General features: G+C 43.4%; 5 protein-coding genes across 8 annotated transcripts in view; 2 read left to right on the top strand and 3 right to left on the bottom strand.

Annotated features, from left to right (window-relative positions):
* The window catches only part of LOC311326852 (zinc-binding protein A33), a gene marked incomplete at both ends in the record, with an annotated part of 2,724 nt that extends 740 nt beyond the window's left edge, over window positions 1-1,984 (top strand). The window contains 2 exons of the mRNA XM_084459830.1: window positions 1,146-1,283; window positions 1,407-1,984. Coding sequence (XP_084315956.1) covers window positions 1,146-1,283; window positions 1,407-1,984 — 716 coding nt within the window. The remainder of the gene's footprint in view (window positions 1-1,145; window positions 1,284-1,406) is intronic.
* Window positions 1,985-2,310: 326 nt separating this feature from the next.
* casp7 (caspase 7, apoptosis-related cysteine peptidase) lies at window positions 2,311-12,159 on the bottom strand. The gene is made up of 7 exons (XM_084459682.1): window positions 12,048-12,159; window positions 11,444-11,583; window positions 8,322-8,473; window positions 7,830-7,958; window positions 6,835-7,010; window positions 5,641-5,779; window positions 2,311-5,299 (listed from the first exon to the last, which is right to left on the bottom strand). Exons 2-7 carry the CDS (start codon window positions 11,581-11,583, stop codon window positions 5,073-5,075), a joined length of 963 nt encoding a protein of 320 aa, XP_084315808.1. The 5' UTR covers window positions 12,048-12,159; the 3' UTR covers window positions 2,311-5,072.
* Window positions 12,160-13,559: 1,400 nt separating this feature from the next.
* Window positions 13,560-40,908, top strand: nrap (nebulin-related anchoring protein; the record flags this gene model as incomplete). 4 transcript variants are annotated; one of them, XM_084459807.1, is made up of 43 exons in its annotated part: window positions 13,560-13,631; window positions 14,048-14,142; window positions 14,320-14,407; window positions 16,904-17,008; window positions 17,251-17,352; window positions 17,721-17,828; window positions 18,354-18,458; window positions 18,554-18,661; window positions 18,962-19,069; window positions 20,182-20,289; window positions 20,939-21,055; window positions 21,882-21,986; window positions 22,646-22,753; window positions 23,443-23,547; window positions 24,738-24,836; window positions 25,118-25,222; window positions 25,451-25,558; window positions 25,851-25,952; window positions 26,303-26,500; window positions 26,956-27,060; window positions 27,227-27,325; window positions 27,426-27,530; window positions 27,888-27,995; window positions 28,653-28,810; window positions 28,994-29,147; window positions 29,450-29,554; window positions 31,159-31,257; window positions 32,213-32,317; window positions 32,521-32,628; window positions 33,081-33,194; window positions 33,562-33,759; window positions 34,045-34,149; window positions 35,024-35,122; window positions 35,422-35,526; window positions 35,672-35,779; window positions 36,489-36,800; window positions 37,283-37,387; window positions 37,562-37,660; window positions 37,934-38,038; window positions 38,300-38,407; window positions 38,805-39,116; window positions 39,412-39,567; window positions 39,929-40,908. In XM_084459807.1, the coding sequence occupies 43 exons, from the start codon at window positions 13,560-13,562 to the stop codon at window positions 40,226-40,228; spliced, it is 5,418 nt and encodes a 1,805-aa protein (XP_084315933.1). In that variant the 3' UTR covers window positions 40,229-40,908. The 4 variants fall into 4 exon arrangements, with proteins under 4 accessions (XP_084315933.1, XP_084315934.1, XP_084315932.1 ...); XM_084459808.1 differs by having other exon boundaries at window positions 17,242-17,352; window positions 17,727-17,828; window positions 39,944-40,908; XM_084459806.1 differs by having other exon boundaries at window positions 17,242-17,352.
* Window positions 40,544-47,899, bottom strand: LOC311326832 (hyaluronan-binding protein 2-like). Its single transcript, XM_084459810.1, has 11 exons — window positions 47,740-47,899; window positions 47,109-47,219; window positions 46,633-46,749; window positions 46,255-46,371; window positions 44,021-44,192; window positions 43,831-43,919; window positions 43,436-43,685; window positions 43,175-43,317; window positions 42,772-42,906; window positions 41,420-41,565; window positions 40,544-41,150 (listed from the first exon to the last, which is right to left on the bottom strand). The coding sequence occupies exons 1-11, from the start codon at window positions 47,867-47,869 to the stop codon at window positions 40,995-40,997; spliced, it is 1,566 nt and encodes a 521-aa protein (XP_084315936.1). The 5' UTR covers window positions 47,870-47,899; the 3' UTR covers window positions 40,544-40,994.
* Window positions 47,900-51,576: 3,677 nt separating this feature from the next.
* Window positions 51,577-62,344, bottom strand: LOC311326833 (hyaluronan-binding protein 2-like). The gene is made up of 11 exons (XM_084459811.1): window positions 62,186-62,344; window positions 61,843-61,953; window positions 60,773-60,889; window positions 60,387-60,503; window positions 57,453-57,624; window positions 57,238-57,332; window positions 56,318-56,567; window positions 56,046-56,188; window positions 55,603-55,737; window positions 53,590-53,735; window positions 51,577-52,040 (listed from the first exon to the last, which is right to left on the bottom strand). Exons 1-11 carry the CDS (start codon window positions 62,262-62,264, stop codon window positions 51,885-51,887), a joined length of 1,521 nt encoding a protein of 506 aa, XP_084315937.1. The 5' UTR covers window positions 62,265-62,344; the 3' UTR covers window positions 51,577-51,884.
* Between the last annotated feature and the right edge of the window lie 8,756 nt (window positions 62,345-71,100).

The raw sequence follows: 71,100 nt of genomic DNA, 5'->3' as shown, positions 1-71,100 counted from the left end.
CTGTGATGTGAATTATATATGAATGCACAACTTTCAAATCATGCAACACAACCCCAGGGCCAAATTCACACAAACCTATCTTGTTGAGCTGAGGGAATAGCAAAAACAGGTCTGTTTTTCTGTGGCTGAAATTGTATACAACATACTGACGGTTGTACAGACGCGCAAGTTAAGACACTCAGGTAAGTGTTTGCAGGTCCTTAAATAAGGCCCATGTGAGACAGGGTACGAAATATTTTTATTGCCATTGTACTGTATATGGTTTTGGCGGTGTGAATGTAATGTCTCTCAATATTACAATAATTTACCTTTGACTTCTGCGTTGTTCCCCCATACAGAATACAGAGACTGATAGAAGGTGAGTTCACTCACATAGCATGAAGAGGAACTGCTAACTTTTGGGTTGTTATTCTCTATACTGACATACTCAAAAATGTTACCAGCTAACACAACATGTTTGTTTACGGACAGGTTTTTATAGATATTTAGTTAGTTATAGATACTGTACAGATTTACCAGAGAATATATATGGCCTACAATATCTATACTACAAACTATTGTTATTTTCTTTATTTTCTTCAGTTTTTGCTTCTGCTGTTTGTAAAATAAGTTTAGGAAAGGAAAATTGTCTTGGACACATACAATAGTGTCTGCTATAATGTAAAATATGAATAACATATTACCCATACACATGCATGCATGGATGTACGCACACATACACACACACACACACACACACACACAATACCTACAGTACATAATACACAGACTGCCATCATCCAATAAATTACACACTGCCCATTGTAGTCATCGTAATGGTGTAAGAGTAAGTAAGAGTAAGAGTGAAGCAGCTAGTAGCGGTTCTAGCAAGTTTTACCTGGGGTGGCAATAGGGTGACAGGGTTCCAGCTGGGCGGTGGGGGCAGAAGTTATCTCCCCCATACAAATAGGGAGGCAACTGTGGTGGCAAGGCCTTTATCACTTGTGGCCACCTCCTATAACCGCCACTGCCTCTAGCAAACTTAGGGCCTGGAGTTCAAAAGAGTTCTTCAGCCTGCACTGGGGGATTCTGAAGCATCTGCCTGAGGGAACTACACCCCTCAGGCAGCCTTGTGTGTATTACACCCACTATCACTATCAGGATAGCTGAGACACTGAAGATGACCGATCCAGACCTGATTCAGCAGGACGAGTTCAAGAATGAACAGCTCCTGAGTCTAACCATCAATCTCCTGCTGTTCATCCGCTCCCAGGTCCCTGTGACCAAGAAACTCTTCCAGAGCTGTGAGTCCTTAGAGGGTTCATTGAGGAGAAACCTTGTTAGTTCTTATTTGCTTGTGTCTCAAGTAAGATTATACTGTATACAGTATACTCTACCTATTTCTGAATTATTTGTTTTTTTCCCAGATGCCACGGATGTTGTTCTTGACCCTGATACCGCTCACCCGAAACTAATCATCTCTCCTGAGGGCGACACGGCCACCTACACCGAGACCTGGCAAGACGTCCCCGAGACCCCCTTGCGCTTCGACACCACTCTGAACGCCATTAGCCGCCAGGGCTTCCAGGAGGGCCGCCATTACTGGGAGGTCCAGGTGAGCGGGAAGACGTACTGGGAACTGGGCCTGACGTATCCCACCATCCCTCGCAAAGGCAGCGCCGAGGACAGCTGGCTGGGCCGCGGAGGGGAGTCGTGGTGCGTGGAGTATTTCAACGGAGACTACACGGCCTGGCACGGCAGGGTGCCTCACACGCTCCCCCTAGTGGCCGGACATTGTTTCACGCGTATCGGGGTGTACTGCAGCTTCCCCGGGGGTCTAGTGTGCTTCCTAGGGGCCGACACCATGACCCCGCTGCACTGCTTCTGCGCCGGGACCTTCACTAACGTCCTCCATCAGGCGGTGTGCCCAGGACACGACAACCAGGAGACCAACTGGATGCCCATGAAGATCTGCGACGCATCCCGGTCTGCACCTACCCTTTGAACAGGAAGAAGATTGATTGTTGGGGGCGGACGTGAGAGGAAAGTATTGGAATATACCAGATGTTGTTTTTCATGTGCTGTAAAATCTCACTGACCGATCCAGATCTGTTTATTGCTGATATGTAGGCCATTGCTTGACTGGCCCTTGTTTTTGGAACACCCTCCAGACCCAGACCAGTGTGTGAAGGCCTCTACTCAGCAGTTATTATTACTGGCAGCCTCATGGCTGTATTTGTTGTTCAAGATGACAAAAAAAGAACCACACAAACTCATTACAAAATAGGATCGTCATGTTTAATACAATAAAATAAATGTTTACATAGGCATTCCTTTGATGAAGTAATTTAAACATTGTACTGCCCCAGATTCAAAATGGGGCCATATAGTATGGCAATATTTAGGAAATTCACAATATTTCTTTCTATTTTTTTTTCGGGACTTTGCCTCCCAATACTGTATATATTTTCCAAATCATTAAAAATATATTTCTGAGGACAACAGCATTTAACACTGGAAAGCATTTAAAAATGTACCTCTAAAATATTTTTCCCTTCAATTCCATTCCAAAACAAGTGGAGCAAACTCTCCTTTCAGTACCGGTTGTGCACTACATCACTGATAAGAGATCCATGTGTCGAGAGGATTCAAGAGTGCTATCTGTGTCATTGACAGGTACAGTATTATTGTGTGTTGTGGGCAACATGTGTACTTGTTACCAGAGCACTGTTCACCATCTGGATTCTAGAAATAGTGTGAGATTGTGTAAAAAAAAGAAAAGAAATAAAAGACTGATGCAAAAAACAGACTTGAAAAATAAAATGTCAAAGAAATTCAAGCTAGCACTGAACTTTTTCCCAGTGTTCCTGACTCATGGTAGCCATCTTGTCGTCGCAACAACGTTGGGAGAATACAGTGTAGGAATTGTGACATGTGGATTGTGACATGTCACCACCAGTAATAGCTGCCTCTGGATGATTCAGACCAAACAGAAGAGTTGACTAGAACACAGTGACCAGATGAGGAGAGACACGCCCGGGGATCGGGGTTAAAGTGGGTGTTTCACTCATCTCGGGACTCCATGCCTCCACATCTGGTCTCTGTGTTCCACTCAACTATCTTCTATTTTTGGTCTTCAATGACAGACAGATTATTTCTGACTAGAACAAACATGCAGTGAATCTGCAACAACAACCTTCAAGGCCCTATAAAAAAAGATCAAATATATGTAAATATTGGATAGTCAATGCATAATAACATGTCATTAGAAAATGAAATGGACCTTACCAAGGTTCCAAGTGGGAGGTAATAATTGCTGGGAATTACACAGTAAACTCAAATCAAAACAAGTGGGACCAAAAAAATAAAGGGATACCCAAATTTGCATTTGTTTTATAATTTTTTTCCCCCAAAACATGTCGGGCTTTTTGTTCATTTTAAGTTAGTGCACACATACATTTTGATGCATTGAATTTAGAAAAGGGACAATGCTTGGTGTCTTTAACTGTGATAATGAATTACTGTGATAATTCTTTGACTGACAATATACCACACTGATATACAGTTAAACAATGTGGTCATTTGTGCTTTAAGCCAAGATCAAAGTCACCTATATATCACAATGTTCCTCTATTTTGACACACAAATTCAGACATGCACGGTTTCCGCTCAACATGGTTTGAGACCAGCAGGTGATGCTGTGCCAGAACCAAAAAGGTGAATTGTCTGAATTTGCAGAATGAGAAAGGGGAAGTGAAGAGATAGATGACTGAACCCCAGCACTGAGAAGAAGACATGGACAGCAATCCCAGTATTTTGATATGTCAATACATTGACTCCACAAGTCAAAGTTAAACTGACAAGCAATAAAAGTTTGCTAAGCATTTTTACTGCCAGTCTTGTAATCTTCATCTTCATGAATAATGTATGTTTATATTCAGAAAACTGGCACATCCCAAGTCCTCATTGCTTATGTTGTCATGAAATATTTGCTGTGCCCTTGATCCAAACTCACATACAACTTTGTTGAGGCAGATTTTCACATTTCCCTGGCTATTGCAACTGTGAGGCTTAGTAATAGTACACAAACTAATGCATAACGAACTCTCAAAAAAACCTGAGGTTGACAGCGTGACGCCATTAGCATCTACTGCTACGAGAGTGTTCTGGGTCCTGTCCTTAAATCACTTGGATCGTTATGCCCGAGGGACAAGAGCCTCATAGGACACATCTTTATAGTGAGAACTGATCAATTATCAAATTGTCATAGTGGTATTTTTGAGGACAATATAAAAACATAAAGACAGATGGCCAAAAATGAAATCATCCGGTTTCCAGCTTAACATCAATTAACATCTCAGACTGTCTGACTCATTTAAATCAAGTCTATTCAAGTGATCCTTCTAAAGTGCTTTATACTGACCAGTGTAGTTATTGTACCAGCATTTTGCAAATGGAAAGTCCCTTGATAATCCTGACAGGGAAGGTCTCTTCTAATCCACATTATACCCTTAAGAGTTCTCATCCGTTTTCAATTAGGCTGTATAGTGAAACTGTGGAAGAATAATGAATATTTAAATATACTGAATAATATTCAAAGTCATGAATATGAATGACGTTCTACTAACATTCTGTAGCAAATAAATACTCTAACCTACTAGAAGCACCCTCGTCCATATCAGGACAAGCTGGAAATCGGACCAAACCATTTTCAGATGTGATTCCCTCCCCACAACCCTAAAACAACCTTACAAAAATGGCAGCAAATTTCCGGCTCGGCAAAATAACATGGATATTTCACACTGCCTGTCGACAAAGATCAGATCAAATGTGACATCAATTATTCAGAATAACCTGAAGAAGAGCCAAGTATCACCACCAACACATGAACGCGGAGTGCCACCGAATAAAATTCATTTTCGAGAGCTTGTTTTAGGCCCAGCTACGCTACACATGCAAAATGGCGTACATGCCCAAACGGTGCAGCGTCCCGCCGGGCCAGGATTCATCCCTGAATGTTACGACCGCTCGGTCGGCGTGTGGGTCAGTCGGTCTGGTCAGTCGAGTGGGTCTGGAGGTGGAGCGCGTTGCGGTCAGTTGAAGTACAGCTCTTTGGTCAGCATGGACACCACGCACGGGATCTGCTTCTTCTCGCTGAAGCGCGGGTCTTCGGACCACGACTCGAAGCTGGTGGCCACCATGTAGTTGACGCGCGTGAGGATCTGCATGATCTCCAGCTGCTTGCCGAACTCGTTGAGGACGTTGCACAGCGCCTGGACGAACCAGGAGCCGCGGCCGGGGTTCCTCCAGGAGTAATACCCTGGAAGGACAGCTATGTCACTCCCTAAACTCGGCACTGACCATGAAATACACTCACATGCACACACATACACATCAACATACACACACAAGTATAGCACTTACACTTACACTCACACGTATAAGTATAAACACACAGATAGACATACAGTACACATTTGACCCTTTAAACAAGCTCTTGAAGCTCTTTAAAGACACAAACAGCCCGAGTGGATAATTGGATATGTATTAGCGGCTGTCATGGTCCATTGAGACGGTGGACGGCCATGCCAGACTATGGGGGTACGTTTAAGAGCTGGGCAGCCAGGTTACCTGGGAATGTTTGGGAATTCTGTGGATTACCTGGCACGGTAGAGTAGGCGAAGAGGAAGTCGGCCTCCACTGGGATCTTATGCCTGGGATTGGCGTCCGTCTCCAGGGTGTCGTTGGGGGGCCCCGAATCCGTCTGAATCCCATCATCAAACTCTGAGCCCCGACAAGCCTGTAGATCAACATGACGTTTACTTTTACTTTGACAAATACTTGTAGTCCTCTGTGTCCTCTGTCTCACCGTGAGCCACACCTGATTATGTGAATTTATTTTAACTAGATGTTGCTAATCATGTCTTTGATTTACATGATACGGTGTGTATATTATGAGTATGAAATGTATGAATATGAAATTGTGTATTGTGACTATTGTGTAGGTCCACCCACTATTGATGAGGCGACCTGTGGGCATCTACAGTATTATGGATGTGACACACTGTAAGACAAACTGTGGTAACAAACAGGCATAAACTGTGTATTTCTCTATATTTTAATGTAGAAAATGTGAGTAAATGGCACATGTTGTTTTTGGCAAAATGACCATGGTATAAGCGGGATAATCAACTCGGAGCTGTATTATAGGGTTAGGATGCACTTCGCTAAGCATCAGGTTGTTATCCGCCTCCGTGTCGTGCATCCAAACCGTGCACAGCTCCTCGTTGATTATCCCTTATATATATATACATACATATATATAGGAACTGATTGAAATGAACTTGACACCATTTTCAAAGGGTTTGATTAAAGCGGCAATAATAGAGTGTCATCGTTGTCAAGGTGAGCAGGATTGAGTCAGTTGAATACTTCAACCACACATTAAGCATTTAAGCATATATATATATATAAATACATATATTAAATAGCCTAATAGTATATATATATATATATATACACACATATATATATATATGTATATATAAATACATATATTAAATAGCCTAATAGTATATATATATATATATATATATACACACATATATATATATATATGTATATATAAATACATATATTAAATAGCCTAATAGTATATGAAATAACCTAATTAAACACAAATCCACTCAAAGAGGAATCTGCAGACGTTGTCCACCTGACATTTCTGATGTCCAATCCAATCATCATTTCCCCAAACCCATTCCTCAACTTACAGTATCAAAAGACGGCTACTACGTGGCATGATTCAATAATACTATAAGCGAGGTTGGTCCTCTTCAGCACCAATGTTCTCACCTGGATGAAGAAGAGTTTGGGCTTGCCCACTAAACTCTTGCACATGTCTCCCCTGAAGAGCGAAGTCATGGTCTTGATCGGCATGGCTCCGTCCGTGCCGTAGATCATGCCCTCCTCGCCGTGACTCAGCAGAATGCAGGCGAAGCAGGAGCTGTCGCTGTGGTCCTCCTCTGAGGCTGGGCCAGGCATGAACACACACACAACACATCTAGCTTCTTTGTTTTGTTTATGTAGTATATAAATGTATAGAATTTGCACCCAATTTGGTAGCCAATCACACCTGACCTATTGTCCAATTGTCCACTGTCACTGTTGTGGAGGTTCTGTCGCACAACCCCGTGGTCAGCGATCCGGAAGAGAGAGCCAGCCAGCTGACTCCCTCAAGCCTGTGACCGTGACTCTGACACCAGACGGGGTCACCGTGGAGTGGCAGACCCTCGCGCCGAAATTAAACTAAGCACTATGCCACTCCCCTGTGGGATCCGATCATATTTGTATCTGGCAAGACCAGGGCGCGAACCCCGGTCCCCGGTGGGCAGCTGCACCACCGCGGACCCCAGGACACACCTATCTTAAACTGATTTACAGTATTACTGACTTAATACTGACGGTCTATGTGAGGACAAGCTCTCAAGTACGCATTTTCATTACCCTGTAAATATGACAAATAAACCTACTTAACCTCATTGCAAACTGATTGGTGAAAGGAACTGATTGAAATTAACTTAATACCATTTTCAAAGGGTTTGATTAAAGCGGCAGTAATAGAGTGTCATCGTTGTCAAGGTGAGCAGGATTGAGTCAGTTGAATACTTCAACCACACATTAAGCATTTAAGCATTTCATTACACATGGTACCCATTATCCTGTATGCTTGGAATCCTTCAGGAGGGGTTTGAGCTTAAGAACACTAAAAGTAATTTTTTCTCCTTTTTCTCAAATATACAATTGCATAACTTGACCAGTAGAAGGTGCTGTTGAGTCTAGTCTCTCACCCTCTCTGAGCAGACGCTCCATCCTCTCACACGTCTGGTCGTTGTAGATGCAGACCTCGAAGCCCAGGCTCTTGAAGCACTTGAACAGCTCGCCTGCGTCCCTGTCTGTGCCGTTGCGTACATTCATCCCTGAAAGAACATGCGCACGCACGCCATTCACATTCAAACTCACTTTGTTGCCTAATGTGCAGTCTACCATTTCAAACATTTAGATGAATAGGCCAATTTTAAAGTAAACCCTAACAACTCATGATAAACTAGGCAGAATTACAAAGTATAGCTAGGAATCACAAAGGTGAGCAACAGATAGGATAACAGATAGTGGAGTCGACTTAACTAAATTAATTGATGCAGCTCCATAAGCCTTAAATCATATAATAAAAAAGGTCCTAAGCCCTTGTCATCATAGCATGGCTATGACTGTAGTCCTAAACGCTCAATTTTGGAGGCTGGCATAACTCTGAACTAGTTGTATAAAAGTAGTAGCCGTACCCGTCTTTTCGTCAAAGTTCTTGTTGTTGATGATGATGCACTTGCCCACTCGCTGGTGGCTCATCTTATACTGGAATGTTGGTGAAACGATTCTGTAATGGCTTTCAGAAGAGTAGTCCTGCTCCCGAGTATGGCCATCCTTATTCTTCTTACTGGGGGAGAGACCAAGACAGGGAGAAACAAGGAGGGGGTACATTAGACATGGCCTGTAGGCTCACAAAGAGATCACTGTCCGTAGGGCTAGATGGATTCAATATGCCTGTCAATATGCAGGCTTATCCAGCACTACACTCCAGCAGATTGAATCCATTATGAAACATAGACGTGACCAATTCTAACACTTTTTTTTTTTTTTTTTAAGTAAAAAATAATACCAAATTCAATAAGCTCAATATTCAGTGTGAATCCTGTCGACAATCCTGAATCCCGACGACAAGGTGGACACTAAGCCTTCCATGGGGCCCATGGGTATTTGCTATACAATATACCTAGAAGTTAGTAAATGAAGAAAAACAGACAACTACATTAATCTCTAAAGAATAGACCCAACCAAGCAAGCGATTTGAATAAATATAGGTGAGTGAGTAGAAGGCTGAGCCCTATACATTCAAAGTAGGATGACCAGATCAAAAAACTAAAGATTTCAATAAGTTGACCTTGTATTAAAATCCCTTGTTCTGTCGTTACCGCAACCTCCACTAGGACCAGTATTTCAGAAGACAAGCCGCTGACTTCAATGTCAAGTTAGCAAAAAAAAAACACTCACCCAAGCCAACAGAATGTCAGGAGAAATGGAAAGCACCCAGGACAACTTACTCAGAGACCATAGAGAACATACATTTTCAAATGAGGCGTTAAAATCATGGCCAGATCGGTCGCATTAATCCACTGGAGGGTTAATAATGAAACTATATCATGTTTGGCTCGCGCAGGCATCAAGAAATCATAAGCCAATCAAAGTATACCCAGCGACAGCGCAAATTTTTTCACATTGAGTGACCATTCACAGACCTGTCATATTTCCATTCTCGAAGGGATCCCTCCAGATTGGTGGGTCACAGTGGGCCACTGGGCCTGACAAGGTCAGCATAGCTCCAGAACAGCCTAGTCATCACGTTACTGTAACAATGGGAGCCTGTGTTCAGGTATACTGTACACACACACACACACACACACACACACTCACACACACAAAGCCAGCCCGGCCATACTCCCATTTCACATGTGATCCAGAACATTACACAGCGCCCCCTCCCTCCCTCCCTCCTCTCCCCCTCCCCCTCCCCCGCACGGCGCTTCCGTACCCAACGGTGGGACTGAGCGTGGGCAAAGAGCCCCCCGACTGTGTGGCTCAGTGGGGAGGGGGATCGGGGGCGGCCGGCATCATCCCTTACCTGGGTTCCTCATTAAGCGCCACGCCACTCTGCATCTGAAACGCCTGGCTCCTATCGTGCTCGCTTCGTTCTTTTCCAGTCTAATCGAACTCCCAGACCCTCGACGTGCCGTTTCTGCTATTTGGGTAATTTGCGTTTTGAGTTTGGTTTTTTTTTCTTAGCGTGCGCTACGATCCTGACATGCTCTCTGTGCTGTTGGGAGACCCGGACTGGCCCGGTGAGCGTGGGGGGAACGTGGGCGGCGCAGCGCGAGCCCCCTGAGTCAGCAACCACGCCACCCCGCCAGATCTTTCTAAAGGCCTATTCAGGCGGGGACCCCCTCGCTGCTGAGGTCAGACAGGGCACCACGCGGGAGGCTCTGCTGACAGGTCAGAATCGGCCTCTCGCCCCCCTACTGTACACGCGCACGCATGTGCGCTTAGCCGCGGCCTATCACTGGGCCGTCATTAGTGACCCTGCCTGGTTATTAACTGGTGTGAGTACTCAGCTAGTGGCAGCGGGTTTTAGGCCTAAATTCAGATTATAATCACACAGAGCTCTCGTTCAATGTGCCGCTAGTGACTATTTAGACCAAAATGCTGTTAGGGTAGTCTAGCTCAGTGTATTGATCGATTGATTGATTGATTTTATTTATTTTTAAGACAGGGACAAGGTAGAGTAGACATTTACCCTATAGAATAGGGAGAGATGCACTGTACAAGGTTATAGCTAAACAGCTAATTTCCACCCGCAGTCCCCGGGCAAATAAATATACAGTCTAGTATAGTGAATGGCAAAATGCTTTGACTTGACAGATAATTTCAAGAAATAATCCATTATGCAAAACAACAGTACATATGGGCAGACATCTCTTAACGATGGTTTAGCATGTCTACCGCATGAACTTGTCGTTTTGGTCACGCCGCCATCAGGCCTATACTACTGAAAGCATCATTTCCAGAGCACTGGTGTTCATGATAATGTCTCAACCCTGCACCCATGGACTCGGTTACGTGGTTTAGCTGAGCATACTATTCTCCTTCTTCTTATAATCCTCCATGAAATCTGTTAAATCAGTGTTACACGACGCTTTAAGCGACGCCATGCCACAACAATGTTTGGTTTAAGTCCTATTTTGGGGCAATATAGCCAGCTGCTTGTCATCTCGTAATTACAAAATGAAGCAATATAAATCAGTTTGGTAGGGTGGGTGGGCGCACGGCTGAACTAGTGGTTTGATACTGTGCGTACCAGAGCTCACCTTTGATAACAGTTTTAAAAGTAATCATATTCTCTTAATTGTGAAATACTATCATAAATATTAACATCTGTCACGATTCCTTTTAGCTTTGCTTTCACAATTAGAAGCACTGACAAATACAGCATGTGTATCACAATTTCAAGTCCCTCTGGGATGATGTACACATTCTAGAAATGCATATGCATGCACACTGATCAGCACTTCAAATGGTATAAAAGCATCTGCTAAGTGGTGTATAGGCCTACTGCTTTAGAAGGCTTGCATTGCCCCCTTGTGACTGGGACTGTGAGTGGGGAACAAGAACACGATGATGAAAACATTGACACACACTTTCTGATATCCACCCACCCTATTCTGTGCATGGTATGTATTACAGATACATCTGTGATTTTGTTTAAAGCACATTTTTCACAGATGACATGGTTTATACTGGTAGCTGACTGATAAAGGCGAGGTTATGATCTTCCACTGCGAGACTGTGAACTCACCGTCCAAAGAGTAGGAATCTGGCCTTCCGATCTGGCCTGGCATCAGTGGCGTCTTCTGGGATGTCTCCTTCTTTTTCTTCTTCCTCTTCTTCTTCCTCCTCTTCTTCCTCAAGCTTTGGGACCTCGGGCTCTCCAGCCATCTGTGCCACAAACATCAGGCTAACGTTAGTCTTCAGTTTCATAACTTCTTAAGGTTTAAGTTGCAGGAAAAGTAGCTTTTGAATAACGTTGTTAGGTCGGGACAGGCTTTGTGCCCCTCTGCCTTCATAAGAGCTCGTATTCTTTATTTATAAATAACGTAAAATGTTTACAAATGTCGTAATGTGTTGTTAGCTACTAGCCCCAGTGTGCACCACTGCAGTGACTGCTAAGCTAACATTAGCTACTAATTAGCAGTTCACAGTCAGCTAACATACTTTAATCGCATCATTTTAGCCATAAAAACATTATATTCTGTTTATGGTTATGGTTGGTTACTAGCTAGGGTTTGACAGCAGTTTCCTCAAATAAGATTCAGCGTCGTACTAAGACGTTTTTCTGTATCTGCTATCTATATTCAAATACAAAAACTATAACGTTGTGTCTAATAAACGGGTTAACTTACAGTTATTGAGCTAGTGCTCGACTTTGCCGTTGAATGTGTGTAATAGCTGAAACAGTTTCAAAGGTATAAAATAAACACTTCAGTAGAACTTCTGAACTTTGCCAGGAGAAAGTGAAACTTGACAGAGACAAAGAGGAAGTGACGTGAGAGAACAGCCGACCAATCAAAAACTCGATCGAAGGTCACTGGTCTCAATTCAGGTCATTTGTAATTTTCTTGCCACGCACGCATGCACGCACGCACACACACACTTAAGTAGGCTATATGTGTATGTGAAGTGTGTGTGCGAGAGAGTGAGATACAGATTTGTAGTGCAATAGACCACTGTCAAATTCAGAATAAAACCAACCTCAAGAGTGTGTGTGTGTGTGTGTGTGTATGTGTGTGTGTATGTGCGTGTGTGTGTGCGTGTGCGTGCGTGCGTGTGTGTGTGTTTACTCACCAGAAACCCAGATGGAGATTAAAAACCCTGGTGCTTTGTTGACAAAAAAGGGAAACTGGAATGGGACTACTGCAATGCCACGCTGCTGGCACTTTTCTCCAAGAATTCAAATGTGGAGCTGCTTTCCACAGCACCTCGACCCTTTAACTGAAAAGACCTTGCACGGAGAGAAAATAGTTCATTCCACTCTGTAAATGGGTTAGTTCCGCTTACATGTAACCAGAGTTAATTGAATTCTATGTGGCTGTGATACTGCCCCAATGGGAGACTGCTAAGTACAGTACAGCATGACATTACATCAAGGCCCAATAAGATACAGGAGGCTTCCCTTGAGTCACTATATATACTCAATACATTAAGTAGCTACTAGCTAGAAATAGCTCATCATTGTCAGTGTCAGAAATAGCAGACATTACAGTAGTAATAGCATCTGAACAAACCCACAGTAGATATATTAAAGTAGCCCTATTCTATTTAGAGTTCTGTCATCATGGGCAGGTACAGGTACAGCCCATACTACAATGTTTTAAAGAAATAGGATTGTCTCATTGTTAAACAACCTATATCAGTGTATGTATAGAGAGAAAAAAGTAGACAGTCAGTAGGAATCCAGTGATTGTTACATACGCCATTGCTTGCAATGGTGTGTGAGTTCACTCCCCTATTTTTAAGACTATAGGCCACACTGACTAAGGTACCCAAAGTAAAACAACCGTCTCACGATCTGTTACACATGCATGCTAACATCCACCCCCTTCCCCTCTCTCTCACCCTCTCCTGTCCTCCTCTCCCCCCTGTCCATCAGCCTTCTCAGCAGAAAGACAGCTGGACTCAGCCAGTCACCTGACATGGCGAGGGAAGGGGAGGTGGGGCCCAGAGGCCCTGGTGGCATGTAAGGGACAGTGTCTGTCTGTCACAGCCCAGAGCTAAGTTTATCACGACCAGAGAGGCACCAGTACTGTACGGTCGTCTGAGGAGACCTTCAGCTGCCCGGGTTTTCCCTCTCATTCAGGGCTACTTTTCACCGCTTCTCTGTTCCTACCTGCTGCTTTTCCCCTGAAGGGAAAGGTATGAATATGCAATCCTGCGCCAGGTGTGGGTTCGTGGTGTACCCAGCCGAGAAGATCAATTGTATTGATCAGGTAAGAGATACATCTTTCCTCCCTATACACACAACTTCCTATACTTCTTATACAATATTACATGTTATGTCAATGTTTTAAAGACATTGACGTGAATATGGGTCGCATCTGTTCAAGCAAGGGAATGAGTAGCCTAGTATCATTGCTATGGTAAAATAGGTTCCCTGTAGTAGAAATGGAATGGATTAGTAATTGAACCGATTAAGTCCTGTGGAAATTAAATTAACATAAAACCATCAAGGTTTGTTCCATGCTGCGTCATGGCTGATTATGTCATTTAGAACCACCTGGGCCCTGACTGTGTCTATTTATGACGATGAATTGGAGTCATTTCTCTTAGATTAGAGCTCTCAATGTGACGGGTGGAATACTTTTCACAACTAATCTGGTGTGTATTTTTGTTTTTCCCATGTCAGAACTGGCACAAAGCATGCTTTCACTGCGATGTGTGTAATACGGTGCTTACCACTAAGAACTTTGTCAGCCACAAGAAGCGTCCATACTGCTCTGTGTGAGTATACATGACATGAACAAAGCCCGGTCATACATACTCATAAGTGTATCTTACCCATACTACTGATACTGACTTAGTTTAGTTAATTAGTTACATTGTTAGTTTCTTGATTATGCTAAAATAATGAGAATGAGAAATTTATAAATGTTGTTGTTCCACGTTTGAACCACCCAGACACAACCCAAGGAACAATACCTTCACCAGCGTCTATGAGACCCCCATCAACATCAATGCCAAGAAGCAGGCACAGGCCAGCAGTGAGGTAAGAGAACCATGACATCACATACACACACACACACACACACACACACACACACACACACATACACACACACACACACACACACACACACACACACACACACACACACACACACACACACACACACACACACACACACAAGAAGTCAAGGACTGTCTATTTCTAACCAGTTTACACAAGTTAGTCATTGTTTGTCCCCTCTCACAATGTGGATGCCTATTCCTATTGTGGGAGTATGATGATTGTTGGTTTCATGAGTTAGATTTATGGCATGGACGTCCCATGGATATGCATCATACTTATTTGGATGGTTTTAGTCAGCTACTTTCATTATTTGATTGACTTTGTAGATGATGGTGATTTGGTTTGGTGGTTGGGGCACAGCAATCTTTTCTTGTAATCGTGTTGATACTACTGTATACATTTAGTAAGTTAATTTTGTATGTGTTGAACCCCTATTCAGTCAAAAGCACCCCAAGTGAATCTGTAACTGAGCTGATCCCCAAGAGGGGTGATAACTTAATCACAGACACAGGAACTATATTTGATTAGAGTACAGCTGCAGTATAGCAATACTTTACTTGGTCTTTACTTGGAAGATTCATTGCTCTCACTGAACCCGATACCCTATTTACGTTGTCCTAGTAGTTAAGATAGTGTTTCCCAATGGAGTATTTGACCTGGTTATTCTCAACTCATATGTAGAGAGACTGGTCACAGAGACAAAAACTCTCATAGCCTTGCATGTAAGAATAATGCACATATATATATAACTGTCATCTAGGATGTAAAACCAGACAGTGCCCATTCCCACTTTATGAGAGAGAGAGAGAGAGAGAGAGAGATGTTTGAGCCTGGCTCTAGGTGGGCTTTGGGCCTATGGTGATTACACACGTCTGGAATGGTGAATGCGTCTCAGGCTATTTCTGTGGCCATGACAGAGACACGACACCCCTCGTTGGCCGAGTTTTACGCTCCGGGAGGTTAAAATTATAACTGTACCTCAGGAAAAACAGCCTCCTCTCCGCCGCCTTTAGAACACCACCTGTTTGTGTCTGTCTGTCTGTCTGTCTGTCTGTCTGTCTGTCTGTCTGTCTGTCTGTCTGTTCGTCTGTCTGTCTGTCTGTCTGTCTGAGTCCACACTCGACGGCGCTCTTTGCCTGTGTTAACAGCGGCAGGCGGTTACTGTAGCTACTGCTAAGCTAACTCAGAGAAGCGTCTAACCAGACTTGTATGATTAAGCCACTCTTTGCATCACTGCAGAACATAAGACATATAACATATAAGAACATAGTGATTAGACACACTTAGACACACATTTATTAGTGAAAAATTATGAACATGTTACTATTATGAACATGTTATTAGTGCTACACATTAACATAGTATACAAACTTAGTCTGATAGTTTTCATACCTAAAAATATTTATATAATTTAATTTATATAGTTTGTGGTTACAGTATGTGCATATACAGTACAGTGCGAAGATTGAATGATTGGACTGTAACTCTATGATGAAATACCCCTGTAAATCTCACTGCGCTGAACCTCTTACCCCCAAAGATATCCTAAAATAACAACGTACTTCCCTCTACTAATATTTCAGCTTCCAGCTTCTGTATTTTTGGAGTATCATATATTAGATCAGCACATTTGTGGTAAAATAAATCACACTTGGTCTGGGATCTCGCTTTTTTTCTTTTTTGTTGACAGTTTTTAGGGGATTTCTACTTTATTGGATGAAGATTGATAGGGAATGTGGGAGAGAGAGAGGGAGAGAGAGAGGAAGGGAGAGGGGAGGGCATGAAGCACAGGACTAGCCACGTGCTGTATCCCCCTACCCGATGAGCCACCCATCTGGGATCTCTTTGGTTGAGTCACCTGATACTCATTCTTGTTTGGAGGCTTAATAGTCCATCAGCACCTTAGTGACATGGTCTTGATAAACAGCATGCATTTTTAGTCAGCTACTGTAGTGTCATGATTACCACTGTAGTAGTTTTCAAGCACAGCAGCAATTTGAATTTGGGAAAATGTCAATCAGGCTCTGTGCAGGTTCCAGTCATGCAGTGATATAAAGACATGGGAAATATCAGGCTACAAGTAGGCTAGTTATTAATAACAACTTTCTAATATTATCCCCCCCTGAAACAACACTACAGGTTGCCTGCATGCGTGTGATAGTCTTTCTGCTTTAACTCTGTAAGTGTACAGTCAGTAATTACTGTGTTTTTGAGATTTGAGGTACCTTTTTTTCACAAAGACTGTAAAGTATAAAGTAATAAGAAGTATAAACAAAAACTTTCTGAAATTTAAGACCTTTGTTGCTTTATCAGTCTCCCGTAGTATTACACACACAGTGTGTGTGTGTGTGTGTGTGTGTGTGTGTGTGTGTGTGTCAGAAAGAGAGACGTGTCTGTGCATAGTGTGTGTGCGTGCGTCCATGTGAGGGCGTGTTTACTGTATGTATTTTTACTGTTCCTCCGTCTGTGTAGCTGAAGTACCGAGAGGATGGGGAGCGCTTCATGTCCACGTTCCACTACGACATGAGGTCCATGGAGCTGGAGAAGGCGCGCCTAGCCAGTCAGGCGGCCAGCCAGGTGAGCATCTACAGCAGCTATATCCCCAAACTCTCAACCCAGAACGTGTCCCTCAGGGGCAGCTGTCCGCTCAGATTGAGGACGGTAGCGTTACAGGATAGAAGAATTTAAACGAACCAGTATTTAAATGGCGGTGACTGTCCACAGCTGTGGTTCAATTAACTTGACTCGATGTGTCACTGTCAACAGGAGCTGCTTGAATAACATTGTGCTGTCTATCCCTCCCTTCCTAGCACCAGCAGAGCTACCAGTCAGAGTTTTCCGAGCAGCAGTCCTGGTACTCTGGCACAGTGACCAATCAGGAGATAGTGAGAGTGTCGCAGGCCCAGAACAACATCAGTGATGTGAGTAGCGACTCTATCTCCAAACGTGATTAAAAAAAACAAACATCTGTCCCGAATGTGCACTGAGAATAGGTTGGATATTCCTCCTTGTCAATATTTGTACACTCTCAAGGTGCTGCACCTGTAAAATACATAATATTGATAAAGTAATACATTCAATCATTCATTGACAGCAAGTGGAGGCCTTAAGAAACACCAATGATGCGAGTAGTCAGTGGTACAGTAGTTGTTATTCAACCACAAGAGCAACTTAAATATACATTTATCGCTTCAACTCTGCTGTTTTCAGGACATTTCCAACTTATCCGCTGACCACCATGTTTGTTAGAGGTTAGGGGACTGAGAGCTGCTTTGCTGTTGATTGACAGGTGAAGTACACTGAGGAATACGAGGAGTCCAAAGGAAAGGGCAGCTTCCCGGCCATGATCACACCAGCATACCAGCTCGCCAAGAAAGCCAACGCCCTGGCCAGCAATGTAAGCGCTCCTCCTACCTTCCTAACCTTTTTACCTGCCTGATCTATCAAATGGTGAACTTTAGCATTTCCAAAAACAATTTGACCTCGACTTTTGTTTTTGCGTCGCTATTTTGCCAACTCCTCATATGGCCTACATACTGTACTGTAACAACGTCATGACACAAAAGGTATTCCCCCTCAGTTTGTGTCATAATGGTTGTTCATCAACAACAGGGTCACTACAGTAGCTGTTACGGTTATTTAAGACATTATCAATCAATCAATCAATCAATCAATCAATCAATCAATCAATCAATCAATCAATCAATCAATCAATCAATCAATCAATCAATCAAAGCTTTATTTGTATAGCGCATTTCATACCCAGAGGCAACACTATGCACTTTACAGAGAACAAGGGAGGAGGGCAGACGACCCACTCTCTACATATTCCAGAGGGAAGCAAACATTAAGCATTATTGTTTTTGCCTCACTGGGAGGTTATAGAAAGATTATAGCTTTCTTTCTTTATCTTTTTATTTAGCTTGAATACAAAAAAGGACACGAGGAGCGAGTATCAAAGTACACCACGGTGGCCGACCCCCCAGAAGTGCTTCTGGCTAAAACCCAGGGACAAATCACCAGCGATGTAAGCCACTCACTCCTGATCACAGTCACTTTAAATGAGTGTGACATGCAGTTGCGTCCCTTTTCGTGTCTGTGACATGCCGCCTCCCCACGTAGTTTGCGTACACCGAGGAGTATGAGCAGCAGAGGGGTAAAGGCAGCTTCCCTGCCCACCTCACCCCTGGGTACCAGGTGTCCAAGAAAGCCACTGAGATCGCCAGCGACGTGAGTGAGATGCACAAAGCACACGTGCACACTGAAACACACATGCAAACATATGGAAATAATCTCACACACAGAAAAACGACTGTACACTCACATGCAAGCTGCGTTCAATTAGACTTGAGGCATGTGTGTGCACACACACGCATGGCACATGCTCACACACGCGCACACACACATACACACACACACACACACACACACACACACAGAGACACAGACACACATACTGTAAATATGCAGTAAATGCTGACAGAGACACAAAAATATCACACATAATAACTTGATTTGATGTTGTGTCAGGTGAAGTACCGTCAGATGTATGAACAGGAGATGAAGGGGAAAGCCAGCACAGAGGCCGGAGCTGCAGAAGTGGCTTTTGCCAAGGAGAATGCAGAGAACTTCAGCCAGGTCAGAATGAAAAAGAGTTTAAATGTTTATATCGTCAGTCATTTTCATGATGTCAAATGGTTACATTTTCCGGAAATTTTCCTGGTAATTTTCCCTAGTTAATCAAGATTCATTTTCTGTTAAAAATGATTTTACTATTCTATTCCTTATTTATAGTAATTATTTTAGAAGTTATGAGGATGTCCGTTTTAGAACAATTTTGGTTCACATGCTATGTTGTGAAAAGTTTGGTACTTTACAAATTGATCTCCTCAGTGCTGTTGAGGGACTGGATAATCTACTGCAGTACTCCCCACGATGCAGTTGTGCTTATTGACGTAGCTCCAGATATTTTTATGCATCAGAATAGAATAATCGGATCTGATGTACTATCCCCAACATTTTGCCAAGTTCATCTTCCCAATCTTTTCTGATTTCATGAAGAGAGGCTTCTGTGAGACTGGAGATGTAAATCTTTGAGACGAGGCCTTTTTGATCCATGGGAATGTCCAAAATTAAGTCAATTACCGACTTAGGAGGAATATTGGGGAAGAAGGCATTATTTAGTTTAACCCAGTTATGGAGCAAACCGTTGTTCTTATGCTAGATTTTAAGGAGATATACTGTAGATAACATTTTTGTGACAAATACAAAAAATACGCAGAGCTTTTAGAAAGATTTGGAATAAAAGTATTGCTTTCCCCCCCAAAACAATTATTGATTGTGAATTTATCATTTTACAGATTTTGATAATGTTGTGTTTCTCTCTCTGAGATGTGTGAGGTTTGGTTCCCACCTCTAACAAGGCTCTTGAGACAATATTATTACGACCACGCAGTATCTCTGTCTCACGAGTGATCAGGAGGACTATTGCCTCACAAGCCTTGTGAGATTTTTTTTAGTGATTCAACTGCATAAGAATGCTATCTCTAGCACCTTTAAGAGATACGGTATGTGTTCCTAAATTGATGTTGAACTCAATACATTTCAGATCGAACTTTCTGAGATATGAATTATGTGTGTAAAAATGTCACAGTGGTGACATTAATGGTTGCATACCATCTTAGAAGCTACTTTCTCCTGGACCATAGAGTAATAGCTTGTATATTTATGGGTTCCTATCTATACTACAGATTTCCTACACTGAAGACTATGAGCAGCAGAGAGGGAAAGGCAGTTTCCCAGCCATGATCACTCCTGCCTATCAACTAGCCAAGCAAGCCCAGGCTCATGCCAGCAATGTAAGTATTAACTGTTATGACTACTGCCTATTGTTCGGTATTATCTGACTGCTAGGTATTGTCTTCATTGAATATTGCCTGTGATAATATTTTCTCACAAAGTTGGTACAGACCAGTACCCATACACAGTGGAATAACCTTTTTTTGTGGATGTCTAAAAAAACAACATTGGTTGGCTACCTTCATCCGTCACTTCTGTTGTCGCCAGGCAGAATGTCAGCCCAGGGTCTCAGGGATGAGTGATGTTCCTGTGACTCTCACCAGGAATCCTATGTTGTCACTCCCCAAACTCTCCGTAGACCAAATTAGAACATCTGTGTGTGTGTGTGTGTGTGTGTGTGTGTGTGTGTGTGTGTGTGTGTGCGTGCGTGTGTGCATATATGTCTGTGTCTGTGTCTGTGTGTGTTTCCACATACTGTATGTGGCGAGTAATGTATGTGAGGATATTCCTGTCTGTCTCTTTTCCTGTGGACAGGATGTAATACAATATGTGTGTGTAGGTGTGTGTCCACGCTCTCGTGTACACTTTCTGGCTTGCATGCGTTCACCCGGCAGCTATGCCACCTGACTGATGTCATGTTCGGATTGGGCTCTTCACCTCCTTCACTTTAATCTTTCTCTGCCTCTGTTTCCCCTTTTAACCTTGCAGCTGAAATACAAGAAGGACTTGACTAAGATGAAGGGTTCATCTCACTACCACAGCCTGACCTCTGAGGACAACCTGGCGCTCAAAAACGCCCGCAAGATCAACAAGATAAGCAGCGAGGTGAGGGGTTGAACGATGTATAGGGTGGTAGGCCTTTCAATATCCATCGTGCAGGACTGTTTCATTAATCAAACTCAAACAAGTCATCCACGCTGCCTATTCAAATTCATTTATCAGTTCATTTCATTATTCTACATCACATCACAAAATGGATTATCAGGCTGCTTTCCCTGTCATTGTCTAAATACGTGTCATTGTACGTGTATGTTGTTGCTACTGTATGCAGAGTAGGAGTGAGTGTGTATATGTGTGTTTATGTATGCGTTTGTGTGAGCAGACAAAATAGACTCAAAGCCACCACACCTGCGTTCTCTGTATTTTTGGCTGGTGGGCTTAGTTTTTCTTCAAGGGTAGGGAGAGGTTAGCTAGCTGGAGTTAAAGCCCCCCCAACCACCTGTCTGAATACAACAGGTTGGCCTTAGCACCTATTCTAAAGCCTTGCTCCCCTTACAAATCACACAGACAAATCGTTCTGTCATCTAGCTGTCGATTCTTCGGGTCAACAGGTCAGAAAGGACTCACTTAGGTTTAGAGACGGACAGAATGACATCATCCACGTACAGTTCACTGTGTCAAGGTTAAGCTTGAAGGCACATGTTTTGGATTCCGGTGTGTCTGTGTCCACTTGACAGTGATGGAGCACGTGTTAGCCATAGCTAATACACTCTCAGTTTGACATCCATGACCAATGCAGGAAGAGGTTTTTGAAATATACCAACCCTGCAGCATGCAGTGTTAAAAATATAACTGTTTTGGGGGGCATTTATCTGCTCTTTGGATGACAAAAAATCACTCTTTGTTTTTGTACCCTTTCTTCACCTGACAGGTTGAGTATAAGAAGGACCATGAGAACGTCAAAGGCCACAGCATCAACTTCTGCGAGACGCCACAGTTCAAAAGTGCCTCCAAGATCGCCAACTTCACCAGTGATGTATGGACTGCATGAGCGCCACAGCTATGCAAAGCACCGCAACGGTAGCTAGTTTAGACGGCAAGTCCATTCATAAGCAGTGCCACCATGCAAGGTAGGCTGCTTTCATAGCACAAACAGGGTGATACCACAGGAGACACAGTTACAACTTGGACAACACGCCAGTGAATACATGTAAATGAAACAGTATAATGATATAATGCACAGCCACAGACCAGACTAGATAATTCAGTTAATGGTCCGAACACAAAGGGCTGTTTTCCTGGACTCAGATTAAGCCTGGTTTTACAGATAAGAAGCTCTGTACATCTCTATTGATGTTTGTTTAGTCCAGGACTAAACTTGATATAGCGTGTGTCTGGGGAAATGGCCCAATATGACAAACTACTATATATATACTACTACTAATACTACTATATGTGTGTTTGTGTGTGTGTGTGTGTGTGTGTGTGTGTGTGAAAGATGTTGTTCCAGCCTTACCCTACCAACCAATACACCCGTTTAAATTCTTGACACAATTCATTGAAACTGTTGCTCGAGATGTACAGCTGTCCAGGACCATAGTTGGATCCTGACATGTTCAAAGAGACAACCTATAGTTGGTCTCTGTTGTTGTAAACATTATTGAGTCACAAAGTTACATTTAGCTTCCTTTACAGAACAAGTACAAGGAGAAGTACACCAACCATATGAAGGGCCATTACGAAGGCTCTGGGATGGACAAGAAGACTATGCACGCTATGAAAGTCAGGAAGCTGGCCAGCAACGTAAGACTCTCTCTTCACCTCCATACCAAAATTGAATTTGGTGTCTAAATGTAGAAATATCCTCAGGTTGAGGGAGAAAGTTCAAGTTTCTGTTTTAAGCGAACACGCTACAGGCCTGATTAGCCATGCTTCAACTTTTCATGAATTAATCAATCAATCAATCAATCAAAGCTTTATTTGTATAGCGCATTTCATACCCAGAGGCAACACAATGCGCTTTACAGAGAACAAGGGAGGTGGGCATACGACCCACTCTACATATTCCAGAGGGAAGCAAAAAAACAGTAATCACCCGGGGGCCAGATAAGTGAGCTGTAAAAAATTCTTCCCTGACCCCTCTCAACGAGGCGATCGAGCAAGCTCCAGGAGTATGTTTGTCTACCGGCTAAGAACATTTATAAAGCACTAAATAACATTAAATTACATTTTCAGAGTAAGAGAGGCTAATAACATCATAGGAGAGACATGGCAAACACTGGTGTATGTCTGTGTGTGCGTGAATGTGCCTGGGCCCAGATAGAGGCAGTTAATGTAGCTTTGCAATTACCATCGAGTAAAAACAAAAACAAAATAGCCTTGAATCCAAAATTAGCCCATGCGTCTGTACTGTAAATTGAAAATCCAATTCACCAGAACTCCATGCATACATCACAAATAACCTATTGACTAAGTATTGCTTTCCCCTGCAGATCGCCTATAAGCAGGAGTGTGACCAGGAGCAGGGGGAGTATAACTACCCAGCCACCATCACGCCAGGCTACCAGAGCCAGAGGAAACTGGACCCGCTCAAGGACGTGAGTTTATTTTTATTTAACCTTTATTTAATCATGTTAGTCTCATTGAGATTAAAATCTATTTTGCAAGAGAGACCTCGCCAAGAACACAGCACAAAGTTACAGACACACAGAATTACAACATTAATACTTTGCATGAGTACAGATTAGGCCTGTAACAATTCAAGATTAAAAAAAGAAAAGCCACATCCAGTTACACATTGGAGACAGGCAAGATTATTTCTAGCAATGTGATTCACTTATGGATCAAAACATTTAAAGAGATGCATTTAATTTTCCTCCATGACTTTTAACCTACAGTAGCTTTAAAACTGTTTAATGAGACCGACAACTGGAAAGTTTTATTGCCGAGGTTTTGGTACGGTCATAATTCCCCCTCCTCCAACAAATTACTAGTTGGTCCTGCAACGCTGCATGTCTTAGACACAGCATGTTTTAACACATTAGTTGTCCGAGACACACTCATATGGTTTCCAGTCCTGGATCAATATTTGGATTAAAAACGTTGATGTATGTTTCATTTACTTCACTTTACTTTAACATCAGTTTATTTGCCATGTATATGGTTTACACATACAGTACTAGTACCGTCATTTGACTAGAGACATGAGAATGGTTGTTATTGTTTGTATATATGGTAATGGATGTTATTATTTGTGTACTGTATATAGTAATGGGTGTTATTGTTTGTGTATATACTGTAGTAATGGGTGTTATTGTTTGTGTATATGGTAATGGTTGTTATTGTTTGTGTGTATGGTAATGGTTGTTATTGTTTGTTTGTATAGTAATGGATTTTTTTTTTTAATGTAAATAGTAAATGGACTGTACTTATATAGCGCTTTTCCACCTTAGCGGCACTCAAAGCGCTTTACAATGGCCTCTCATTCACCCATTCACACACACATTCACACACCAATGGCGGTAGCTGCCATGCAAGGTGCTAACCTGCTCATTGGGAGCAATTTGGGGTTAGGTGTCTTGCTCAAGGACACTTCGACATGTGGACAGTCGGAGCTGGGATTCGAACCACTGACCCTTCGATCACTGAACGACCCGCTCTACCAACTGAGTGACAGCCGCCCCATGTGGTGATGGATGTTATTGTTTGTGTGTATGGTAATGGATGTTATTGTTTGTTGATATGGTAATAGTTATTAAGATATTATTTGTTTATCCTCAACATGTAGAAGAACTACAGACAGCACATTGACCAGGTGAAGTACAGCTCCGTCACAGACACTCCCGACATCGTGCAGGCCAGGATCAACGCTCAGCAGCTCAGCAGCGTGAGTACAGAGAACAGGCGGTTTGTACTGTACATCCACATGTAATGAGCTATACTGTATGTAGCAGAGCTAGCTTTTAGCATGAACCTCGCTGAGATGCGAAGCAATTGTCTCCCTGAGACACAAGAGCACCAGCTGCATTATGGTCATGGCTACGCTGCTGAGCTAAGCGTGTGCGTGTGCGCGCGTGTGCGTGTGTGTGTGCGTGTGTGTGTGCGTGTGCGCGCGTGTGTGTGTGCGTGTGTGTGTGTGTGCATATTTGTTTGCATGTGTTTCTATAGCTCAACTACAGAGCTGATTATGAGAAGACTAAGACTCAGTACACCCTATCCCAAGACCTGCCGCAACTCAAACAGGCCAAGGCCAACGCTGAACTGTGCAGTGATGTCAGTGAACACACACACACACGCACACACACACACACACACACACACACATACATACACAAACACACACAAATACACACACACACGCACACGAAGACACACACATACACACGCACGCGAAGACACACGCACGCTTACACACACACACACACACACACACACACACACACACACACACACACACACAGAACATGATGTAATAAGATATACACCATACTGTAATTCCAGATTAAATACAAGGAGGACTGGGAGAAGACCAAGTCGAAGGCGAGTGACATCGGCCTGGACACCCTACAGGTCAAGGCTGCCAAAGCATCTCGGGACCTGGCCAGCGACGTAAGCAACACACACACATGCACACACACACACACACACATATACACATACACACACACACACACATGCACGCACGCACACACACGCACACACACACGCACACACACACGCACACACACACACACACACACACACACACACACACACACACACACACACACCATAGACAAAACACGCCTTACTTCCTCTCTCATGGCTTGAAATATGAGTCAGAATTGCTATGGTGCCATAAAGAAACTTAATAGAATATGATTGGCTGATGAGATTTGGACGGGGCGACGGTGTGTTCCAGATTAAGTACAAAGAGTCCTTCAGGAAGAACAAGCACAGCGCGTTCAACGTCAGCGACTCCAAGACCCTCCACTCTCTCCAGGTGGCCAAGATGAGCAGCGAGGTAAGGATATGAGGCACAGAGTACAGTACTGTTTACATACTGTTTACATAACAGTGAAGCACAGCATTGCACACATGCGCACACACACACATGCACGCACACGCACACATACAGAGACCCACGCACATTTACAATATCATAGTCGCACACACACACACATCTGAAAATAATAAAAAAACATCACAGCATCCCCCCCACCCACACACACACATGCAAGCACACACACACACGCACACACACACACACACACACACACACACACACACACACACACACACACACACACACACACACACACACCTTCAAATAACTCACCTCCTCATTCACCATCCCCCCCTCTCCCTGTCCAGATCGCGTACAAGAAGGGCTCCAAGGAGGGCCAGTCCCAGTTCAGCCTCCCTCTGGACATGGTCAACCTGAGCCACGCTAAGAAGGCCCAGGCCCTGGCCAGCGACCTGGACTACAGGAAGAGGCTCCACGAGTACACCAGCGTGGCCGACGACCTGACGGTCCAGCAGGCCAGGAAGGCCTATGACCTGCAGAGCGAGGTGAGGGGGAGGGAGGGGAGTCGCTGAATCCCGAATCCCACGCCCGGAGACGCTGAAGGGTTCGAGTCCCGTGCATTTCCCGTCCCTCCAAAATTGGAATCTCTTTTGATCTGATGATTTCTTAATTCAGCGACCTTATTGCAAGATGGTATGAATCACTCTAGTGTTTGACCACAGCTGAATGAAACGTCCGGCGGACGGAAGCAGAAAAGAAGCCTTTTTGGAACGGACATTTTAGTGGGAGCAGCTCCAATGTGTTTCTAATCATCTATACTCAAAGTATCACAAACTATCTACTGCTGGTCTGTTGACAACAATTAGCTTCCAACAGTTGTTTATCATCTGGAACAGTTAGCGAAGTTAGGGTCAGTAGATAGTTAAAGGTTAGGTAGAGGTAAAGGCTATTAAAGGTTATATATTTGACCGTTGTCGTTTCCACGTCTCTGTCTCTTCAGAACCAGTACCGCTCAGACCTCAACTGGATGAAGGGAGTGGGCTGGGATTCCGACGGATGTATGAACATCACCCAGGCCAAGAAGGCTGGAGAGCTTCTCAGTGATGTATGTGTGTGTGTGTGTGTGTGTGCGTGTGTGCGTGCGTGTGAATATTTACGTGTTGTGTACAGTACAGTATGTGTGTGTCATACTTCAGTGATTATTCGACCCTCCCCCATGTGTGTTTGCGTTGCCTAACGACACGCTCGCTCACACGCGTCTCCCCTCACAGCAAAAGTACCGTCAGAAGGTCGACAGCGTCAAGTTCACCCAGGTCGCCGACACCCTCTCCATCAAACAGGCCAAGAAGAGCCAAGAGCTCCAGAGCAAGGTGGGCCTTCTTCCTCATTGGCTGTGTGACAACTTGACCGGCATCCCATTGGCTGTGTCACCTCTTTGCCCATTACCTGATTGTCTGTTTCTCCCTTCAGTTGGCGTACAAGGCAGACACAGAGCAGACCATGCACCAGTACACCATGACCAAGGATGAGCCTCTATTCAAGCAGGCCAAGGCGAACGCAGACCTGCTTAGTGGGGTATGTATGACCTCATACTGACAGACATGCTCAGTGGGGTATGTATGACCTCATACTGATAGACATGCTCACTGGGGTATGTGAAGTATGACCTCATACTGATTAGCACCTCTAGCTGGGCTCATACCTAAATTGATGGATATGACACTTCTGGATGAATTAATAATGTCAACCTCTTTAGTGTTTTAGTTAACAACGTTACAAATTATACTTGACTATTTAGAAAATAAGAGGTATGGACTGTTTTGCGAATGCTAGCCCATTGAAAACGAGGAGACGAGCTAATCTTCTGATAAGGGATCTGATCCTCAATCCATAAACAAACAAACAAACAACATCTTTATGTCTCAATCTCAGAAAGTGTACAAGAGCAGCTGGGAGCGGGAGCGGGAGAAGGGCTTCGAGCTGCACATGGACTCACTGTCCATCCTCACCGCCAAAGCCAAGAGAGACCTCGCCAGTAACGTGAGTGACATGGACACTTGAGATAGCAGCCCCACGTTTGACCATCTATATCCTTACGTTTGCCAATGAAACGCCTTGAACCTAACAAACAAAACAACATGTTTTCTAATGGTGTTAAGGAAAAACCTTACTTGGTTTAGTTTAGATTTCAAAGAACACGCTGAGTGGTCGGTCAAGCTTTGCCTCGTTTTAAACAAAGGCAATAGTTTTATTCTGTTACGATTCTGCAGAGTCGGACTCGAGCACAGGAAGTGAATCCGGGCAGAGTGAGTCAGATGTGGACGAGGTCGATAGGTTATACAGTGAAAAAGGAAGTGACATAGTTTCAGGATGAAGAGGACAGGGAAGTGATGTCACACAGGAAGAATTTGTAGTTTTAACAGACTGATCTATGAGAACGAACTACAAAGTTGGAACAACAGTCAAGTAGGAAAACAGAACACTTTGGTGAGACTTGAATTTCATTCACAATGGTCAGACTAATAGATAAAGCACTGGTACCAGCCACTGTAACCACCAGTTACAAATGCCACAGTCCCTTAGCTTAGTTCCATAGACGCTAATGTCACCATTGAAGTCTGGGTTTTTCGTCCTTCCGGAGGATCCGTTCTAACGCCAAGCGGTGCTGCTGTCTGTCCGCCACGCCTGTCCCTCCAGGTGAAGTACAAGGAGCAGTACGAGAGGACGAAGGGGAAGATGATCGGGGTGAAGACGGTCACGGACGACTCTCAGATGGCTCACTCCGCTCTGGCCACCCGGCTCCAGAGCAGCCTCAACTACAAGAAGGAGTACGAGGACGCCAAGACCAAGTACAGGTGTGTGAGTGTGTGTGTGTGTGTGTGTGTGTGTTACGTTTGTGTGTTACGCGAATTAAGTTCATTTCATTGCCCATTTTCCACTTCATAGTGTGAGGAAAATAAAAATGTATCGCATACATTTTCTTACAGTACATTGATCATATTTAATCTTAATTCGATTAAACCCAATTTAATTCCCAGTACCTCCCTGGACATGCTGAACCTGTCCCACGCTAAGAAGGCCCAGGACCTCGCAACCGAGACCAACTACAGAACCTTCCTGCACAACTACACCACCCTGCCTACTGACATGAACATGGCCTGGGCCAAGAAGGCCTATGGGCAACAGAGTGATGTAAGTCGAACAGTGGGGAGCTACATTTCCCAGCATGCAGCAGTCATGTAAGCCTCCCATCAGTAGAGGCAGCCAATGTGAAAGTTTGACGTGTATGTTGTTGAACTACAGTAAATTGCACTTTTGATGAATACAGTATTCATAGCCTCATCTTATATCATCTTCAGACGATGACTAAGATTACTTAGAATTTTCATATCACAGACCACTATGAAGTTAAGAAGCTCAATTCACGAGGTAACTGTTTTCCGGTTCGATGTGAGAGCCATTGAAAATGAGCTGTGCCTCTGTTGCATCATCAGAAAAAGTACAGGTCGGATCTGAACTGGATGAAGGGAGCCGGCTGGGAGGCCGCAGGGTGTCTGGATGTCCAGCAGGCCAAGAAGGCTGGAGACCTCGTCAGTGAGGTAGGCCTAACCTTTCACCTTTCAACCCCTTAACCCAGAAAACACTGCCAGATCCCTTGCAGTATCACATGCCATTGAACAGATACTTTTATTGTAGGAGTGATACGATATTGAGTGTGACCACAGAAATGGAACACCTAATACATTTTTTTTATTTTTTTTTATTGATTTACAAAATTAAATCCCATTACTGTACACCCCTGCAACTAATTTTCTACAACAGTATGTAAATCACTGTGTGCAGACATCTAAAGTACAGTACTCTGCTGACCTGCTGTAGCCTACTGGATGCTGTTCGTGTTATCTCTCATTATAAGTAGGTTTTCAGCAACACCCATGTCAGGACAAACATTATTAGACACAGGGTTGAAATAGATCCGTATGAAGTAGACAGTGACACGTGCAGGTATAGAGTTACTCCCACCCGCTCTGCTAGGAATCTCAAGGACTCAACTATGGGATACGGGACGAGGATTCCAGCTATTCCATTCCTGGGAGCACATTTCTATGAAGGGAATATTAAAGCCCCCCCCCTCCAAACACCAGCCCAGCGTGGTGATATCAGTGCCACTGCCACAGACTGGAGGAAAGAGAGACATCGTTAAAGGGGTAGTGTGCTATTTCGGACATTTAGCCCTACAGTATTTGTGGTCTGTCTACCATAAACCTGAAACATAGAGACCATCATTTCACTGATCGTTCCAGTATTGAGCTAGCTGCAGTTTTTATGCAGGCTCTCACTGGGCTACAAGGGAAGTCAATGGGGCATACAGTATGTAAATGCGTTGAAAAACTATGATGAATGTGATTTTCTGAGACGCAAATAATAGAGTTTAATCTTACCAGTCTCAGTATGTGTGAAATGTATGGTAATCCGAATGTTTTTACATGTTTGGCATGGCTTGGACATACAGTAAGCATTCCCCTGGCACTTGAATGCAAGGGAACCTTGCATTCACACTGAATAAGCAAAACCCGCGGTTTTAAAGGCAAAAAAAAAAATGATTCAGGGAAGTACAGCAACAAAAAAAAGTGTCTTGATTTATGTAAAATATTTTACGATACTTACAGTGATTTATCAAGGAGACATGTTTCTACAGTACATGGAAATTCTTTGAGATTTTAGGCATGATTGTAATGTATCTCCAAGGAAATTAGCTACTTCTGACTTTTAGCCTTCCTTTCTTTCTAGGCTTATATATATTAATAGCTTCATATGAGAAGAACCATGATTGTACAGAATTATTAGTTTAAATATTAGTAGTTGTAGTAGTAGTAATTGTCATAAGAAGTAGAGAGATACTAACTGTTGAGTGCTTTAATGACTCATACAGCCAGTTGTACGCAAGACTACACGACTGATCTTCTGTCTAGTCCGTCTAACACCTTGACAGTAATAGTTCCACATTACTTTGTTTTTCCTGTTGAACTAGTGCCCTCTATTGTTGATAAGAAGCATGTACAGTGTAGAGCCCTTCTCACGCACCACTACCACTGTGCTGTTGCTAAAGCGCATTGTGTTGCCTCTGGGTATGAAACGCGCTATACAAATAAAGCTTTGATTGATTGATTGATTGATTGATTGATTGATTGCTGTGTTTCAGAAAAAGTACCGTCAGCACGCGAGTGGCCTGAGGTTCACTAGTGTGGAGAACACTCCCGAGATGGTACAGGCCAAGCTCAGCAACAAGCTGGCCCTGGATGTAAGTTCACCTGCTGTCTTGTGTGGAACGTTCTTCGTAATGGAACATTGCTCTTGCTCATGGGCGATTTTATAGGGGGGGCAGGGGGGGCAAGTGCCCCGCCTGATTGGCCAGCCCAACTCTGCTCAAATTCCAAAAAAAAAAAAAAATATATATATTTTTAACTAATTAACACAATTATTAAATACATAATTGTGGTTTGTACCAGGTTGTGTTAGGTCATCATTCATTTTAAAAGTGTATTTATTACTTAAACTAGGCTACCTTTAAAAATATATATATTCATTTGATGCGTTGTGCATATTGAATTGTCATACGGATTTCTTATTACTTTTAGCATACTGTTCACAACTGGCATTCTTTGTAAATAGACGGGACGGGAAGGCAGAACTGTTTTTTTTTCTCACGTCAAAAAGTTGCCCCCCCTACTCTCAGGGGGTAAAATCGCCTATGCTCTTGCTAGTGGAACATCGGGTGGTACAGAGTCCTACTGTTGTCAACTCAGCTCTCCCAACCTTCATTTGTTGAGATAACTGAGGTTATTTTCTCAACAAATTAAGGTTTGTCGACAGTCAAATCACACCAATATTTGTGTAGTAAACACTTTGTGAACTAGAAACGCAGAAAACAGCTCTCTGATTTTTGGACAACCTCATGTGGGACTTAGAGTAGTGATGGTTATACGCAGGCCCGTGCAAAGTAATGACTGGGCCCCAGAAAAAGTCCAGTGAATTTAGAGAATTAATTTAAAGTTTTGAGTGAATTTAAAGTCAATCTTCTTTTATTTTTTTGTATTTTCTTTTAAAGATTTTTTTTTCTTTCTGATTCATGGGCCCCCCCCTAAGGGCTGGGCCCCCCAAAGCGTTACCCTTTATCCCCCCTTATGCACGGGCCTGGTTATATGTGTAATGACAGAGGATATCATTTAACCGACCTCTCCGCCCGCTCTCTTCAGAGGCTGTACAGGGAGAAGGGGGAGAACGCCAAGCACAACTACACGATGACCGGAGACCTGCCTGAACACATTCAGGCCAAGCTGAACGCCACAAACATCAGCGAGGTCAGCGCACACACACACACACACACACACACACACACACACACACACACACACACACACACACACACGTGCATCCAACACTCCATATGGGCTACATTAACACAATTTGCACACAATTTAATAACACAATCACAATGTAGCCTACTCCATTGCGTTGTGTTGCTTGGTGCTCAACCATCTACCTTACTCACATGTGTTTGCAGACTCGTTATAAGGAGTCTTGGACTAAACTCAGAGACGCTGGCTACAAGCTACGTTTGGACGCCATACCTTTCCAGTCGGCCAAATCGTCTGGAAACATACTCAGCAATGTGAGTGTACTTATTATGTGGGCTGCCAAGGGCGCCTACATCCTAAAATCGTATTCTATCTTATGTTATTATTCTCAATAGCTTAATCTTCTTATCTCAGTGGTCTCATTAAGGCATACTCAGCAATGTGAATGCAATTATTACCTCAGTGACCTCATTAATTCAGTAATGTGAGTGTATTTATCTCTTTGATATCATTATCAACGAAACTTTCTGTGTCGTGCGCATCTACAACCTCTATGATGGGGAGTGACAGTGAGTGCAGACATTTCTTCCTACCAAATGCCTCAGTATAGTATACCATACTTCAATTAAATAATTGTTCAGTAGTTCCAACCGAAGAACATGATTGGTTGGCTGTTGAAACGGTTCACGGTTGTAATGTTTTTTTTTTACAGTAAATGTTTTCCTGATGCATTTTGAAGCATCATGATATGAAACGTTTGTTACAGCAAAAGTACAAGGAGGAGTTTGAGAAGACCAAGGGACGAATGATTGGACTGAAGGGTCTGGAGGATGACATCAACATCTCCCACTCCGTTCACGCCAGCAAGCTGCAGAGTGATGTGAGTTTTTCTACAGTATAGAACATGGATGGGAGCGCTAGGTATCAGAAAGGTGTGACAGTGTACGCAATTATATATAAATATATATAAATATGACTGAATCTGGCTGGTCTAAGCAGTGAAATTGGATTGTTATTGATTTATGGTCATGTACTTGCGTGTTAAATTTCAGAAAAGGGATGGTGTTCAACATTTTATTTTATGTCACTACTGTAGCTAGGTTTTTCCATTAGCAACCAATGTTTTTCTGACAACGTTTGTCATAAAGACTGTCTCTCCCTCCATCTCTCATCATTCATCTCTCTCTCGTTCTCGCTGTACCCCCCCCTCCCCTCCCCTTTCTCTCTCCCTCTCTCTCTCCCTCCAGATCAAGTACAAGCAGGACTCGGTGAATGTACGCTCCCAGTACCATCTGTCCATGGACATGCTGGAGGTGGCCCACGCCAAGAAGGCCCAGGCGCTGGCCAGCGAGCAGGACTACAGGCTCAGCCTGCACCAGTACACCTCCCTGCCCGACGACATGAAGGTGCAGGCCGCCAAGAAGGCCTACCAGCTTCTGAGTGATGTAAGGAAGCTAACACCTCACTCCAGGGTGGTGTTAAGGGATGATGCAGTAGGCATTGTGGGGCACTTAAAATGTTATTTAAATGTCCATTTGTAAATAGTGAATAGTTGACTGAATCCTCGTTTTTCTTTTTAATAAAATGTGTAATGGATAGACTTGCTCTTGAGATTTGATATTCAATCCAGTTTAGACTGGGTTACGATGGTGTGAGGTTTGAATACTGACGTGTGTGTGTGTGTGTGTGTGTGTGTGTGTGTGTGTGTGTGTGTGTGTGTGTGTGTGTAGAAAGTGTATCGTTCTGACCTCAACTACCTGCGTGGAGCGGCCTGGATCGGTACAGGTGCTGTGCAGTTCGAGGGCTCTAAGAGGGCCACAGACCTCATCAGTGACGTGAGTCCAACATCCGTCTCGCTTACTAAGGCTTCGACAGTGTTTTACATTGTGGTCTTAATATAATAAAGGGTTATTTTATTAATTGACTTCTATGGTCTATGACGTCTACAAAGCGTAGCTCTACCTTTTGACACAAACTGTACAAGCTAGAGTACAGACATGGTCAAGCCCAGCATGAATATAGCTACAATAGTGGGGTGAATAAGCATGATACTGTTTTTATGACTTGGCTTGTTCAAGATCATCTTCCTACTGTACATCAGCTATTGATGACCTAATATAACCTAATAATATATACTTAATTAGGGATGCACGATATATCAGCAATCATATCGGTATCGCCCGATGTTAGTCATTTTTTAATATATCGGTCCGATGTGAACAGTCGATAATTATTTCTGTCTCACTGCTGTTGGGTGTGTACTGTTGTTGAGAGGAAACAATGCGGTAAATCTATGATTTATCGTCTTTTCCAAGTGTTTTGCTGATAGAGAACATTCCATGTGTTTGGAATGTTCAGTATGTATATATATATAACATTTGATTATCATGGAAATGTTTTTATACAGAAGATATCGACATGGGTAAATATCGGTGATCGGCCATAACAGCAATGTTAATGGCCGGGTTTCCCGATAACGAACCTTCTTAAGGAACCCTTCTTAAGCAACCCTTTGTATGGGAGTTAAGAAGTACTTTGGTACTAAGTGCTTCTTAACTCGTTCGGGAAACCCGGCCAATATCTGTTATCGGCATCGGCCAAAATTTTAATATCGGTGCATCCCTATACTTAATATATTTATAATAACACCTAATATAACCTTATCATGATAAGCTGACGTTACAGAGTATGACTTTTCTTTACCTGCAGAAAAAATACCGCCAGCAGCCCTACAATTTCAAACACACGTCCATCGCAGACTCACCAGATATGGTTCATGCCAAACTCAGCAACAAGATTACCAACGAGGTGAGATATACAGTACCTAATAAAAGCATTAAAACAATACCATCCCATAACCCGGACCAATAAGCCAAATCTTTCTTTTAGACATTTCTTAAACATTTTGTGATTTATGATGTTTTTAATTATAGGATATACTGTACCACATGGTTTATAGCACATACCGGAATAAGCTAAATTAGATCTTGCACGCTTTTATGCTCCTACAGTACCAGCTCAGGCCTGTAACCTAACATAAAAAAAAAAAAAAAAAAACCATTTCTTTTATGTTTTATTATTTATTTTTGTCATGTGCCCCTGTCCAGCGTCTGTACAAGGAGAAAGGGGTGAATGACAGACACAACTACACCATGACGATGGAGAGACCAGAGATTACACAGGCCAAGATCAACGCCGCAAACTTCAGCGAGGTAGGAATATCGCCGCCTCGTTTCTGTTCCTAATACACCTGCGTTTTATTGGTGACAAAGTGGAGCTGTGAATGTCCTAATGAATGTCTTTTAGATATCTGCGTGTTTCATGAGCGGTTCTAAAGAGCTGTTGTGTGTTTCCCAGGTGAAGTACAGGGAGTCATGGCACACACTGAGGGCACAGGGGTACAAGCTGACCATGCAGGACATCCCTTTCCAAGCTGCCAAGTCCTCTACAGGCATCGCTAGTGATGTGCGTATTCTCTGGTTTGTAATAGCGGAATGTAATAGTGAAATAGTATGGGACAATTTGACTATGAGTATGCAGGGTCAAGTCAATTTCAGATTAGATTTTTTACAATTAAAGTCGCACTGAAATGAAAAAAGCATTCTGTCCCATTTTGGTTCACATAATTGGTCATAGTGTTCACCTATTCAACGATGTATGCCAAAAAAATTACAAAATTCTACTTTTGTTGTAATCTTATATCAAAGTATATAATTTCTTACTTCCTGGAAAACGGTAGGTCACGTGCAATGACGACAACAGGTACCTTAGATTTTAGACCAATAATCTCACGACATTCACCCGTCAATCAACGCTCTCCTTCTATCGAATCTGTCTAAAGTTCTTAAGACCCGTCCACTTGTCAATGTTCCAATCAAATTTCTCTAAACATATGTCCCACCCTCATAGCTTGTTTGCGTCGGAAATACGTCAAACTGCGGAAGTTAGATGATCTCAAATGTCCGTTTCAGTGCGACTTTAAAAAAAATAAAAAAAATAAGTGACTTTGTGTATACAGTATGCTGTTTTAAGATTAAAGAACACTTAATCTAGGACTAATCTAGTCCTGAATTGACCTGAACTGAAAGTGTATTGACCTTATAAACCAGACGAGTGTTAGTGACCACTGCCTTCCTGTATTAATGACCCCCTGCTCCGCTCCCTCTCACACCAGGTCCAATACAAACACAGCCACGTGCTGGAGATGGGCAAACACATCGGCGCCCGCAGCGTCCTGGACGACGCTCGCCTCCTCCACTGCACGCAGATGGGCCGTCTGCAGAGCGAGCAGGGCTACCGCAAGGACGCGCTGACGGCCAGCGCCAAGTACCGCCTCACCCCGGACATGATCCACCTGGTGACGGCCAAGAACGCCCAGGCCCTGGCCAGCGAGCAGGACTACAGGACCAAGCTCCACAAGTACACCGTCCTGCCCGACGACATGAAGGTGCAGTGGGCCAAGAAGGCCTACGACCTGCAGAGCGAGGTGAGGGGAGGATGGGAGGAGGGAGGGAGGGAGGGAGGGCTGAGGAGAGGAGGATGGAGAGGGAGAGAGAGAGAGCGCTACTTGGCGGCGGCTGTGGCTCAGTGGTAGAGCGGGTCGTCCAATGATCGAAGGGTCGGCGGCTCGAATCCCGCCTCCTCCTGTCCACATGTCGAAGTGTCCTTGGGCAAGACACTGAACCCCAAATTGCTCCCAATGAGCAGGTTAGCACCTTGCATGGCAGCTACCGCCATTGGTGTGTGAATGGGTGAATAAGAGGCCATTGTAAAGCGCTTTGGATAAAAGCGCTATATAAGTGCAGTCCATTTACCATTACCATTTACTCACAGATGGGGAATTTTCTGATTTTCACAGCTCTACAACGAGCCCTAAATAAGACCATTTCTCACATGACGTGGTTTTAATGTACAATATGACTTGTGAGTAAATGGAAGAAATTCACTCCCTTTGCTTCTATTGTGCAGAAACTGTACAAGGCGGACCTGAACTTCATGAGGGGCGTGGCCTGGGACGGCGTGGGAGCGCCACAGCTGGAGTCCGCAAAGAAAGCCGGAGAGCTCATCAGTGATGTCAGTACTCGCCACGTTATACCTCATGTATATGTTCCACTGGAATAAAATGAGTTGGCTATGCTGAGAAACTGTGCAAACATAATGACTGGTACGGGGTGCATGTGTGTGTGTGTGTGTGTGTGTGTTTATCTGTGTGCACACACTCATTATTAGCGGTCTTTATTTTTGCAGAAGAAATACCGTCAACTACCAGACAGGCTGAAGTTCACCTCAGTGACAGACACGCCCGACATGGTCCACGCCAAGACCAGCTACCAGCAATGCAGTCAGGTACTGAATACTGGAAGTTACTTTAGTGTGATACTGTTACACATTTCATCTATATTTGTCTTGTAGATATTTGCTATTTTAAGCTTCAAAACACAATATTAGTGATCGTTCCCCCTGAATCATACTGTATGTTAATGCTGTCATTTTTGTAAATGTACTTGTAAAGTAAATGCTTTGCATTATGGGCGTGGGGCGTTCGTACTGTATCAGTTGATAGTACAGTACTGTGTAGAATGAATGTTAACGACTGTATGTTTTTTGTCTATGCTGCAGAGGCTGTACAAGTCTGGAAACGCCGACGAAATGCACAAATACACCTTACATGCCGACGACCCCGACTTCGTACGAGCCAAGATGAACGCCCAGCAGATAAGCAATGTAAGAGGCCGATTTGTGTTTTACTTTTGGAGGCATATTGCGATTTATTGTACATTCATTTATGAGTCCATTTTCTTATCTTAAGGTTATGGTTGCAGCGGTCAGTCAGTAAGCCCGTGTTCAAACAGTTTTTGCCGTGGCCTAGTTAAACAGCAGTGACAGCCACTGAAGCGGAAACTGACTAACAACCATCAAGTTATTTGGGGAGCAGGCCATACATTGATCATTCATCTGTGTCCTTCATCATCTCTCCCTCTACAGAAAGTCTACAAGACGTCAGGTGACCAGGTGCTGTCGGCGGGCTACGACCTGAGGCTCGATGCCATTCCCTTCCAGACTGCGAAGGCTTCCAGGGAGATTGCGAGCGATGTGAGTGTTCACCTGGTATTCACAGGAAAGAAACAGCAGCAGTCTAAACAAAGGCTACGTGCATTAATGGGAGGGCGGTGATTAGCTTGCGGGGTAGTTCTCTCTCCTTGCTTGAATTTCATCAGAGCAATTTTGAATTATCACACTTTTCAGTTACAGACACTCTATACCTATTAATTATCAACAAACTACCAATTGCAACTTGATATGCTGATAACTGGTGAAGGTTATCTTTACTGCTGTCTGGTGCTCTAAAATGCTCCTTTTGACTTCAATACATAATCAATTTGAAACTACAGAATATCAATAGAAAGAGTGAATTCGTATTTTGTCTCTATCCTCTCTGTGTGTTTCTTTTGACCTCTTTTAACTGTGCCTGTCCACCCTGCTCCATCAGTTCCGCTACAAGGAGGCGTTCACCAAGGAGAAGGGCCATCAGGTGGGCCTGCTCTGCGTGGAGGACGACCCCAAGATGGTGCACTCGATGGCGGCCAGCAAGCTCCAGAGCAACCTGGAGTACAAACGCCTGTCCAAGGAGGCGTGCTCCCAGTTCAAGATGCACGCCGACCAGCCCGAGTTCCTGCAGGCCAAGAAGAGCCAGGCCCAGGCCAGCAACCTGGTCTACCGCCAGAGGCTCCACGACTACACCTGCGACCCCCAGCAGCTCAACGTGCAGCACGCCAAGCAGGCCTACAAGCTGCAGAGCGATGTGAGTGAGCACCTAGATGTGGATGGGGTAGCTGGTTAGAGATGTGTGTGTGTGTGTGTGTGTGTGTGTGTGTGTGTGTGTGTGTGTGTGTGTGTGTGTGTGTGTGTGTGAGTGTGTAAGTATGGCAGATGATCTATGAAATGGCAGGGCCATTGAATTTATTATTACCTACCTGATCATCTGTGTGTGTCCTGGTCCTATCGGACCATCGGTGGTGTGTGTGTGTGTGTGGTTTGCATTTAACTGCATTTTAGTGCGAAGCCTATAGGTTCATATTGGCTTCTCCCTGTTGCAGGTGGACTATAAGTCAGACCTGAAGTGGATCAGGGGTGCGGGCTGGACCCCCCCTGGCTCCCACAAGGTGGAGATGGCCCGCCGGGCCGCTGAGCTGGGCCTGGGGGAGGGGCTGAGCACTGAGGAGACCATTGCCCAGTATCAACACATGATGATGGTGAGAAAATTAAAAAATGTAATTCGATTTTTTTAAAATTAAATCTGTATTTAACCAGGTATGAATTTCATTGAGATTTTAAACCTCAGAGAGACATGACAAGAGGGCAGCCTAAAAAAACATATATTTAGGTTACATACAAACAAACACACAGATATCAAACAAATATTATGGTAGTATCATTGAAGGTGACTTGTAACGGCACAACTAGCCATCAACAACAACTGCAGTCAACCCTAGGATGCATGTTTTGTGATGACAGCTAGCAATGGAGTGGGCCTATGCAATAGCCTTGACTATCATACGCACTACTGGGTGTTAACAGCGCCTTGCCTCTACCCCCCCCCCCCCCCCCCCCCAGGTCCAGCACCAACAGCGGATGCTGGAGCAGCAACAGCAGGAGCAGGAGTCTTCAGAGCAGGTGGAGACCACCCAGGAGATCCAGCAGGGAGTCAACCTGGACGCCATGGAGGTCCTCCATGTCAAGAGGAAGAAGACCATCCAAATGGTCAAGAAGTCCACCACGACCAGCTCCTCCTCCTCTTCGACCGTGGCAAGCACCGTCAAAAAGTCCACGATGTCTTCCTCCGCCGCCTCGGCGATGGAGAACGCAGTCAAGACGTCCACGACTAGTCAAGCTTCAGCGATAGAAGGCATCTAGTTGGGAGAATGTTTTATTGACGCTTAGAGAAAGTCGAAGGGAACGCTTTACTTTACAGTCCTGTTTGAGCTAGTTACTTAGGTACATAGTGGACTGTAAAATATAGTGTAACTAAATATGTTTGAAGGAATCATGCATGTAGAATCAAGAAGGCCATAGAGAAGTTTCTGGAAGAGTTTGTGGTGGAATGTGGTGCAGAGGGAGCCTGTAACGGTAACGGTAACGGTAAAGGTAACGGTTGGTGAGTGCTTCAAGAAAGTTTTTTGCTTCCTGTATCCAGTGTGTGTATGAAGAAAAGGTGGACTGAACAAAGGAACTATTTAATCATTTATTTATTTTGTATCTTCATGAACATAGAGGTTGCAGGTTCAAGTGATCATGAACAGGGTTTGGTGGTTTTGGTGGTTGAATACTTGTTGGTGCAATTAGTCACTACAGTATCATGCAACTACAAAGCTTTAAGACTGACTACTACTGATCACTCAGTCTCTGGTTCTATGCAGCAAAAGAGGCACCTAATGAAAATACTTATTAATAACTATATTGAGGTAATATTTGATCTACTGCGTTGTTTTTCTGGCAGGTTCAGCTTTGTGAGAATGTACTGGTGCCTCTTTGGTAACAACTCAAAGCTGGACTGGGAGTAAATGCTTGGTTTTGACATCTGAAAATAAAATATTTTGTCAAATCAAAACCAACATCCTCTCATTTTTTCTAGGTATCTTTCTGTTGAGTCAATGTACAGTAAGAACAGGTTACTTTACTACTACAATATCTTAGAAGCGATCCAGTCGACAAATCGTGCCACGTTGGCGTATACTCCCGGCTTGTTCTTCAAACCGCAGCTCTCTCCCCAGCTCACCACGCCAGTGACGTAGTGAGTCCCGTTCCGCTCACACACCAGAGGGCCGCCAGAGTCGCCCTGGTGATCAAGACGACAGGTTAGGGTGGCCGAGCTGAATTGGTGAATCTCACTCCTCAGCGTAAATAGCACCCACATGTACAGTAACATTGAATTGTTAGCTTTTCAGACGACCCTAGATTAAACCCAAGCTTGAACCCAGCATTGGGCAATTAAGCGTGGAAACAACATGAGTGACCACTGGCACTTGTTGCAATAGGTTAGCGCACGCGCGCACACACACACACACACACACACACACACACACACACACACACACACACACAGACCTGGCAGGAGTCCACCCCTCCCTTCAAGTTGCCAGCGCAGAACATGCTGCCATCTAGTGAGCTCCCGTAGGAGGTGGGTGAACTGCATCGCTGCTGGGAGATTAAGACAACACGGGAATCCAGCAGCTGATCGGTACCGTATTCATCTGAAAGAAAGAGAGAGAGAGAGAGAGAGAGAGAGAGAGAAAGAGAGAGAGAGAGAAAATGGGGGCGGGTAGAAAACACATTTCCAAAAAAGTCTTGAAGATAAATTGCACATAAGATAAGTTGCGATAAGAAGCCTGATGTAACAGGAGGCCAATTGTAAGGAAAATAAAAAAAATAAAGATGAATATTAAAATGAAAAAGTGAATCAAGACATATGATCATATTCCATGTGGAAAAAGCCAAACCATAGAATAAATAAAATGAATAGTATCTTACATACTTAGTATCCTACCAACGAAACAAAAATGTAACTGACTTCCTCAAATGAATGAATGTATGAATTAAATTCATTAGTTTATTAATTAATTAATAGTTTTTCTTGTGGAGTAGTAGGCTACTACAAAATTAAGTACCAACTCAGTGGCAACAAGTGTACAACAAGTGTGAGACACGCCCAGTAGAAATACATTACCATTCTGTTTTCCAATGTAAATGTGTGACTGAATAAGCACAGGTAAGTTCAACCTGCATGTGTATGACGCATATCCGTGAGCTGTGAATGTTTAACATATTTTTGAACCATACAAAGGTTTTTTCAACCTGCTGTGGGGCACACTGGACAGGGTCTCTCAAGGACAATTTGAATAATAAAAAGCCAATAACCTTTTGAATAACCTTTACAATTATTCTGTAGCTTGTTTGGTTTCTCTATCCTTACCCTTTACGAGTTATCATTCAGAGCAGGTAACATGGTAGTACCCTTGTCACTGTTGCATCCCACTCTAGATGACTTAGAACAAGGATAATGACAGGAAGACAGGGTGTCTCACACAGTAATGGAAGAGGGCCTTGGAAGCTATAACTCCATTTTAAATCACTGATCTAACGTGACTGGATATGCGATTGGATATGTGCACACATGCTCCTTGAATCTACACACATAATCCATTCATATCAGACCAGATATACTGTAGGATAGGGAGGAAGGAAGGAAGGAAGGAAGGAGGGAAGGAAGGAAGGAAGGAAGGAAGGAAGGAAGGAAGGAAGGAAGGAAAGAAAGAAAGAAAGAAAGAAAGAAAGAAAGAAAGAAAGAAAGAAAGAAAGAAAGAAAGAAAGAAAGAAAGAAGGAAGGAAGGAAGGAAGGAAGGAAGGAGTATTTAAAACAGAGCCTCTATGTGTTAGTGGAGGTGAATACTGTCGCCTACTTGACTCTGTGGCCCCCCATCCTGAGATAATACACTCCGTTTTGTCGGGGAACTTTTCTCTCGGCAGGCAGGCCGTCTTCACAAAGCGAGTCTCTTTGGCACAGCGACCGTTCACACTTTTCAACTTGAGAAGGGCTGCAGAGGACACAAAACATTTCTTTCACTATATTCAGTTCTGTTTGTGTAGTGGTAAATACAGAGGTGGGTCAACTGTCGAGTCCAGAGTTTATCCACCTTGTTTCCCCTCATTGATTAATACAGTTGTTCAGAAAACAGGTGAGTAAACTCTCAGCCTCATTTTAAAGAGTTGAATAAACTTGGGTTTACCGTCCACCATATTTGTGTGTAATGGCTGATGTAGTCAGAGTAGAGTGTCTGAAGTTGTTTGAATTACTGGACCCACCAATGTCGTTATATAAGGCGTCGGGAGTCTGTCTGTACTCCTCGTGGACGATGGTTTTCTCCACATCAATGGTCTGGTCATACACCTCATCTTTCTGTATGTCCACGCCACCCAATTGCACTCTCATATCAACGTGTCTTTTGCTGTGAAACACATTCTCACATTCAACTCAATGGGTGACCTGTATCCTATATGATTACATGGTGAATATTCATAGAGCGATCAGTTTCTTAAGAATCGAGGTCGTGATCCAGAACTCACATGCAGTGAGCAGCAGTGAGAACCCAGCACGATTCAATGAGGATGCCTCCGCAGTCGTGTCTGAAGGGATTGGCCGTATTTCGGGGTCTCGTCTGCAGAGACACCTGCCATGGGTGGGCACCAGGGCGAGACTTCTTCCCCCCGAAGATCCTGGACAAGCGGCCGGGCTGTGGTATCCCACACTGGGAGAACTCGGCTGCAGATGTGGTAGTGTCCGGTTTGGTTGTGACGTCTGTCTCGTCGGTGGTCGCTGGGGTTGGTCGAAAGTGGGAGGGGAGAAGATTCAAGAGAAGGGTTTAAAAAATGTGTAGAGATTTGTAAGTGTGTGTGTGTGTGTGTGCATGCGCGTGTGTGTGTGTGTGTGTGTGTGTGCAAGCGCGTGTGTGTGTGTGTACCTGAGCACCTTCGCACATTGCAATAGTCCCATTGGAGTTTTCTTTTTTTGTTGATAAAGCACCAAGGTTTAGAATCTCCATCTGGGTTTCTGGTGGGTAGACAGCATAAAATGCATTGTTGCTTATAGATACCTTATTAATCTGAAAAACAATTGAAATATTAATTTGTAGTGTTTTTCATATTTGCCACCTGCAGTAGTTGTGTTGCCCAATGCCATCAAAGCCCTCATAATCCTTGAATGGATCTGCTCCTTTGTCTAAGATGAAAAAGGAGTTCCACTGCAGACAGTCGTCTCCCCGCTCCGTCTCACTCACAGAGCCACGATAAACCTCTCCATCTCCCTCATAACAGTCCTTAGGACCTGGAGACACACATGAGTTTAAGAGACTGGGACTTCTTTAGAATTGGGTGAATATAAATTACAAGTAACTAAAGAATGAAACAGAGCAGCTTGACAGTGCAGATAATGGAAGTTTATGAAAATGTAGCTACATTTATAGAACAACAATATTGCAATAGGTTATTAACTCATTGTAATATTTTTGTTCTATAAATGTAGAATGTGGTATTACATAATTATCTCCACCCCAGCGACAGCGCAAGGCAAGAGGTTATGTTTCCACGAGCCGCCCAAACATGACCTGGCTGACCATTCACCTCCATTAATTTTTTGGACTAGGATTACGCAAGAACTACCAGACTGATTTTCATGAAACTCAGTGGAGGGCTACATTTATAGAACAACAATATCACAATAAGTTATTATATGGTATTACATAATTACCTCTGCCCCTGCAATAGTGCAGAGTGAGGGGTTATGTTTTCGGTGGTGTGTGTTTTGTTCCTTGGCTGGTTAGTTTTTTAGCAGGATTCCGCACAAACTACCAGACCGATTTTCATGAAACTCGGTGGAGGAGTAGGGATGCACCGATTGCAAAATTCTGGGCCGATGCCGATGTTTAAAATAACAATCCAGCCGATGGCCGATGCCGATCGCCGATGTTTATTTTATTAAATGTTTATTCCCCCTTTTGTGCCAGGGAAACAAAGAAATGAAGTGTTTGGTTCCAAAACGCCGATTTTTATTTCACTTTAATTTGAAAGCAAACTACACGCGCGTTTGCGGCGTTACGTCACGGATCTTCTCCGAATCTGCAGCTTGGTAGGCTACGTTTTGCAACAAAAAAAGATGGAATTCTTGCGACATAACATCGGCCACTACCATCGGTGAATGTCATTTTATTTGCCGATGGGCCGATGGCAATCAAGAAGGCCAACATCGGCCGATGCCGATGTTCAGCCGATGTATCGGCGGGTTCACAAGCTGCCCAAGCGCAGCCGGCCATAGTCACTGCCATTCATTTTTTTGGACTTTTTGGGCTTAGGAGCGAAAAATTCCCTCCATTCATTGTCAACGGAAGAATTGAAACGGCTGTATCTCGACATGGGAAGGTCACAGAGACACGGGGTCTGGAATGGCATAAAGCTTTCGACCTAAAGAATGCAGCAATACCAAACAGGTGCTGCTCGCACAGAACCACAAAATGCATTCATGGGAGGAGGTCTGTGAGCTCCGAACACCATGAGGACAATGGCTGTTTTCAGAGAAATGTCTTGGTTTAACCTGATCCTGTTAGCTGTTTCTAATTATGATGTTGACCCCTGAATGTGGCTGTCGGCCGGAGTTTCTGTAAGAAAAGTGTCTCCCTTCGCATAGACAAACATCCCATATGAGATAAAGATGACATTCCATGGTTGGTTCATTCTGTGGACAACAGCAACAGTTGTGGTTAGAGATAGAGACCTGGGCGCCGAACCATCGGCCGGTTATCTCGCCTACAAGGCCATACGCTGCAGGAGAGACCAGACCAGTCCAGACCAGTCTGATCGGGGAAGGGGGGGGGGGGGGTGGGTGTAACGCCATCGAACCATAAGAGCTTTGCTTGAGCTCAGATGCTTTGATTTGGAGCCAGACAGCCTCAGGTAGGCAAGCTGACATTAGATTAGATGCCATCGTCTTTTGTATGTTCGCCTCCTGTAATAAACATCTTTTGATTGTCGCTCAAATCCCGTGTTGGAGAGACTCATTCTTGGGATACATCAGAATGAAGGCACACTGGACTGTATGGTATTTGTGAGACATTGGGGGCCGTCTTTTATTGAAATCAAAACACAACGCAGAGCTGAATAAGAATAAAAGACAACGAAAGTCAACAACCATATCTAGTATTCCATATATCATTTCATATTACTACTGTATATGACTTGGCCTAATTCAATTCCTGATCTTATTAAACTTAAAGTAAAGACTTACTCATCTGCATTTGGAGGAGTTTTCCTTTCAACTACAAAGTATAATATATTTTCATGAGCGCCTGTTGAGAAACCTTATTTACTCCCTACTGTAGTGTGTGTTTATTTACCAACTTGGCAGAACTTCCCGCTGTACTGGGCAGGACAGTCACAGTGGAAGGAGGCCCTGGCCTGGCCCTTGTGACAGGAACCTCCATTCAGACAGGGACTGGGGTTACAGGCAGCCGCTGGTGAAACAAGTTAGATTTAAATGCCATGATAACGGAATTGTAGCTGGCTCGCTATGCCTGTGAGAATGGTCATAATGTTTATAAGGACTATTAAGGCATATTAAGGGTAGTCCTATAGGCTGAGAACATTCGGCTTTGGTGGGGAAAGTATCCCTTAAATGTCAAGAGAACAACAACGTCTGATTAAAAACGTACATCATCCATAGTTTAACAAAACGTCATAGAGACATACAACATGTTGTAAGCTGTTAAACATACGTCTCCTGCAGGTAGGTGGCTGGTAGGGAACCTTGCACTTGCACTCGAAGAATGGAGCAGTATTTGTGACAAGACAATCACCATTTCCACATTTGGCATCCTTGCAAATGTTTTTCACTAAGGACCAAAAACAAGACAATACAGTAACTTAATTGACACTTGTGCTTTCATCCTAAACCAGTAGTCAAATATACGGACAAACACATCCTATTTTGAAAGTGGAAACATGGTTGGGGAGTTTGATCTTTTAAACTTTGATAATTTGCTAACTAAGGTTATTTGATCAGAGGGTAAAATAAGAATACCGGAGTGAGTAATACTGTACATTACAGGCTAGAAAGGATTCATCAGTTACCATAAGTAGTGTACAGAATGGATGTTATACAGTATGGTTGAATGACAAATACAGCCTCATCTTCCATACTGCATGTCATTTTTCTGTCCAGAAGAATGAAAGCATTGCAGGAATATTTTACCTTTTTGACACTTCTTGCCTCTGTAAGGTTCAGGGCAGGAGCACACGAAGCTGCCATCTGCAGTGTTGTCACAACTACCACCGTTGAGGCAAGGATTGGGATCACACTCATCTAGATGCACATGGAGAAGAGAGAAATATAAGTGTGTGAGTCATTACATGATACTGTAATTATATTATTTTATTTTGTTAGGCGCCTTTCAAGATGGTTGTCAATTACAATAGTATTATCATTCCAAAGTAGTATTGTGGCGCAATTATGTTGAGAGCTATATGAAGTTGACATTCGGCATGTTGGATTGCTCAGGACCCAAGACAGTGCAGTGTTGAGTGTTGTAATAGTTTGCCCTGTGGCACAGTTATTATGTATATATTTATATTAATGATATATATAACATGCAGAACAACTACAGTGGGGAAATAATGGAAGGGGGAATGCGACTGTCATGGCGAGTGTATTTTGAACAAGCACTTTGCACTAGTTAGGAAAATGTATGTAATGACATACCAAACAACACCCCTGAGCATAGTTCTAGCAGCGCTGAGAAATGTCATCAGCTGTGTAATCATTTTCCAAAGAGGGAAACATTTTTATCAGCATTTTAAGGGTGACCTATTGAATTTGCTCTTACTTGAGAGGTCTAAATACTCATACAGCCAGTCGTCCAGGACATACGAGACATCCACCACTGGTATTTCAGTGACATAATCGTAGTAATCTGCAGGAGACAGTATGAGTGATTGTATAAGCGTTATAGTCATTTACATTTTTGGCCAACAATTTTGTCCAAATACAATAAGTGCATAATTATGTCTAGACTAAGTGAACTGTCGGTACATGCCAATCATCGTCAGCAAAGCCTTTAGTAGCCTTTAGTTAGCTAGAGACAGGAAGAGGAGGAATAGTCTTGGGCATCCACATGTATGCTGGTTTTCATGTCAACCAATCACTAACAGTTATCTTATTACAGTATGTTCCAGCAGTAACGTTACCCCCTACGTTGACAGAGAAGAAAGCGTGCTTACCTTCAAAATACTGCAAACAAGAAAATCAAACAAAGAATGGTTAAGCTTCATATCATTGAAACTCACATAAATGCACAGTATACAAGTGTCAAATACAGTAGGTTTATCAGCACATGTTGTACAAAGGGACACCACAATGCATTAAGTATAACATGGAGATTCAACATCAACATGTCTTAATTCTAACGTCTCTGATGATACTTACAACAATCTGTCCATGCGCTGCAAACACACACAGGCTGATGAGCAAGAGCACTGACGATACCATGACCAGACCACTATACAGAACCTGAACACTATGTAATAGACTGAGGCTCTTCATAATAACCCCCAAAATACAGGTCACCAGAACCCCACCTACCTGTCAATCATTATCTAATATCAATACCCCCCCCCCCCCCCCCCCCATAACACTTGAATCTCACTACTCCCTCCCCTGGGACTAGTGAGTAGCTATAGTCCATTCAGCACAACAGCACCTTCTATTTATTTAGATCACTCATAGATCACTCACTAGTACATATCTACTAATATCTACTGTATCTACTGTACATTCTCTAAAAACAATGTGAACATACATACATACATTCATGCATACATTCCTACATACATACATACATACTGTACATGCATACTGTACATACATACATACATGCATACATACATAGATATATACATACATACATACATACATACATACATACATACATATATACATACATACATACATACATACATACATACATACATAGATACATACATACATACATACATACATAGATATATACATACATACATACATACATACATACATACATACATACATACATACATACATACATACATACATACATGCATATTATTTTTTGTATATTTTGCATTCTTACTTTACCTTTTACTTATAAAGCATGCTTAGGAGCCAGCAATAACATATTATTGCACATCATGAATGGAGTATGTGACAAATAAATTGACCTGGGACCTTCACCCTTCTCAGCTGCCTGGGCCCCATGTAACCTTGCATGGTCTCCCAGAGTGTGCAGAAGGGCCTGGGAGAGGGGGATTCTGGGTTCTGAGGGCCAATCAGTCATGGATTTGTGGGGTCTTGTCACCCATTATACTGAACACTAGTCGAAATAATGTGAAAGAAGTATTCACAGCAGTTCTGGTTCCAAGCTTCATAGCAACAGAGTTCCTTTACTCAGGCTTCAACCCACAATGACGATGTAAAATTACACACAATTGATGTGTCAGTTACACAATTTGTTAAGACAAATTATAATGGGCCACTTTGATCAGAGCATGGAGCACAATAGATGTCCTAATACCTGCCTGTTGGAAAAGGCCTCCGGTCAGCAGTTCACTGTGTATGTTTGTTCTCTATTTCCCAACGGATCGGACTCTGAACAGTGAAACACGGACAGATTGGCTGTTTAAAGCCGAGCACAGCAAAGCATGTCAGAAGTTTACTGATTTAGTCTCAAACTGATTCTTCAACCCTTGGTCCACAATATAGATACCTTTTGTGAAATTCCTAGAACATCAATACTCCACTCAGATGAGGTTGCAGTTATCCTACATTACATTTCATTACATTACAGTCATTTAGCAGATGCTTTTATCCAAAGCAACTTAATAATTACATTTAACGTACAGTAGGCAGTCAGCGTACTACTCACCAGAACTCATAAGTGCATCTTCTTTCTAAACAAGTGACTGAGAGCATAATATAGTGCTAAATCTAGTCCTACCATGGAACTGAAATTGTCTGATGTATTGAGAGTACCAAGATTCAAGAGGTGACATTTGCGTTGTAACTAGGGCTGCACAATTAATCGTGAATTAATCGAAATCGCGATTATGACTTCCGCGATTAACTAATCGCAAAAGGCCGCAATTAATGTGATTAATGATTTTGCTTTGAATTGAGTGTGCTAGGACTACACGGACGAATCACAGGCGCTTATGTTGTCTGACCAATCACATGCGTTCCCGCTGAGTGCGCTGTGCGCAGCAATTTCACTGAGAAGACAGATAGCAGTAGGGCAAGACAAGTGTCACAAGAGTACCTGCAGCTGTGAGTAGTGAAAAGATTAGCGAAAACGAGGTCAGTGAGTTAGTAGCAAGAAAGGGATCAACGTCCGTGATTTGGGAGCATTTTGGTTATTATATATTAAATATTAATCGCAATTATTAATCGCAATTACCATTTTTAAGCAAATAATCGCAATTATTATGTTTTGTCATAATCGTGCAGCTCTAGTTGTAAGTGGTTTGTCAGGTACACGAGATATCCTGCTCCTCTGGGTATAGTGGTACTATACGTTACCAGCTAGCTAGATTGGTACTGCATTGTTTCACAGTCCAGTTTTAACTGGTACCAACTGTATCTATATCTTTATAGAAAATTAGAAACGGTAAATTGAGCTGGAGACTCATTCAGGCGCGCTCCCAGTTCAAGATGCCCGCCAACCAGCCTGAGTTCCTGCAGGCCAAGAAGAGCCAGGCCCAGGCCAGCAACCTGGTCTACCGCCAGAGGCTCCACGACTACACCTGCGACCCCCAGCAGCTCAACGTGCAGCACGCCAAGCAGGCCTACAAGCTGCAGAGCAATCTGACTGAGCACCTATGGACGGAGAGTTTGTGTGTGTATGTGTGTGTTTGATTGTTAGTATGTGGGTGTTTGCAAGTACAAGGGATGATGTGTGATCATCTCCCTGTTCATGTATGTGAGTCCTATCGGATCGTCAATGGAGTGTGTGTGTGATTTGTGTTTGTGTGCTGTGACACACCATGAGAGGTTGGGTACATTCCCCTCCCGTGGCTGCAACCTATGCCAACCCTAACTGGCTGATGACCGTTCTGTCACCATCTGGTGGCTGTGGTTGTGCCTACACGAATTGCCGCCCTCTAAAGGAACTACATTTCCCTAGAGTGGGGGGAGTTAACCATTCTTGGACTTAAGTAAAAGCTTTATTTTTCTTTGAACCTCTGGTCTGGTGTAATTCTGGCATCCTGCACTACCCATGACTGACACCCAAACAACCTCTCATTATATCACATTGCACAGAAAAGACATTGAAGCTGTAATCATTCAACCGAATTTTAGTGCGAAGCCAATAGATGGGTTCTCCCAGTTGCAGGTGAACTACAAGTATCTGGGTGCTTACTTTACAGCCCTGCTCAAGCTAGGATCTCCCTTCCTCCTTGCTGGGGCCCCAGCATCAGCCATTAAACCTATTTTTCATCCAGAAAGCTGCAGCTCGCCTGGTGTTCAGCGACCCCAAGGCCATAGAGAAGAAGTTTCTGGAAGAGTTTGTGGTGGAATGTGGTTCAGAGGGAGGATATAACGGTATTTGGTGAGTGCTTCAAGAAAGTGTGCGTTTTGCTTCACTGATCCAGTGTGTGTACGAAGAAAAGCAGGACGGAACAAATGACTTAATCATTTATTTATTTAATATCTTCATGAACATAGAGGTGGCAGGTTCAACTGATCATGAACAAGGTTTGGACTTTGGATGGTGGTACAATTAGTAATAATTAGTAACTACAGTATCATGCAACTATGCCTAAGACTGACTACCACTGATCACCCAGTCTGGTTGAGGATGAGGATGCTTGTTAATAACTATATTGAGGTAATATTTGATCTACTGCGTTGTTTGTCTGGCAGGTTCAGCTTTGTGAGAATGTACTGGTGTCTCTTTGGTAACAACTCAAAGCTGGACTGGGAGTGAAGACTTGGTTCATTCTACAACATCTTAGAAGCGATCCAGTCGACGAATTGTGCCACGTTGGTGTATATTCCCGGCTTGTTCTTCAAACCGCAGCCGTCTCCCCAGCTCACCACGCCAGTGACATAGTGAGTCCCGTTCCGCTCACACACCAGAGGGCCGCCAGAGTCGCCCTGGTGATCAAGACGACAGGTTAGGGTGGCCGAGCTGAATTGGTTAGACTCACTCCACAGTATAAATACCGCCCACCCGTGCTTTCAAATCACTAGCTTTTACAGTAGGTGACCTAGCTGGATGAAACAGCGTTTATGAGAGGTGGTCGTGTTTTTAAGTCAGCATTGGGCAAGTGAGAGTGGACACAATACTCATGAGGGGTCTACTAATTACCACAAAGTACCACAAAGAACAACAAAGTACCATGAACTACCCCAAAGTTCCCCAAAGTATACCCCGAAATACCACAAAGTACCCTTAAATACCCCAAAGTATCACAATATACCCCAAAGTGCCCCAAAATACCCCAAAGTATCATAAAATACCCCAAGGTGCCTGGAAATACACCACAAAGTACCCCAAAATACCCTACAGTACCCCAAAATACCCCAAAATACCCCAAAGTGCCCTCAGGTATACCCTACAATACCCGAAAGTACCCCAAAGTACCACAAAATACCCCAAAATACCGCAAAATACCCCAAAGTGCCCCATAATACCCCAAAGTGCCCTAAAGTATACCCCAAAATACCACAAAGTACCACAAAATACCACAAAGTACCACATAATACCCAAAAATGCCTTTAAATATACCACAAATGACCCCAAAATACCATAATACCCCAAAGTGCCCTCAGGTATACCCTACAATACCCCAAAGTACCCCAAAGTACCACAAAATACCCCATAGTACCACAAAATACCCCAATGTGCCCCAAAGTACCCCGAAATACCACAAAATACTCCAAAGTCCCTTAAAATAAACAAAGTTCCTGGAAAGTGCCTGGAAATATACCACAAAGTACCCCAAAATACCGCAAAATACCCCAAAGTGCCCCATAATATCCCAAAGTGCCCTAAAGTATACCCCAAAATACCACAAAGTACCATATAATACCCCAAAATGCCTTTAAATATACCACAAATTACCCCAAAATACCATAAAATACCCCAAAGTGCCTGGAAATGTATTTCAGGGTACTTTGTGGTATATTTCCAGGCACTTTGGGGTATTTTGTGGTACTTTGGGGTATTTTGTGGTACTTTGTGGTATTTTGGGGTATACTTTGAGGTACTTTGTGGTTCTATGTGGTACAGTACTTTGTGGTATTTGAGAGTATACTTTGGGGCACTTTGGGGTATTTTGGGGTACTTTGTGGTATATTTCAAGGCACTTTGGGGTATTTTGTGGTACTTTGTGATATTTTGGGGTATACTTTGGGGCACTTTGGGGTATTATGAGGCACTTTCGGGTATTTTGGTGTATTGTAGGGTATTTTGGGGTACTTTGTGGTGTATTTCCAGGCACTTTGGAGTATTTTATGGTACTTTGGGGTATTTTGGGTATGTTGGGGCTCTTTGGGGTATTTTGGGGCACTTTGGGGTATACTTTGGTGAACTTTGGGGTAGTTTGGGGTAGTTTGGGGTTCTTTGTGGTGATTAGTAGGACCCCTGATTATGGGTGACCCTTGTTACAATAGATTGGCACACACACACACACACACAGACCTGGCAGGAGTCCACCCCTCCCTTAACGTTGCCAGCGCAGAACATGCTGTCGTCTAGTAAGTTCCTGTAGGAGGTGGGTGAACTGCATCGCTGCTGGGAGATTAAGACAACACGGGCATCCAGCAGCTGATTGGTAACATAATTCTCTGAGAGAGAGATAGAGAGAGAGGAGAGAGAAAGAGAGAGAGAGAGAGAGAGGAGAGAGAAAGAGAGAGAGAGAGAGAGAGAGAGAGAGAGAGAGAGAGAGAGAGAACGAGGGTTGGTCTGATAGAAAACATATTTTCCAAAGAAATCTTTCGGTGAGATAAATTGTTCCTATTAGCATATGAGCATACAGTATGAGAAGCCTATTAATATGTAGACTAATGGTAATATGGATATGTAATAATATGGATATGTAATAATATGGATATGTAATACATTCACACCAATGACGGCAGCTGCCATGTACAATGCTAATCCACTCACTGGGAGAAATTTGGGCTTGCTCAAGGACATTTCAACATGCTGCCGGGAGGAGCTGGAATTGAACCGGAAACCTTCTGATTCCCAGACGACTACTCTACTGAACTACTGGCATCCCCCTGTTTTTACTGTAATTTGTACAGTAAATTGGTAGGGGTGATGTGGTGTTTTGTAACAGGCGGCAATATAGACTTGGAGTGTGGGCATGTGCTCAGAGGCTCGCGGTCTGACATACGGTACACTAAGAAGTCTGTGGGCGACCTTTGCTTGATATGGGATGTAGGTCCCCCCCCAGAACCTGAGATATGGGTATCAAACCAGCCACCATAGAGAATGAATGGGGAAACTTATTATGCCCCTGAGCTCAAGTCTTAACTGAATGGTGGTCAATGGGCGGTTATTCTACATGCTTATCCGTGAGCTGTGAATGTTTTTCTTTTCCATACATTTATTTCCAATTTTTATCCCATTTTCACCAAATATGTTAACCAGACACTCGACCTATTGTCCAATTGTCCCCTGTCGCTGTTGTGGAGGGTCTGTCGCACAACCCTGCAGTCGGCGATCTAGAAGAGAGAGCCAGCCACCTGAGTCCCTCAAGCCCGTGACCCCGACACCAGATGGGGTCACTGTAGAGCGGCAGACCCTCGTGCCGAAATTAAACTAACCACCAGTGGCGGCCCAATATACCACTCCCCTGTGGGATCTGGCGAGACCAGGGCGCGAACCCCTTTGGGGTTGATCACTTTGGGGTCTGGTATCGGTTTGAGTCTCTGGACCACCTTGTATTTCTTTGTTTCCGGTTCTTATCTAAATGTGCATTTTGATCTCTGGAATATTTGTTCAAAGACTGACTAGAACCCTGGGGCGGCTGTAGCTCAGTTGGTAGAGCGGGTCGTTCAATGATCGAAGGGTCAGTGGTTCGAATCCCAACTCCGACTGTCCACATGTCGAAGTGTCCTTGAGCAAGACACCTAACCCCAAATTGCTCCCAATGAGCAGGTTAGCACCTTGCATGGCAGCTACTGCCATTGGTGTGTGAATGGGTGAATGAGAGGCCATTGTAAAGCGCTTTGAGTGCCGCTAAGGTGGAAAAGCGCTATATAAGTGTAGACCATTTACCATTTAACCTAGACCTAGACTTTTGAGGTCAAGAAAATATCTTCATCACTGGATATGTGCACAAATGCTCCTCAGGTCTACAGTATACACGTTTTGCACAGTGCACTTTACTTTGTTTGCACTGTTTTTTGTATTTTGTATTTGCAGTTTTTTGTACTGTTTTACACTGTTTTACACTGCCATGTCTTTGCACTGTCCTGACCTGTTCTGCACCCTAACCTATGTCATCTGCAACAGCGTAGGCCTTAACCATAGTCAAATCCCTAGTACAGTATGTGTGAACCATTTACATGGCTAATAAACAGATCTTATATCTTGTAACTGTAATCCAGTCATATCAGATATAGGGTAGGGTAGGGAGGAATGAGTATTCAAAGCAGAGCCTATTGTCTATATGTGTCAGTGGAGGTGAATACTGTCGCCTACTTGACTCTGTGGCCCCCCATCCTGAGATAATACACTCTGTGTTGTCGGGGAACTTTTCTCTCGGCAGGCAGGCCGTCTTCACAAAGCGAGTCTCATTGGCACAACGACCGTTTACACTTTTCAACTTGAGTAGAGCTACAGAGGACACAAGTGAGAGGCATTTCTTGCGCTATATTCAGCTGCATTTGTGGCAGAAGCACAGTACATTCATCTCTTTTCCCATTATGACATCTGAAACTATTTGAAGTAAATAAAATCTTTAGTACATGTTAACAGTACATGTACAATAATACATTCCTATTGTGCTTTTGTAGTAGTTACTGTAGTGACATTTCATTGTTTAAGAATGTATCATTGGTTTGCAGTTACAATATTCCTTAGTAGGAAATACAGGTATAGTATGAAAGTAGAGTGTCTGAAGTTTATGGATTTAATGGACCCACCAATGTCGTTATATAAGGCGTCGAGAGTCTGTCTGTACTCCTCGTGGACGATGGCTTTCTCCACATCAATGGTCTGGTCATACACCTCACCTTTCTGTATGTCCACGCCACCTAATTCCACTCTCATATGAGCGTAGGCATTGCTGTGAAACACATTATCACTTTCAACTCAATGGTTGTCCTGTATTCTACATAATTATATGGTGAGATGAATATTCATGAAAGAATGATCAGTTTCTTAAGAAGGAGAATAATCATGATCCAGAACTCACATGCAGTGAGCAGCAGTGAGAACCCAGCATGATTCAATGAGGATGCCTCCGCAGTCGTGGCTGAAAGGCCAGGATTTATTTTGGGGTCTGGTCTGCAGAGACACCTGCCATGGGTGGGCACCAGGGAGAGACTTCTTCCCCCCGAAGATCCTGGCCAAGCGGCCGGGCTGTGGTATCCCACACTGGGAGAACTCGGCTGGAGTCGGATCCAGTTCGGCTGTGGTGGCTGTGGTCGGGGGGTTTGGTAGAACTGGGAGGGGAGAAGATTCACGAAAGGGTTTAAAAATGATTTAGAAATATGTGTGTCTGTGTGTGTGTGTATGAGAGAGAGAGAGAGGGAGGGGGAGAGAGAGAGAGAGGGAGAGAGAGAGAGATTGATAGAGAGAGAGAGAGAGAGGGAGAGAGAGAGGTAGAGAAAGAGAGAGGGAGAAAGAGAGAGAGAGAGAGAGAGAGAGGGAGAGAGAGAGAGATTGATAGAGAGAAAGAGGGAGAGAGGGAGAGAGAGAGAGATTGATAGAGAGAAAGAGGGAGGGAGAGAGAGAGAGAGAGAGAGAGAGAGAGATTGATAGAGAGAGAGAGAGAGAGAGAGATTGATAGAGAGAGAGAGAGAGAGGGAGAGAGAGAGAGATTGATAGAGAGAAAGAGAGAGGGAGAGAGAGAGAGAGATTGATAGAGAGAGAGAGAGAGAGAGATTGATAGAGAGAGAGAGAGAGAGAGAGAGAGAGAGAGAGAGATTGATAGAGAGAGAGAGAGAGATTGATAGAGAGAGAGAGAGAGAGAGAGAGATTGATAGAGAGAGAGAGAGAGAGAGAGAGAGATTGATAGAGAGAGAGAGAGAGAGAGAGAGAGAGAGAGAGAGAGAGATAGAGAGCGAGAGAGAGAGAGAGAGAGAGAGAGAGAGAGAGAGAGAGAGAGGGTACCTGGTCCAGAGCATCTCCTCACATTGCAGTGGTCCCATTGGAGTTTTCCTCTTTTGTTGATAAAGCACCAGGGTCTAGCATCTCCATCTGGGTTTCTGGTGGGCAGACAGCACAAAATGCATTCATACTTATATCCAATCTGAAAAATACTTGCCAATATTGCTTTGTCGTTGCATCTCTCTCTCTCTCTCTATCTCTCGGTCACGTGGTCCCACCTGCAGTAGTTGTGTTGTCCAATGCCATCAAAGCCCTCATACTCCTTGAATGGATCTGCTCCTTTGTCTAAGATGAAAAAGGAGTTCCACTGCAGACAGTCGTCTCCCCCCTCCGTCTCACTCACAGAGCCACGATAAAACTCTCCATCTCCCTCATAACAGTCCTTAGGACCTGGAGACACACATGAGTTTAAGAGACTGGGACTTCTTTAGAATTGGGTGAATATAAATTCCAAGTAACTAAAGAATAAAACAGAGCAGCTTGACAGTACCCCTTTTTCCTCTGTACACTTCCTCAGTTTTTTTGTATTGTGGCAACCCAGGGGACAGGGAAGACCACACATACCAAAATGGCAGTGGCACACAGAAGTGAAGCAAGTTGCAGAAAATAGACAGAAGTTGTCTCTTTAATAAACTTAGTTACAAATAAGATCTCAAAATCTGTTATGGTTCGGGCCGGGTCTGCCCCGGTTCACGCCCGGCTCCGAGTCTGGACCCTTGCCCCTGCCCCAGACCCCTGGTTTGCCCTGCTTGCCCCGGACCCCTGGTCCACGCTGCTCGCTCCCGGTCCAGACCCTCGCCCCGGACCCCTGGTTCACCCTGCTCACCCCCTGTTCCCGGCCGGGATTCGTGACCCTGAGCTCCTGTGCCCCCTGAACCCTCCTGGACCCTGAGCACCTCCCCTCCCAGTGACCCTGCCCCTGCACCCCCAGAGACTTTTGTACATGATCACATTGTCACTTGTTCTGCCTTCTTGTGTGTTTGGTCTTGTGTTTGTTGTCTTGTCTCATGTTGGTTTGTGTCCCCCCAGCCCCAGCTCTAGTCCCATGCCACTCCTGTCTCTCTAGCTTAGTCTTCCCTTCTAGCGCCCTCCTAGACTTTCTAACTCCCACCTCTAGTTTCCTGCCCAGTCCCATTCCCAGTCCTAGCCTCTTTCCCTGTTCCCTTCCCTTGTGTCCTAGTTCCCTCTGCCCTTGTGTTGGTGTCTTGTTGGAATCCCTCCATGTCCTTGTCTGGGTGATTGTCTGCACCTGTGTCTCGTTATGTCTTGTTGCACACCTGTACGTTGTTCCTTGATTGTTCTCCCAGAGTGTATATATGCCCTCCTGTTTCCTCTGTTCTCTGTCTGTTCATTGTCATTGTAAGTGCGTTTCCTCCCAGTGTTCCTCTGTTTTATTTTTGGAATTAACTTTACTTTCTGAACCTGCGCTGCCTGCCCTCTGCTTTTGGGTCCGACCTCCACCAGCCTCAAACCATAACAAAAAGCATGCTTTCTGCCTCACCCCTCTTCCAGGCTTCTTCGGGCCTGGGTTTTACAGTTTTTGGTGAGGGGACGTGGCTGATTGCTGAGGCAGGTGTGGATAATCAGCCCAGGTAGTCATTAAGCTCTCTAATCCACAAGCTGTGGGGTTCTGGGAACTGCAGTCCCACAACTAGCAGCCACTTTTGGTTGTGAGGGTCCCAGGTTGCCACTGTATTCTATCAAAATCCAATCATGTTTTTCATGTAAAACAAAATGTGTGTTCGACTGAACCAATTTCAACCAGTAATGACATCCACCCTCAATCTTCAACTTTCAGCAACACACAGCTTAGATTCATTATTTGGCTAGTTAGCTACAGCATTGCATGTCTTCGGCTGTTCACATTACATTAGTCATTTACATGTAGCTGAAGCTTTTATCCAAAGTGACTTACATAATTGCATTTAACATACAAAGTTACTGTACTACTATTCACCAGAACTCATAAGTGCATCTCCTTTCTAAACAAGTGACAGAGTATAATCTAGTGCTTAAGGTGAAGTGCAAAAGTAAATAACTAAAAAAACAATAGGTGCTTAAGAGGGACAATCCTGGTAGTACTTTTTGAAGAGGTGAGTTTTGAGCCTATTGCAAAATATGAGCAGTCCTGGGCTGCATTTCCCAGAGGCATCGTAGCGCTACGTTCATTGTAAGATACGTCGTTAGGTCTCCCTCTAGGTGGTGCGTCGTTTCCCCAGAGCCTTCTAAGGTATACCTTGGCTAAGAAGGCTCTGGGAAACGGCTCCATCCAAGGTACATCGTATCTGGGAAACACGGCCCTGGGCTGAGTTTCCCAGAGGCATCGTAGCGCTACGTTCATCGTAAGCTATGGCGTTCATCATAGCGCTACGATGCCTCTGGGAAACTCGGCCCTGATGTCTGTGGGCAGTTCACTGTGTGGCCAGGACAGAAAAGAGCTGTGGTCATGTCACAACATAATCCAGAATTGTAGTTAACAGGAGAACATATGCCTGTACCAGTTTGTGTATATATGTGTCCACCTAGACCCTCATATTTGTCATTTGTCTCCTTCCTCCACCCGGCCCCGACCCAGGGCTGCACAGCAGCTATCATTTTAATTCTATATTATAATGTAGCTGTATGCAGCTACTGCAAATTATTGCTCAATCTCCAATGTTCATGAGATTCTTGTTCACAAAATGTTCATGACATGGTAGATGTAATGAATTTTTTATCAGAATTTTGTCAAAAATAAAAATTGACAGTATTTGTAATTCTGTCCTCATTCTGTACCCACAAACTATTACTATGAAATGAAGAACACAACTGTGACGTCTCATTCCATGGTAACAGCAAGCTCCACCAATCAAAGATGAAGAAGAAAGTTGCTGTTGGCAACCCCATCCAAAACGGCCGACCCTAGGACTACAACCTGCCAAATTGACTCCAGTATTGTCTCTGATTGAGCACACCTGCGCTCAATCAATACATTTCGAACCCCAGCCAGCATGTCACTTATGGAGTGACTTAAGCCTCATGGATTTTTTGATTTGGAGGTTTTCCTTTCAACTAGAATTATAGAATTATATAGACTTATATTTTTATGAGCAGATGTTGAGAAACGTTATTTACTCCTGTGTGTGTTTATTTACCAGTGTGTGTTTATTTACCAACTTGGCAGAACCTCCCGCTGTACTGGGCAGGACAGTCACAGTGAAATGAGGACCGGGTCCGACCCTTGTGACAGGAAGCTCCATTCAGACAGGGACTGGGGTTACAGGCAGCCGCTGGTGAAACAAGTTAGATTTAAATGCCATGATGAGGGAATTATAGCTGGCTCGCTAAGCCGTACCTGTGAGAACGGTCATGATGTTTATAGTGACTATACAGGAATACTAAGTCCCTTAGTAATACTAAAAACATTTGGCTTCTGCGGGGAAAGTAACTCTTCAATATCAGGACAACAAAAACATCAAATTAAAAACATACATGTTACCATCATTCATAAACATCAAAGTGAACGACATATTGTCAATTGTTCGGGTTACAAACTTACCTTTCCTGCAGGTAGGTGGCTGGTAGGGAACCTTGCACTTGCACTCGAAGAATGGAGCAGTATTTGTGACAAGACAATCACCATTTCCACATTTGGCGTCCTTGCAAATGTTTTTCACTGAGGACCAAAAACAAGAATAACTTAATTGACTCTTGTGCTTAAAAGCCTGTAGTCAAATATACCGAGGACAAACGCATCCTATTTTAAAAGTGGAAAGTGGTTGGGGAATTTGATCTTTTAAACTTTGATAATTTGCTAACTAAGGGTTTATTTGATTAGAGGGGGGTAAAAAGAATACCGGAGTGAATAATGCATCACAGGCTAGAGAGGTTTCATCAACTTTGATCAAGTAGCCTACTATACCACAAGCAGACTGATCAAGTAGCCTACTATACCACAAGCAGACTGATCAAGTAGCCTACTATACCACAAGCAGACTGATCAAGTAGCCTACTATACCACAAGCAGACTGATCAAGTAGCCTACTATACCACAAGCAGACTGATCAAGTAGCCTACTATACCACAAGCAGACTGATCAAGTAGCCTACTATACCACAAGCAAACTGTAGAATCAGTGCCTGTTGGAGAACACAATCAGTAATTGGCCATTTAGCCCACTATATGGCCCATTTAGCCCACTATATGACCCATTTAGCCCACTATATGACCCATTTAGCCCATTATATGACCCATTTAGCCCACTATATGACCCATTTAGCCCACTATATGGCCCATTTAGCCCATTATATGGCCCATTATATGACCGTTGCCCCCCAGAACCTGAGATACAGGTATTGAATCGGGTGCCATAGAGAATGAATGGGGACATGTATTTTACTGAATTAATCTTACACCGTATAGAATAATTTGTAAATTTGTAACTTGTAAATCTATAAATTGGTCTTGAGTATTAGAGTGTATCTGTATTGAGCATAATCTTGGAACCAGCATCAACATTTCATTGTGACTGTGCACCGCTGTACATGTGACAAATAAAATAAATCTTGAATCTAGAAGATACCGCGTTTTTCTGTCCAGAAGAATGTAAACAGTGTAGGGATCTTTGACCTTTTTGACACTTCTTGCCTCTGTAAGGTTCAGGGCAGGAGCACACGAAGCTGCCGTCTGCAGTGTTGTCACAACTACCACCGTTGAGACAAGGATTGGGATCACACTCATCTAGATGCAGATGGAGAAGAGAGAAATATAAGTGTGTGAGTCACTGCATGACACTAATAATAGTATTTTATTTTGGTAGGTGCCTTTCAAGACATTCAATGCACCTAAATATAGTGTGGTATAGAATCAGCTTCCCAGGTATTGTAACCTGTTTAATCATTCTTTAAAAAAGGAGAGGAAAAAGCAAACATTTATCTGCATTTTAAGAGTGAAGTATTTAATTTGCTCTTACTTGAGAGGTCTATATAGTCAAACAGCCAGTCAAACGAGACATCTGAGCCATCTAACTCTATTTCAGTGTAATCATACATCTCATAATCTGCAGGAGAGAAGAGACAGTGTGAGCATTATAGTAATTTACATTTTAATCATTTAGCCAAAGCTTTTATCAAAGCCACTTAACATAAGTACATTTGTGGTACATGCCAGTCATCAGTATAGACTTCAATAAGAACAAGTTACCCCAGCTATCTAGAGAGAAGAGGAGGAATAGCCCTGGTAACCCACAGTGTACTGTATGCTGGTTCTCATGTCAACCAATCACTAACAGAAGGTACAGTATCTTATTACTCTAGGTTTCAGGAACAATGCAGCAGCAGTGGGCTGCCTGCTACAATGACACAGAGAGGAAAGTGTGCTTACCTGTGAGATTCTACAAACAGGACAGACAACCAAACAGAAGAAGCATTTCAACTGTTAATGTACATTTATAGTATACAAGTATCAGATAGGTATAGTAGATGTGTAAAGGGGACACATTCCTCAGTTCAGATCAATGTGGATCAGTCAATCAGATCAGTCAAGACAATAACTACAGTATATTTCTGTATTAGCTCAGAAGATAATCAGAACTGCTCCAAAAGCCCCTTTAAAGCACATCAGTTGTACATTAGTACATTATTCATGATTTTACCTAGTGTTAATTGTGTCTACAGTATGTTGGGCATTCTAATGCATTACGTATTATATATGGAGATTGAACAAAAATCAACGTCTTAATTCTAATGTCTCTGATGATGTTCAATACTTACATCATCTAGTCCATGCGCTGCAAACACACACAGGCCGATAAGTAAAAGCACTGAAGATTCCATGGTGCTGCAAGTTCTGATCAACACCAGACCAATATACAGAACCTGAACACTGGTGTACTACGTATATGTGATAGACTAAGGTTCTTCATAACTCTCGATAATAAGATACAGGTCCCCAGATCACCACTGTCCTGTCAATCATTATCTGCATGTATTGATCTATAGGACCTTCACCCCTTTAAAACAACTAGCGCAGTGCCTGCTGAAAATGCACGTCAAGTCAGCATTACAATTTCACAATGTGAAATTCAGGACACTCACACACACACACTGAAAACATTACCTCTCGCCCTGTGTTGTCACTGGGGCAGAGGTAATAATATGTTTTTCTGAACAAATGTATTAGTATTGTAGGTTTGGAATTGTGGAATTGGTTTCCTAATACCTGTCTGTTGGAAAAGGCCTCTGGTCGGCAGTTCACTGTCCCTGTTTGTTCACCTTCACTATTTGTAAATGGATCAGACTCTGAACAGTGAATTTTGTGTTTAAAGCCTAGCACAGAAAAGCATGTCAAAGGTTTACTGATTTACTCTGTTTCTTCCACCCTTGATGTCACCCCATGTTTTAATGAGAATGACGTTTCGGCTGTGTAGACTTCTTCAGATTCAAACAATAGTGACCCAAGTGCTGGCCTATATGGGTCTAATTAGGGGCACACCTGCTGGTGATAACAATCAATCTCACTAATCACAAACAGGAAGGCTATTACAGCTCATCAAATCACACGCATAGGAAGGCTGCTCCAGCCAATCAATACAATTCCATTATACAAGTAAAAAAAGAAAACATGTTATGTCATAAATTACATGAGGTTACTGATATATATTCAGATAAGTTAAAGCATCAGCTCTTAAATGAGTCATCATAAACAACTTCTATCTATATATCTAGTAAGAGGTTACATAACAAACAACGTTACAGAAAGTGCATCACAGTCAACATCTCGAGTCATAGTCCACATTTAATCCATGGGGAGAGGAGTTCTCAGGCGGTGGATCCAATAATGTTCTCTCCTGGAAAGGAAAAGATCCAAGTAACCTCCTCTAGGAGGGAGTGATCAATACCAATGTATCTTAAAGAGGAGATAGGGTGGTTAAAGAACATTTGTGACCACCACTAGAAGTTTGTTCCTGATGTCTGTAATCCTTAAAATGCGCTAGAGGGCAAAATACATTTTGTTTTGTTTATTTCCCGTTTTCTCATTTTATAAAAATGTAAGTTGCGAAGAACCCACTCAATCTAACAAACAACAGTTTTATATCACAAGATTTGTAATATTTTGTCATCAAAATCCATGTACAGTGAGAAGTGTGAACAGCTCTGAATCTTTGAACCCTTGCTTAGTTTTATCAGTTTCATTATAGCAGAGCAACTCCAGCTAGCAAGCTAGAATGTTAATTAGCTACCAGCAACGTTACCTAGCTAAAGTTAGGCTAGCACTAGCTAACGTTAGCTATATAGGTTTGCATGTAACGTTAGTCAGGTCAATGTCATTGAAAAACGGCACTGTCTTAAGCTTAGCTAATATGTTTGTACTCTTGATGTTCAGCAGGTCATGAGTACCAGACCAACATTCTTCAAGAAGAAAGTGAGAGTAGAAGCAGATGAAGAAACTGCTGCGGAGCCTGAGGTAACGTTGGCTTGCTAGCTAGGATAACATAGCAATAGATGCCAAGTCAATAGCCAAACATTGCCTATGAATAATTATTATTCATACACTTTTGTCAAAAAATAAAGTGGATTAACTAACAGTGAAATGTTTATTTACAACAGGAGACACGGCTTCTCCAGCCAGCGGCCTCAACCAGCAGCCAGCAGAGCCAGTGGCGGGAGAGGAACAGAGAGAGAGAGGGACTGACTCTGACTCTCAGGCAGGAGAGCTTCCTCTCCATCCAGCAGTCTCTCAGAGGGACAGAGAGAGAGAGGGACTTGACTCTGACTCTCAGATGGCAGGAGGGCAGGTAGAGGCAGCAGGGCAGGTAGCTCCCTCACTCATTCTCTCTCTCACACACACACTCTCTCTCTCTCACACACACACACACTCACACTCTGTTAGTGTCAGAGGCTCATTAGATAGTAGGAAGGAGGGAGAGTGGGTGGGAGGTATATTAGACCAGTAAGATGTCCAGGCCCTCTGCCCTGGTGTCAGAGGGGAAGCCTCGTTCAGACTGCATGATGGTCATCTCTGAGGGATCTCTATTAGATGATGGTCATCTCTGAGGGATCTCTATTAGATCATGGTCATCTCTGAGGGATCTCTATTAGATGATGGTCATCTCTGAGGGATCTCTATTAGATGATGGTCATCTCTGAGGGATCTCTATTAGATGATGGTCATCTCTGAGGGATCTCTATTAGATGATGGTCATCTCTGAGGGATCTCTATTAGATGATGGTCATCTCTGAGGGATCTCTATTAGATGATGGTCATCTCTGAGGGATCTCTATTAGATGATGGTCATCTCTGAGGGATCTCTATTAGATGAAGGTCATCTCCGAGGGATCTCTATTAGATGATGGTCATCTCTGAGGGATCTCTATTAGATGATGGTCATCTCTGAGGGATCTCTATTAGATGATGGTCATCTCTGAGGGATCTCTATTAGATGATGGTCATCTCTGAGGGATCTCTATTAGATGATGGTCATCTCTGAGGGATCTCTATTAGATGATGGTCATCTCTGAGGGATCTCTATTAGATGATGGTCATCTCTGAGGGATCTCTATTAGATGATGGTCATCTCTGAGGGATCTCTATTAGATGATGGTCAGCTGGCTCTTTTTAGCAACTGCAGTAATTTCAGCTTCCACTGGCACATTCTCTCCCAGATTTTTCTTTTTCAGAACTGACATTTTTAAGGGCTCATGTCCGCAGTATGTTGCATTAAATAGTCTTTTGTACAGTAGATGGAAATGTGGTCTTTGGCACATTGAGTTGTTTGTCAGGGTGTTACCTGTATTTTCATTAAAAAAAGACTGGGCACGACACTGGATGTTATTTAATATAGATTTTTATTTATTAAAGTCCCGTCTCGTTTACCATCATTTGTGTATGACTACTTCTTTGCCTTCCCTTTTCATGACCAAATGTGGTCCGATGATTAAATTGCGATGTCTTCTTGATTTTGCTCTCAAAGTGTGCCAAATTGATGCATTTAAATTAACATGTTAAAAATTCTCCCGGGGGGGCATGTTCCCGGACCCCCCATAGCTGCCCAAAATCCTGTGGGAAACACTGAAATACTATTACTAGTCTATAAATCTCTCCACAGTCACTCACCAGAATACATTTCAGACATGCTTGTTAGGTGCATGCCTAAGAGACCACTCAGATCCTCAGGTACTGAACTTTTAACAGTTCCAAAAGCCATGACCAAGAAACATGGAGAGGTAGCTTTTAGTTTCTATGCCCCCAACCTCTGGAACACCCTACCGGAGTGCCTAAGAAGGGCCGAAACAACGGAGGTCTTCAAGCGAGACCTCAAGACGTACCTTTTCGACCTAGCCTACAATCACTAGCCAGGACCTTGAGACACAGAAAGGCAGCCTCAAACCTACCTGTGAATCCTCTGTATACATTGGTGTTCATCCTGCTATGCACTGTATGTATATCAAGTAGTATACAGAAGCTGGTTGCTCTGAAACAGGCTTGTTCTGTTCTGACAGCTGTGTTGCTTCAATGGCTCAGTGTGCTACTAACCGTTTTCTGCCTCCCCTAGTCCCTCTCTCTCTCCCTCCTACCTTCTAACCAGGTCCAGTGGATGCCCCACTGTCGCCCGCAGACCACTCTGAGTCCGATAGATACCCCCGTGTCAGCTGTGGATGTCGTAGTATTTAGTAATCACACACACACACGTACACACAGACACACATCAGTCCACATCCGGCTTAGGCCTGGACCTGATGCTCTTAGCCTTTCTTGCTCTGAAAATTTAATTTAATGTAATTTATTGCTCTATAAATGTTCTAGGCCATTAGACAAATGTATTCCAGGAGCTTGCTCCAGGTTGCCTGTTTTAAATATCTGTGTTGCTTTTATGGCTCTGTGTGCTACTAACCCTGTTCTGCCTTCTCTCTCCCTAGTGCCTCTCTCTCTCCCTCCTATCTTCTAACCAGGTCCAGTGGATGTCCCACTGTCACCAGCAGACCTCCCGGAGTCCGATAGATACCCCTGTGTCTGCTATGGATGTCATAGCATTTAGTTAACACACACACACAGACATACACCAGCCCATTTCCGGCTTAAGCCTGGGCCATAGCAAACACATATGTAGAATGTAGTGAAGGGCCATGTTTACTGCGTCGTCCACAGACCTGTTTTCCCTGAAGGCATCTGGCCCTGTCATGGTCTGCCTGGGACCCATGCAGATACCCGTGACAAATATGAATGCTGTCAGGCCAATGGTGTCCAAGGAATGTCCAGACAGAGAGACAGGTGGACAGAGAGGCATAGAGTAGCTTATTTATTTATGTATAGGATAGGACAACACTTAAGACATTTCCTATATTCATATTCATGAAGAAATATTAATCAGTTAATCACAATAATAGGCTAATTTAAAATACTAGTATTTACTTGTATTTTGGGAGGTGGGTGTGACAGCCTATATGTGTGGTGTTACACCGTGTCCTAACTGCTTGCGACGCGAGCAACAGAACGGGACATCGCATGCTTGCTGTCCTAACTGAAACCGTGAAATTTCCTGTTCTGTTACGTCATTTGTCTATATTCCCGACTAAAGACAGTTAAAGAACGAACGTCTGTCAACGCGAGCGACAGGAGGAAAATAGGAACAGGGCGAGCGTCAAAAGGGCAGTTAAAACGTTGCGCCGCTTCGCGCTGCGTCGCTCGCATCAAGTTAGGACATAACAATAGAAAACAAAGCAATGGAACGCATTTTGTCGCTGACGCTCGCTCGCGTCGCGTGTAGTTAGGACACGGTGTTAGAATAAACAAATGCATGACAAAAAATTAGTAGCCTGACATTCATCACGTTATCTACAGTGACTTGAAAAGTCAATACAGATTTAAAAACATAAAAGTCAATACAGATTTAAAAACATAATATGAATCATATCATATTCTATCTATCGCTTTGGATAAAAGCGTCTGCTAAATGACTGTAATGTAATGTAATATCATAAACACATTTTCACCAAATAAATTGAGAAAAGCCCAATCCACTTATACATTCAACAACTGTACATGCTGATGACATGCATCATGGATGGGGGACGACAGGTTCACTGTGCACTTGTTTCTAGAAAAGATTACACTATTTTCAAAATAAGTATTCATGATAGATAGATAGATCGTCTGCCCTGATGCAGCCCACAATAGATGACTCCCTTCATACCTGTACATTCACAACAGGTTTCTCAAAAGCAAGTGTCCATGATGTCTCCTAAAAAATCTAACATTTGTATTAAAAGAACAATCAACAATATAGGTAAACCAGGCCAGGTCCAGCCTGGCTTATGGGTCTTGATGATGACCTGGGAAATCTGTGGAGTCTTTTTCTTTTGATGTTCTGGGACCACTGCCTCTTGTGGTAGCAACATAGAACTGCAGGTCAACAACGGCAACAGCGAAAGAGGAAGGGAGCGACAAAAAGGATTCCCTCTTCTTGGTGTGTCGGCTTACAGCCAACACACAAAAATGATGTACAGAATTATCATTTATCCAAATCGCTTAAATCTATGCAGCTAAATCTACTATAAAAAAGTTTAGCAATTTTTCTTTGCAAAATTCAAAATTAGTTTTCAATATAAAAATGTGTAAAAAAATGAGTGGTTTTTGACTTCGAGTGATATCCCCCCCCCCCCAAAAACAAAAAATCCAGAGTGTGGACAGCTATTTATTTCCCCATGTACAGTATGTCTATTTAGTCCCATGGCGTCAGGTGACAGAGTTTGGCCAATAGCCTACGCCGAAATCTCTTCACAGCCCAGAGCTGTTCCTGGGGGGTTGTCCTTCGTCCACTCCAACACTGGAACGCAGGGATACCAACTCCATGCCCTCCCTCTCCGCTGGCCTCTGCCCCCTGGTGGTCTGGAGAGACACAACACCAAGAGTCAGGTACAGGGGGAGAGACTTGGAGAATGGAGCACAGGTTCATTATCAAGGGCCTACATGAACAGATCACAGTCCATGAACAAGGCTATAGCAACTCTAGCAAGCAGATAGGCAAAACTTGGTAGTAAAGCAAATAATCTGCTATAGCTAAAGTGATGAGGTGATGTTGTCATTTTGTAGGCTTTAAGTTAGCATTGCTGCCATATTGGAGTGTTGTCCGAAAAACGAATGGCAAAAAATAGTAAACACATCCGTACCTTAAATAACAGATAGAGGGCAGTGGAGGATATCACCAAAGTCAGCATCACCACTGCCAGCACCACTCTGATGATGAAATCTGTCAGAGGAGAGGCTGGAACAGAAACACAGCAGATGAGGAAACTGAATCATCTGATCAGATTAAGCTGTGAGATGAAAAGTTTGAGTCAGAATATGTCATTTCAATGTTCAGTCAAAAGCGCTGCTACTTTGTTTGTGAACTGTGGAGAGAGGCAGTTAAGTTAGTGCTACCCACATAGCCTACATTAAAATTCTATGGCCACCTACCCCTAGATCTACTGTAACCTGACACACCAGATGGTTTGCTTTGCCTAACGATCTGGGAACTCTCCGTTGGAAACTGTTTGGAAAAGGGCGGGCTCTTTCAAAACTACTTAGCAGATGATTGGATGAACCACCTGAAGAAAATCTGAAAAGGTCTATCACACTAACTTCAACTGCTCCTCTCTGTCACCTGCATAGCTGTATGTATTTCAAATTCCTCAGAACCAATGCTGATTGGCAAGATTGTTTTCCGATCGGGCTCAGAATGTTCTCTATCTAGAGTATCCAGACTGATTTGAGTGTAACAACGTGAGCTTGCAACATCAGGATGGTCTAACAAGGCTACCCCAGATCACCACAGGAATCTAATGATTCACTGACAGTTAGATTTGTTCAAGCCCAACCTCAACTGGTTTACAAAAAAGTGTTAAGCCAACCCAGTTTATTGAGTAAAAAAGGTACAAAACTCCATCCTCAGTTACCTGCAACGGTGACAGAGAGGAGCGCACTCTCAGATGTGAAGTTATGAGAGAAAACGTAGACCTCATAAACACAGCTGTAGTTTCCTTGATGGACGTGGTCTACCGAAGGAAAGAGGAAGTTGGCTGAGTGATTGACAGCTGTTTGGGTCAGGGTTATGTTGGAGCCGGTGAAGGTGAGGTGGAAGGAGCCCCCTGGGTACTGTGGCTGGATGGAGCAAGTGATGTTGAAGCTGTGGTCCTTGAACACCTGCCGCAGCCCCTGCTGCTGGCCCTCGGAGACCCCTCGCATGGAGGAAGACAGGAAGATAATAGGTTGGAATAGGAGATCTGCAAAGAGAGAGAGGAGAGGATGGGAAAACAACCTCTCTGATTCAGGTGTGATGAGAAGATCTTCTGTGTTCTCCTCCCTCATTAAACAGGGTAGCATTGGGTGCTTTAACCATTTACAACCAAACATATACATTAGCTCGGGCAAGTGCTGGCGGCCGGTTCAATGCTCACATTAACTGCACTGAAAGCAAAATATAGACTGGTTAACAACTCCTCCTGAACCTATGCTCAGCTTAAACGGGGCGGCTGTAGCTCAGTTGGTAGAGCGGGTCGTTCAGTGATCGGTGGTTCGAATCCCAGCTCCGACTGTCCACATGTCGAAGTGTCCTTGAGCAAGACGCCTAACCCCAAATTGCTCCCAATGAGCAGGTTAGCACCTTGCATGGCAGCTACCGCCATTGGTGTGTGAATGGGTGAATGAGAGGCCATTGTAAAGTGCTTTGAGTGCCGCTAAGGTGGAAAAGCGCTATATAAGTGCAGTGCATTTACCATTTACTGTACCATTTACCATTAAAGCCACATTAGACAGAATATCAACAGGGGGCAGCCTCATCGGTGGCCACAGGGGATTGTCTACAAGAGAGGAACAGTCTCAAACCTCTACAGGCTGCCCTCTCTCTCC

This window comes from Borostomias antarcticus, assembly GCF_949987555.1.
Source record: "Borostomias antarcticus genome assembly, chromosome: 29".
NCBI classification, from domain to species: Eukaryota; Metazoa; Chordata; class Actinopteri; order Stomiiformes; family Stomiidae; genus Borostomias; species Borostomias antarcticus.
The sequence above is the reverse complement of the archived record's forward strand: the minus strand, read 5'-3'. Positions and strand labels throughout refer to the sequence as shown.

What these genes read in the sequence shown, in the direction of transcription:
- casp7 (XM_084459682.1), bottom strand. Translation starts at nt 11,583, where the DNA reads ATGGCTGGAGAGCCCGAGGTCCCAAAGCTTGAGGAAGAAGAGGAGGAA. An exon ending in AGATTCCTACTCTTTGGACG is followed by an intron (nt 8,474 to 11,443) that starts GTGAGTTCACAG and finishes TCTCTCCCCCAG; the next exon opens with TAAGAAGAATAAGGATGGCC. An exon ending in CCAAACTCTTCTTCATCCAG is followed by an intron (nt 5,780 to 6,834) that starts GTGAGAACATTG and finishes GTTGATCTACAG; the next exon opens with GCTTGTCGGGGCTCAGAGTT.
- LOC311326832 (XM_084459810.1), bottom strand. Translation starts at nt 47,869, where the DNA reads ATGACTATAACGCTTATACAATCACTCATACTGTCTCCTGCAGATTAC. An exon ending in TGAGTATTTAGACCTCTCAA is followed by an intron (nt 47,220 to 47,739) that starts GTAAGAGCAAAT and finishes ATGTGCATCTAG; the next exon opens with ATGAGTGTGATCCCAATCCT. An exon ending in ATGGGGGGCCACAGAGTCAA is followed by an intron (nt 41,566 to 42,771) that starts GTAGGCGACAGT and finishes TCTTTCTTTCAG; the next exon opens with ATGAATACGGTACCGATCAG.
- LOC311326833 (XM_084459811.1), bottom strand. Translation starts at nt 62,264, where the DNA reads ATGTATGATTACACTGAAATAGAGTTAGATGGCTCAGATGTCTCGTTT. An exon ending in CGGGAGGTTCTGCCAAGTTG is followed by an intron (nt 57,625 to 60,386) that starts GTAAATAAACAC and finishes GTGTGTCTCCAG; the next exon opens with GTCCTAAGGACTGTTATGAG. An exon ending in CTCACTGCTGCTCACTGCAT is followed by an intron (nt 56,189 to 56,317) that starts GTGAGTTCTGGA and finishes TGTGTTTCACAG; the next exon opens with CAATGCCTACGCTCATATGA.